This window comes from Triticum aestivum, chromosome 4A, assembly GCF_018294505.1.
Source record: "Triticum aestivum cultivar Chinese Spring chromosome 4A, IWGSC CS RefSeq v2.1, whole genome shotgun sequence".
Classification (NCBI taxonomy): Eukaryota; Viridiplantae; Streptophyta; class Magnoliopsida; order Poales; family Poaceae; genus Triticum; species Triticum aestivum.
The window spans coordinates 343,201,103-343,273,191 of record NC_057803.1 but is presented as its reverse complement, the minus strand read 5'-3'; the positions used below and the strand labels follow the sequence as shown (position 1 = coordinate 343,273,191).

The window sequence follows — 72,089 nt, the reverse complement described above, 5'->3', positions numbered from 1 at the left end:
GCCGGATCCGGGGAAGGTGGATGAGATCCACCAACCCCAGGAACCAAATGCGCCCGCGCCCGTCCCGGATCTCGTCGTCCCACTCCGTCCCGTCCCGGGTTGACTTTTCACGAGGATATATTTCTCTAAGTGCCCAGATCTGCATATTATATGTCCCTGTTCATCGCATCATAACTTTGTACCCGTGGCTCCGTTTTGGGCGCGTAGCATATCGAATTGTTCGCCTCGACGAGCACTTCATTTCATTCCACTGCACCATGTTCATTTGAGTCCATCTTGATGCCCTAAATGCTGTTGCAAGAGTGCTAGTTTATATTAGTTTCAGATTCATATCAGTAATTGGACTTTTTTCATTTTTGCCATGATTAATATGTGCCTCCTATGAACTTGAGCCCTACATGTGTTTTGAAGTATGCCATGCCATCTTTACACGGGTGTATGCCATGTATTTTTGTGATCTTTGTGGTGACTAGCACAAGCATGCAAAGTAGCTCTCGTAATGTTGCTGATTTCAGGGACTTAGAAATCTTCTAAGTCTTTGCCCTGTCATTATTTTTTATGCCATGTATTCATGTTGCTATAGAGTGATCCATGTCTCTTTTAAGCATGATCAGTAAGGATGTTTTGTAGATATTGTGGTGCTATATCCTTCCATGTCTTTGTTTGCAATTATGGAGCAACCTAGCTTGACTCAATCGAGCTCTACTTTTGCTATAAAATGTTCCTGGCAGAATGTTTATGGGTTAAGCATTTTTGCCGAGGTTGTTGTAATTGATCCATGCATGCTATGTTGTTGTTCTTGCCATGTTTAGCTTCTATGCCATGTCTAATTGATGGGTGTATGCTTAGTTTATCATTCAATGCCTTGTGTTGAGTGCATCGGGCTCGTAAACATGCCTACTTAATATCTGTTTTGCCATGTTCCAGTTTTCTGCTAAGTCTGAATCTGTTAACGATAATTGCTATGTTCACGTGGTTGCCATTGAAGTTTCTGATCCCTTTTGGTTTAAGGTCAGTAAGGGACTTTTGTTGTATGCTTTGAGTAGCTTCATGACATGCCTTGCTTTGCCATGATATGTTCCTGTAGCATGTTGTTATCTTGCGCTAAACATTGCTTCTTGATGTTAAATTCCTGGCATGTTGTTTATTTCACTAAGTCTGTAACCTGATATCTTTTGCACTTTTTCCATCCTTGTTTGAACCTGCTATTGAGTGAATTAGCCATAGCACAGTGTTCATATTTTGTCAAGCATCTTGAGTGGATCCCTGCCATGTGATTTGTTGTTATGTTAGAGTGCAGTAGCTTGTTGTTTTTGATGCATTTAGATGGCCTCGTGCTGTTAATCGCAGATCGGTGCCATATTTGTTTTGCTTGTCATTTGCAAACCGTGCATCCGATTCCGGTGATCTTTATATCGATTTCGACCGAAATCAACTCATCTTTCCAGTGGCACTCTTGGTTTTCCAAGTTGAGGCCAGGTTCAATCTTTCCTTTCCAAAACATGCATATGCATCGCATATCTCATCCCACATAGCATGCCATGTTTTGCATCATGTGGCTTGCGCATTGCACCGTGGTTGATTGTCTTTTCCTATGCTTGTGTTCTTGCTTTGGGTAGAGCCAGGAGACGAGTTCGTGTTCGAGGAACCCGTTGAGTACGCTTACGAGGTTCAAGCTTTCGTCTTCTCGGAGAACTTTGCAGGCAAGATGACCATACCCTTGAAATCACTTCTATCTTTGCTTGCGAGTTGCTCGCTCTTTTGCTATGCCTATGTTGGGATACCTACCACTTGCTATATCATGCCTCCCATATTGCCATGTCAAACCTCTAACCCACCTTGTCCTAGCAAACCGTTGTTTGGCTATGTTACCGCTTTGCTCAGCCCCTCTTATAGCGTTGTTAGTTGCAGGTGAAGATGGAGTTTGTTCCATGTTGGAACATGGATATTTGTTGGGATATCACCATACCTCTTATTTCAATTAATGCATCTATACACTTGGTAAAGGGTGGAAGGCTCGGCCTTATGCCTGGTGTTTTGTTCCACTCTTGCCGCCCTAATTTCCGTCATACCGGTGTTATGTTCCTTGATTTTGCGTTCCTTGCACGGTTGGGTTATAATGGGAACCCCTTGACAGTTTGCCTTGAATAAAACTCCTCCAGCAAGGCCCAACATTGGTTTTACCATTTGCCACCTAGCCTTTTTCCCTTGGGTTATGCAGACTCAAGGGTCATCTTTATTTTAACCCCCCCCCCCCCGGGCCAGTGCTTCTCTAAGTGTTGGTCCAACCTGAGCAATGTCCGGCGCCCCCTGGGAAACTAGGGTTTATGCCAACCCGACGTCTTGCTCATCCGGTGTGCCCTGAGAACGAGATATGTGCAGCTCCTATCGGGATTTGTCGGCACATCTGGGTGGCTTTGCTGGTCTTGTTTAACCATTGTTGAAATGTCTTGTAACCGGGATTCCGAGCCTGATCGAGTCTTCCTGGGAGAAGGAATATCCTTCGTTGACCATGAGAGCTTGTGATGAGCTAAGTTGGGACACCCCTGCAGGGATTTGAACTTTTGAAAGTCGTGCCCGTGGTTATGGGCCGATGGGAATTTGTTAATGTCCGATTGTAGAGAACTTGGCACTTAACTTAATTAAAATGCATCAACCACATGTGTAGCCATGATGATCTCTTTCCGGTGGAGTTAGGGAAGTGAACACGGTGTTGGAGTTATGCTTGAACGTAAGTAGTCTAGGATCACTTCTTGATCATAGATTCTCGAACGCGCCTTGCCTTTCTCTTCTCGCTCTCATTTGCGTAAGTTAGCCACCATATATGCTAGCGTTTGCTGCAGCTCCACCTCACATACCTTTTCCCTACCTATAAGCTTAAATAGTCTTGATCGCGAGGGTGTGAGATTGCTGAGTCCCCGTGACTCATAGATTACTTCCAAAACTAGTTTGCAGGTGCCGATGATACGGTGCAGGTGATGCAATTGAGCTCAAGGAGGAGCTCGAGGAAGATCTTGTTCATTGTGTTGTTTCATTTCAGTTGATCAGTAGTGGAGCCCAGTTGGGTCGATCGGGGATCTGTAGCATCAGGGGTAGTCTTCTTTTATTTTGGTTCCGTAGTTGGACCTTGTTTGTATCTGAATGATGTAATGCTTTATTCATGTATTGTGTGAAGTGGCGATTGTAAGCCAACCTGTACCTCATTCTTATTCAGTACATGGGATGTGTAATGATTACCCCTCTTGCGACATTGCTTACAATGCGGTTATGCCTCTAAGTCGTGCTTCGACACGTGGGAGCTATAGCCGCATCGTGGGCGTTACACAGTCTCAGTGTTCTGAGGCCATATCTGCATATGCTAGGCTCGTCAAGTTTAACCCGAGTATTCTACATGTGCAAAACTGGTTTGCACCCATTGTATGTGAACGTAGAGCTTATCACACCCGATCATCACGTGGTGTCTCTACACGACGCACTATCGCAACGGTGCATACTCAGGGAGAACACTTATACCTTGAAATTTTAGTAAGGGATCATCTCGTAATGCTACCGTTGTACTAAGCAAAATAGGACGCATAAAAGATAAACATCACATGCAATCAAAGTACGTGACATGATATGGCCATCATCATCGTGTGCCTTTGATCTCCATCTCCAAAGTACTGTCATGATCTCCATCGTCATCGGCATGACACCATGATCTCCATAATCTTGATCTTTATCAATGTGTGATCACATGGTCGTCTCGCCAACTATTGCTTTTGCAAATATTGCTATCGCATAGCGATAAAGTAAAGCATTTATATGGCGTTTGCATCTTATGCAATAAAGAGGCGACCATAAGGCTCCTGCCAGTTGCCGATAACTTTAACAAAACATGATCATCTTATAGAAAAACTAATATCTCATCATGTCTTGACCATATCACATCACAACATGCCCTGCAAAAACAAGTTAGACGTCCTCTACTTTGTTGTTGCAAGTTTTACGTGGCTGCTACGAGCTTAGTAAGAACCATTCTAACCTACGGCATAAAAACCACAACGTGGTATAGTGATTGCTTTTTGATCTTCAAAAAGAACCTTGTTCATTGAATCCAATTCAAATAAAGTTGGAGAAACCGACACCCTCTAGCCACCTGTGTGCAATGCACGTCGGTAGAACCAGTCTCATGAACGCGGTCATGTAATGTTGTTTCGGGCCGCTTCATCCAACAATACCACTGAATTAAGAAACAACTAGTGACGGCAAGCAATATGTATATACCCACGCCCACAACTCCTTTGTGTTCTACTCGTGCATATAACATCTACGCATAGACCTGGCTCTAATACCACTATTGGGAAACACAGTAATTTCAAAAAAAATCCTACGCACACGCAAGATCCATCTAGGTGGTGCATAGCAACGAGAGGGGAGAGTGTTGTCCATGTACCCTTCTAGACCGTAAGTGGAAGCGTTCTATCAACGCGGTTGATGTAGTCATACGTCTTTACAATCCGACCGATCCTAGCACCGAAGATACGGCACCTCCGTGATCTGCACACATGCAGCTCAGTGATGTCCCACGAACTCTAGATCCAGCTGAGGTCGAGGGAGAGTTTCGTCAGCAAGACGGCGTGATGACTGTGATGATGAAGGTACCGACACAGGGCTTCACCTAAGCACTACAACAATATGACCGAGGTGGAAATCTATGGAGGGGGCACCGCACATGGCTAAACAAACAACTTGTGTGTCTATGGGGTTCCCCCCTCCCCCGTATATAAAGGAGTGGAGGAGGGGAAGGCCGACCTCTATGGCGCGCCCCAAGGGGGGATTCCAACTCCTACTAGGAGTAGGTTTCCCCCCTTTCCTAGTCAAACTAGAGGGGGGAGGAAGGGAAGAGGGAGAGGAAGGAAAGGGGGCCGACCCCCTGATGAAGCTATGTACCTAGGGTAGGATCATAGGCCTGACCTAGACACTCTCCCCTAGGACATCATCCTAAAACCAGAAGCATTCGAGGGATAGCATCATCCACTCGACTACAAAGCATTCCACTCAGAAGACTCAAAGTCACTCGACCACGACAATTATCACTCGACGGGCAGAAGATCTAAAGTCACTCTGCACGACAACGGTCGGACGTTTACTTCATAGACTTAATAGGCATTTATGTCACTTTATTGCTAGCGTTACCAGTAACGCCCCCCTCTTGATGTACCTTAAAACCCTTGTAGCGTGGGCTGGCTGGGGTCTAGGCGCACTCTATATAAGCCACCCCCCTCCACTGGTACAAGGGTTCACACCCCCTATAAACACACACATATATAATCCAGTCGACCGCCTCCGGGCACCGAGACATAGGGCTGTTACTTCCTCCGCGAAGGGCCTGAACTCGTAAAACTCATGTGTACAACTTCGCCATAGCTAGGATCTTGCCTCCTCATACCTACCCCCCATTCTACTATCAGTCTTAGATCCACGACAGTTGGCACCCACCATGGGGCAGGTGTCTTAGTGACTTTTTGGTGGAGTTGCGATTTTTTCCGATTCTCGTCATCATGGTTTCCGCCGGCGGACTGGTTGAGGGTCGCGAAATCCGTCTTGGCGCGCTCGTTTTCATTGCCGACGACTTCGCTTGGCTTCGGGAAGCTCCACTCGACGTCGATGCGCTCCCTGTCCGCGGGGCGACGCACTTTCGCGCGTGCATCCACGGCGTCCTTCTCCCGCAATCGTCGACCCAGTATTAGTCGGCTCCTATGGTGTCCTCGTCCCTCATTGTTCGCCGGCGCAAGTGTTCCGGTTGGTCACGGCTCCAGCAGTGGGTGAGACACGCGGTGGCCTGCCAATCGGCGACCTCACAAGTCGTGGCAATCGAGCCCGACGAAACTCTCTATGGCCTGTTCGACCTGTCGACTGGCTCCGTCGAGACCGCATCCGAGTGCGACAGCAGCAATCCCGCGGCGGATGTCTTGATGGTCAATGGACCACCCAATCCTCCTGGCTTCCCCCGCGACGACGGTGGTGATAGCGGCGGTGATCCATCGTGCGTTCATGAGGAGTACCGCCCCGATCCCCTTTCTTCGCAGTGGAGGGAAGAGCTTCGCCGCCGCAATATGGATGCACTTCACACTCCTATCGTTGGAGAAACACCCGAGGCCGGGGCCTTGGAGGAAGCGTGCCTGGCCAACTTGGCTGAGCGCACTCGACTGGAGAACCTGCAGCATGCACTTGACAAGCGTGCTCGGCAGCGGATCCCTGAATCCAGTCGATGCTAGCTTTTTCTGCCTCAAACTCAGGTATATCACACTCTGATTCAAAATCTCACAGCTGCAGCCTGAATAGCAGAGTCAATCAAGCCTTCCCATTCGGAGGGTCGCAGAGGTTTGATACAGATCCGGGTCTTGCTCCGAGCAGCTGGAGAGCAGAACACGGCAGTGTCTCAGTCGCGGAATAGGATTCATAGCAGGTCTGTGGTGGCGGATACAGTACAGTCAGCCCACAGCCCAAGATCGCCCCCGCAACGTGAAGGACGTGGGCACAAGCAAGACCAGTATAGAAACCATGAGCAATATGATCACCTCCTCGGCCACGATGACCGTCGTCGAGTGCCCACGCCTCCTCCGAGGAATGGGTCGTATGTGCCTCGGCGGCATGATGATAGACGCCCTCACAGCGGTGAGCGAAGAATACCAGTCGACCTAAGGGAGCCAGGCTTTGATGCGAGATCTATTCTTGTTCAAGGTCTGGTTGACAGGAACAGAGCACACAGAGAAGGCCATGACAGAGATTATCCGACTGGCGGCAGAGTGCATGTTTCAGGTCCCGAGTGTTTCAGCAGAGCCATCAGGGCCGCAGTGATTCCTCCCAATTTCAGGTTGGCGATAGGAGTTAGCAAGTTTACGGGTAGGTCTAAGCCTGACACTTGGCTTGAGGACTACCGAGTAGCTGTACAAATTGGTGGTGGCAATGATGAAGTCGCCATGAAGCACCTTCCTCTGATGTTGGAAGGTTCGGCCAGAGCATGGCTGAACCAGTTAGCACCTGGCAGTATATTCAGTTGGGAGGAACTCGCCCGAGTGTTTGTTAGGACTTTTGAAGGTACTTGCAAGCGACCAGCGGGGTTGACTGAATTGCAGCATTGTGTGCAAAAACCGAATGAAACCCTGAGAGACTATATCCAGAGATGGATCACGTTACACCATACAGTGGAGAATGTGTCAGATCACCAAGCAGTTTGTGCCTTCAAGGAAGGCGTTAAGTATCGGGAGTTGAATCTGAAATTCTGTCGAACAGGAGATATGTCCCTGACTCGAATGATGGAGATTGCGACCAAATACGCTAACGACAAAGAAGAAGACCGACTCCGGAGTGGCAAGCACAAAACAGTCGCCTAGGACACCGGTGGAGGTACTTCCAATCGGAAACAGAAGCGTAAGGACGAGCCAGCTGCTCCTGGTGAGGCCTTAGTTGTGGCTCAAGGAAAGTTCAAGGGGAAGCCCAAAGGGACCTGGAACCCCAAGAAAGTGAAAGATCAAGACGGAAATGATGTGTTGGATTTGCCATGTCACATTCACACCAAGAAAGATGAAGAGGGTAATCTAATTTATCCTAAACACACCACTCGGTAGTGTCGACTCCTGATCCAGCAGTTCCGAGAGAAACAACCCAATGAGAAGGAAAAAGGGTCAGACAAGGTTGAGGATAAGGAAGATGGTGATGATGGTTTTCCCAACTTCAACTCCACTCTGATGATGTTTGCTAATGTTGAGAGCAAAAGTCGATTGAAAGTTATCAACAGAGAAGTGAACATGGTTGCTCCGGCAACACCAAGTTATTTGAAGTGGTCCTAGACTGCCATCATGTTCGACCAGTCTGACCATCCAACATGTATAGCCACCCCTAGGAGGCAAGTGTTGGTGGTCGACCCAGTTGTCGAAGGCACTCGACTGACTAAACTGCTGATGGATGGTGGTAGCGGCCTGAATATCCTTTGTGCTGAAACCTTGAAGGGAATGGGGATTCTGATGTCTAAGCTCAGCGAAAGTAATATGAGTTTCCATGGCGTTATACCTGGCAAGAAGGCTGAATCACTCGGCCAGATCGCCCTTGATGTGGTTTTCGGTGATTCCAAGAATTACCGCAAGGAAAAGTTGACATTTGAAGTAGTGGATTTCTAGAGTGCTTATCATGCTATTCTGGGTAGGCTTGCCTATGCACATTTCATGGCTCGACCGTGTTACATGTACCTCAAATTGAAAATGCCTGGTCCCAGAGGAGTGATCACTATCACTGGCAATTGGCAGAAGGCAGAAGAGTGCTTCCAGAATGGCTCAAAAATCGCCGATGCACAAATGGCAGCAGTCGAAATGCAAGAATACCAGAAAAATGCAGATCTGAGTGATTTGCTGCGCTCCAAGAAGCCTGCCACGGATTCTGCATTTCAGTCGCCTGGTGAAACCAAGCCGATTCATATTCACCCGACCGATCCTAATGTTGCTCCTACTCATATCTCAACCTCACTCGACAGCAAATAGGAAGAAGCTCTCATCCAGTTCCTCCATGAGTCTGACATGCCGGGTATACCCAGGGGACTGGCTGAGCATCGTTTGTGAGTCGACCCGAAAGTAAAACCAGTCAAAAAACATCTTCGACGGTCCGCCATACAGAAAAGAAAAGCAATTGGTGAGGAAGGGGCTCGGCTCCTGGCAGCTGAGTTCATCCGAGAGATTTACCACTCCGAGTGGCTCGCCAATGTTGTTATGGTCCCCAAGAAGGACGACTCACTTCGCATGTGCATTGACTTCAAGCATATCAATCGGTCCTGCCCAAAAGATCATTTTCCTCTCCCCCGCATCGACTATATTGTCGACTCGACTGTGGGGTGTGAGCGTTTGTCTTTTCTAGACGCCTATTCCGGGTACCATTAGATCCGACTATATGGACCCGATGAGATAAAAACAGCTTTCATCACACCATTCGGGTGTTTTTGTTATGTCACCATGTCGTTCGGTCTCAAGAATGCTGGAGCTACATTCATGAGGATGATTCAGAAGTTGTCTGCTCACTCAAATCAGTCAGAATGTGGAAGCATACATGGATGACATTGTGGTCTCGCGTAAAGGTTCCGGCCTGCTGACTGACCTTGCTGAAACCTTTGCCAACCTGAGAAGAAATGATATCAAGCTTAACCCATCAAAGTGCACATTCGGAGTTCCTGGCAGAAAGTTACTCGGCTTCCTCGTTTCCGAACAAGGAATCAACACGAACCCAGAGAAAGTTGGTGCCATACTCCGGATGAAGCGTCTTGTGCATGTGCATGATGTCCAGAAGCTTACTGGTTGTTTGGCCGCCTTGAGTCGATTCATTTCTCGCCTCGGTGAAAAGGCATTGCCTCTTTACCGACTGAAGAAATCTGACAAGTTCGAGTGGACTCCTGAAGCTGATGCAGCGTTTGCAGAACTCAAAGCCCTACTTTCCACCCAGCCGGTGCTTGCTACCCCAATCAGCAAAGAGCCTTTACTGCTTTATATTGCATCCACTGGACAAGTTGTCAGTACAGTACTCACGGTCGAGCGGGAAGAACAAGTAAAAGCCTATAAAGTGCAGCGCCCAGTATACTATGTTTCTGAAGTTCTAACTCCATCCAAGCAAAGATATCCACATTATCAAAAGCTTGTTTATGGGATTTACATGACCATGAAGAAGGTTGCACATTATTTCTCTGACCACTCCATTACAGTCGTCAGCGACGCACCATTGTCAGAAATTCTGAGCAACAGAGATGCAACTGGTCGAGTGGCAAAGTGGGCGATTGAACTCCTCCCCTTGGATATCAAGTTTGAGGCAAATAAAGCTATCAAGTCCCAGGCAATAGCAGATTTCCTCGCCGAGTCGATCGAACAGCAACTGCCGACTCATATTCACTCGGACCATTGGACCATGTTCTTTGATGGATCTAAGATGATGAATGGTTCTGGTGTTGGGGTAGTATTGGTATCCCCCCGAGGCGACAAGCTCCGCTATGTTCTCCAGATTCATTTTGATTCCTCCAACAATGAAGCTGAATATGAGGCACTTTTGTACTGGTTGCGTATGGCCATTTCACTAGGCGTCCGTCGCCTCATGGTCTACAGCGACTCAGATTTGGTGGTTAATCAAGTAATGAAGGAGTGGCACGTCAGAAGCCCGGCTATGACTGTCTATTGTAATGCAGTGAGAAAGTTCAAGAAGAAGTTTGAGGGTTTAGAGCTCCATCACATACCCCGACTAAAAAATCAAGTAGTGGATGATTTGGCGAAGATAGGTTCCAAGAGGGAAGCCATTCCCAGTAATGTGTTTTTCGAACATATTCATACACCTTCAGTCTAGGAAGATCCTTTCACTGAAGAGCTCCCACAACCAAAGAGCGCCACTGATCCGACTGAAGTCGAAGTCCCGGCCGTGGTCGACTTGATCATGGAGGTTTTGGTCATCACTCCCGACTGGATAGTGTCGTACATCGCGTATATTCTTAGGAAGGAACTCCCAGAGGATGAGGAAGAGGCCCGACAGATCGTCCGCCGATCTAAAGCTTTTACTGTGATAGGAGGGCAGCTGTTCAGAGGAAGTGTAACTGGAGTCAGCCAGAAATGCATAACACCGGAAGAAGGTCGAGTAATCCTCAACGACATCCACTCGGGGACCTGTGGTCACCATGCGTCCTCTCGGACCATTGTGGCCAAAGCATACCAAGCGGGATTTTATTGGCCACGGGCAAATGAGATGGCACAAGAAATAGTCGACAGATGTGAAGGTTGCTAGTTTTATTCCAACATGTCTCACAAGCCTGCGTCAGCCCTGAAGACCACTCCACTTGTCTGGCCCTTTGCTGTTTGGGGTTTGGACATGGTTGGACCCCTGAGAATGGGTAGGAGCGGCTTCACTCATGTACTCGTGGCAGTCGACAAGTTCGCCAAATGGATTGAAGCCAAACCTATCAAAGGTCCTGAAGCCAGTACTGTGGTCAGTTTCATCAGAGAGTTAACATTCAGATATGGTGTTCCGCACAGCATCATCAATGACAATGGGTCGAACTTCGATTCTGATGAGTTCAGAGCCTTCTGTGCTTCCCAAGGCACTCGAGTCGACTATGCTTCAGTCGCCCATCCCTAGTCGAATGGACAAGCTGAAAGAGCAAACGAATTGATTCTCAAAGGACTGAAACGCTGACTGATGCGTGATCTCAAGCACGCGGCAGGCGCCTGGGTCGATGAACTTCCATCAGTGCTTTGGGGTTTGAGGACAACTCCTAATCGGTCGACTGGCCGAACTCCATTCTTCTTGGTCTATGGAGTTGAAGTTGTTCTTCCGAGTGACTTGCTTCATAATGCATCCAGAGTCAAGATTTTCTCAGAAAATGAAGCAAAATAGGCTCGGCAAGACGCGGTTGATCTCCTGGAAGAGGAAAGAGAGATGGCCCTGATCTGGTCGACCATTTATCAGCAAGACCTGCGTCGATTCCACGCTAGAAACGTGAGGGGTCGAGCATTTCAAGAAGGAGACTTGGTTCTTTGAGTGGATCAGCAGAAACCACACAAGCTCGCCCCTACTTGGGAAGGCCCTTTCATTATCACCAGAGTGCTCCACAATGGAGCATACCACTTGTACAATGTCGAGCACAAGAAAGACGAGCCACGCGCTTGGAATGCGGAGCTGCTCCGCCCCTTTTACACTTAAGCATTTAGACTATTGAGATGTAATAAGAAATACCCTTTAGTTTGATTATCAAAGACACAGTTTTACAGTCTCTTAAATGATTCTTGTTCCTTTTTTATGTTCTAAATCCCCCAGTGGGTGCCTTAGATGTGAATCCATTTCGCCTAAGCTTTTAAAAAATCAAATCCTACGGAGTGTTGAGCAAGCCTCTCACTCGGAGGCTTAGCTGCGAATCCGTTTCGCCTAAGTTTGAAAAATCCTACTGAGTGATGAGCAAGCCTCTCACTCGGGGGTTTAGCTGCAGTCCAGTACTCGCCTAAGTTTGAAAAAAATCCTATCGAGTGATGAGCAACCCTCTCACTCGCGGGCTTAGCTGCAGTCCAGTACTCGCCTAAGTTTGAAAAATCCTACTGAGTGATGAGAAAGCCTCTCACTCAGGGGCTTAGCTACAGTCCAGTACTCGCCTAAGTTTGAAAAATCCTACCGAGTGATGAGCAAGCCTCTCACTCGGGGGCTTAGCTGCAGTCCAGTACTCGCCTAAGTTTGAAAAAAATCCTACCGAGTGATGAGCAAGCCTCTCACTCGGGGGCTTAGCTGCAGTCCAGTACTCGCCTAAGTTTGGAAAATCCGACCGAGTGATGAGAAAGCCTCTCACTCGGGGCTTAGCTGCAGTCCAGTACTCGCCTAAGTTTGAAAAAAATCCTACCGAGTGATGAGAAACCCTCTCACTCGGGGGCTTAGCTGCAGTCTAGTACTCGCCTAAGTTTGAAAATCCTACCGAGTGGTGAGCAAACCTCTCACTCAGGGACTTAGCTGCAGTCCAGTACTCGCCTAAGTTTAAAAAATTCTACCGAGTGGTGAGCAGTCCTCTCACTCGGGGGCTTAGCTGCAGTCCAGTACTCGCCTAAGTTTAAAAAAATCCTACCGAGTGGTGAGCGACCCTCACACTCGGGGGCTTAGCTGCAGTCCAGTACTCGCCTAAGTTTGAAACACATCCCTATCCGCAAGGACGACGAGGTGTAGGTCGACTGCAACCCTCTCTTCGGAGCTGCACCACAAATACAATGTGCGCTCTGTCCTCATCCGCAAGGACGATGAGGTGCAGGTCGACTGCAACCTTTTCTTCGGAGCTACACCACAAATACAACATGCGCTCCATCCTCATTCGCAAGGACGATGAGATGCAGGTCGACTGCAGCCCTCTCTTCAGAGTTGCGCCACAAATACAACATGCGCTCCATCTTAATCTGCAAGGACGACGAGGTGCAGGTCGACTGGGACATCCTCCTCAGAACTGCATCTCAAGTACAAAGATTATCCTCCAAGACTACGCGTCATCAGTAGGACTGCGTATCAACTTCCAAAAATCTACACTTATAACCGTCAATACTGAGGCTGACATGACCTCGCGCCTGGCTCAAGTATTCGGATGCTCGATCAGATCCATGCCTTTCACATACCTTGGGTTGCCAATGGGCACAACCAGGCCGACGGTGACTGATCTCATGCCTTTGGTGTCCTCTGTCGAGCGCAAACTCTCTACGGCCGCTTCGCTTCTGGATCTTGCCTCCAAACTTACACTCGTGAATTCGGTGATCACATCGCTGGCGATCTATGCTATGTGCTCCATTAGACTGCCGCCGAAGATACTTGACCATCTGGACAAATTAAGACGCTGATGTCTCTGGGCCAAGAACACGGATGATGGTGTGAAAGCTGCTTCAATGGCGGCTTGGGGATTGGTTTGCAGACCTAAACACAAAGGGGGGCTCGGAGTACCCGCCCTCGGGGTCCAAAACCAAGGTTTTCTACTGAAGCAACTGCATAAGTTTTATAACCACATGGATATACCATGGGTTCAGCTGGTTTGGGACAGTGTGCCACATGCCTTTGATCCATGCGGATCGTTTTGGTGGAAGGATGGCATGGCCCTGGCGCCAATATACAGAGGCGTCACATCCGTCAAGGTGGGGAATGGGAGTACAGTTTTGTTCTGGAAAGATGACTGGTGTGGCGAAATTTTGGCAGACAGCCACCCCCGTCTGTTCTCCATTGCTGAAAATGAAGATGTTTCCGTTCAGAAGTTGCTAATAGCACCAACGCTCAACCAAAACTTCCACTTGCCGCTCTCGATTCAGGCTAGAGGAGAGCTCGAAGATCTCTAGAACGCCTTGGCCACAGTGGAGCTGACAGAGCGGGCTCATGTTTGGAAGGCCGTGTGGGGATCGGACGGGCTCGCTTCCAACAAATTTTATCTCCACTGCTTCCGAGACGAGGACGCGGATGAGGCGTTTAAGTGGGTCTGGAAGACAAAATGCACTAACAAGTGGAAGGTATTTGCTTGGCTGCTTCTCGCTGATAGGTTAAGCACTCGAGGACTGCTCAGAAGAAAGAATATGAAACTGAGGGATGACAATTATGCATGCATGTTATGCCGCCAACCTCCCGAGGAAACAGTGGAACACCTGTTCTTTCAGTGTGCTTTTAGTAGATCATGTTGGGGGAAGTTGGGGATCACTTGGCCGTGCCAGGGCAACAGGCTACAACTTCTGCATGCAGTGAAAAGTGTGTGGTCCAGACCGATGTTCATGGACATTTTCATCGTGGCAGCTTGGAGTATTTGGAAGGAACGTAATAATAAACACTTTAGAGGTATCATGCCCACTATGGATGGATGGAGCCCGAGGTTCAAGTGGGACTTTGGTATGATGAGACATAGAGTCAAAGAGGCCTTAGTGCCCTTTGTTCGGCAGGTGGCCAACCTGACCTAGCTAGTTCCTCTATACTCTGTTGTATAGGGATTCTCCTAATCACTACCCCCTCCTCTCATGTAATCTCAATCATGTAACTCTTTGTGTGGAGGTTTAATACAAAGTCAGTGGGGGGTGCCCTCACTGTCCCAAAGTTCAAAAAAAGTTCCATTCGTAGGCAAACACAAGCATTTTCAGAAGATAAACCAAGTTCAGATAAATCCTAAAGTTCCAGAACACGGATAAAAGTATTTGGGCATCAGGCCCCAAGGAGTCTAACGGTTACAAAACCACTCGGCATTCCGAGGCAAATTTAAGGCGAGGTATAAAGTTTGTTCACTCCGCAGGAGGAGGGCTTGCAGGCTCGACAAACTCGTCCAGATCAATTCCGTCAGTGATCCGAGTGGAAGCAGCAATGAAGGTTTCCATGAAGGATTGGAAGTCATGCCTTTTGGTGTTGGCAACTTTGATTGCTGCCAACTTCTCTTCTCGAGCTTCTTTGAAGTGGACCCAAACCAGCGACAGAGCCACGTCAGCACCACATCGGGCAGAAGACTTCTTCCATTCCTGCACTCGACCAGGAACCTCATTGAGTCGAGTCATCAGGGACTCGAGGTCATTTTGAAGTGTTGCCCTTGGTGAAAGTGATGTATCAATGCGCGACACCACCACCTTCAGGCGAGCAAGATAGCTCGTAACGCTAGCAACACAAGATTCCAGTCGGAGCACGTTCATGGCAGCCTCATCGCCGACAGGAGAAAGGATGGGGTCAAAGCCTGTCTCGGTCCGTCCAGTTTCTTCTTCAAAGTTTTGGTAGAATTCTGCAGATTCAAGGAGTTAATGAGTCGACCGGTTCATGGTGACTTGCAAACAGTAAAATCGGTCGAATAGAGAAAAGTACCTTCGAGCATAAGGAAGAGCTTCTTGGAGAGTGCTTTCAGATAAGCTTCCAGGTCGTTTCTCCTACGAGACATGCTTTCCAGCTGCTCGTTCAGAGTCACCTTATCTTTCTTCAGACGAGTCGCCTCTCGGTTGGACTCGGTAAGAGACACCTTCAGCTTGGTGATTTCCTCCTCTAGCGCACCGACCGAAGCCAGCTTCTTGTCAGCCAGTGCAGTCTTCTCCTGGGCCTCCTTTTGTGCAGCTGCAAGATCGAGGTCCTTCTTCGCTAGAGCCTGCCTCATTTTTTCTGCAAGATATACACTTGGGTCAGGTAGGAGAACGAAGAAATAACTTGAGGGATGATCAAAATAAACAGTCGACACGTCATTACCTTTCGTACCAGCCACTTCATCTTTAGCCTTTTTCAAGTTCTGATGGGCCAGCTCCAAGTGAAGGTTGAGTTGTCTCTGCTTTTCCTCGAATTCAGCGAACTTGGAGATAAGCGCACAGGATTTCTACAATTAGCAAAATACATGTCAATGGACAAGATCAAAGATCATTTACTTCCGAGTGAATAAAACTTTAAGACTACTGCAGAATCAAACATTCTACAGTAGTCTTGGGGACTACACCCAGTGGGTGCACTTATCGTGCCCCCACTGGTTTAGATTCCACTCGACATGGTCTGCCCAGACTGAGTGGAAGAAGAAAAAAAAGAGAGAGAAGAAAAGAGAAAGACATACTCAGACCCCAACCGACTGCCAGCAGTCGACTGTGGTCTCGGGGACTACACCCAGTGGGTGCACTTAGCGTGCCCCCACTGGTTCAGATTCCACTCGATATGGTCCGCCCAGACCGAGTGGAAGAGTTAAACAACAAAGATGTCAAACACCCACTGGGTGCGCAGATGCGAAGTGCAAGATAACAAGAAATTGCACGGAGAAAGGTTATCAGCTAGCATATCCTAGCAGAACAAACAACAAGATAAGAGTTCAGTCGGAAGCCAACTTACCTGGACATTGGCTCAAAGGGTCGCGCTGGCGTCATAAGCAACCTGACTATTTTCGTGCACCACCTTCACTCGCTCCATCATTATGCCAGCTTGGCAAATGGCTTCTGCAGCGGCGTCCGCCTGGCTTTCTGGGACGTGATGAGTGGTGAAGAATGGGATTGACGGTGCAGACGCAGCAGCTTGAAGTTCCGATGCATGCAGCTGGACGGTTGAAGCAAGCACTGGTATAGTCGACGATGTGGGGCATTCACTCGATACTGGATCAGCAAAAGTAACAGAAGCCCAAGTCACATCTTTAGGCTGTTGAATCGCTGACTCTGCCGCCAGCACCGATTGGGATGTCTTGCCAGCTGATGCCTTCTTGTTCCTCCTAGGCCTCAGTGGCACGTCCTCGTCGTTGTTGGAAGTTCAATGACATTGGGAGCAGCTGCAAAAAGATCAGTCAGTGGGATGCAGTCAACCCCAAATCAATCGCCAGAATTTAATCGACCGATAAAACGGCCGAGTAACTGAAGACAGGATTACGAGAGTTGTACCCGGGTTGGAAGTGACTGCATCTTCCATTTCTTCATCTTCATACTTGTGGGTGGAAGTCCCGGAGGTACCAGCACTGCAAATTTCAAGATTCAGTCGGTCATGTCTATCACGGTGGGTCGACCAAAACTCGACTCGTACTAAACCAAGAAATCAGGTCTAACTATTACCCGGAAACTGTAGGAATGGCCACTTTGATCTTGGGCAAGGCCTTCTGCGGTTTTGACGATGCAGCTTTCGGTTGTTTCGGTGCCTTATCAGCCGGCGCTGGAGACGGCGCAACTTTCGGTTGCATCGGTTCCTTCTCAGTCGGCACTGGAGAAGACGTCCGAGGGCGCTTTGATGACTGCCCAGTCGGCGTGGTCACTTTGTCATGGATGCTTGTCACATCGTGAGTGTGCTTGGATCGCTTTTCCCTACGGGGAGATGAGTCGACCTCTTCTTCAACACTCGGGTCGTCACTCTCCTTGTCCTCCTCTTCATCAGAGTGCCACTCACCACTCTCGCCTCCGCTCGCCTCCCCCTCCGGATCCTGCTCCTGCTCCTCGTTGGGCATCGAGTACATCTCAATAAGGGCCTAAAAGACAACAAGTGAAGCAAAAAATCGGTCGTTTGACAACCAGCAGTTGCATGATAAATCAAGAGAATGCTCGGCAATTTAGAGTTGGACCTTGTCTGGTTGGCGCGAGTTGTCGACTGGAGGGACTCTCCTAGACCCCCTGGGGTTATCTTTGTTGCCAGTGATACCCCTCAGCCACTTCTCCACCGTATCCTCGTCGACCTCTTCTGGGTGGATCCAAGTGGAATCCTCAATGCCCGAATACATCCACATCGGATGGTCACGAGCTTGAAGCGGCTGAATGCATCGCTTAAGGAAGACCTCCAACAGATCCATGCCAGTCATGCCATCACGGACGAGTTGGACCACACGCTCGACCAGCACCTTCACCTCCGCTTTCTTCTCTGGGGTCACTTTCAAGGCGGAGGGCTTCTCAACTCGAGCCACGGAAAAGGGGGGAAATCCGGTTGACTGGCCTGGAGTCGGCTGGTCTTTGCAATAGAACCAGGTCGACTGCCACCCTCGGACTGACTCGGGAAGGATCATGGCTGGGAAAGTGCTTTTACCTCTCATTTGAATCCCAAGACCCCCACACATCTGGATCACGTGCGTCCTCTCATCACTCGGGTTAGCCTACTTGACCGACTGAGAACGACACATGAAAATGTGCTTGAAGAGGCCCCAGTGTGGTCTACAACCCAAGAAATTCTCGCACATGGACACGAAGGCAGCGAGGTACACGATGGTGTTGGGGGAAAAGTGGTGGAGTTGTGCTCCAAAGAAGTTCAAGAAGCCTCGAAAAAAGGATGGGGAGGCAAAGAAAACCCGCGGTCAACATGGGTGGCGAGGAGAACGCACTCACCCTCCTGCGGATGCGGTTCGGTCTCGCCCTCCGGGAGCCGCACCGATTCGTGGGGGATCAGTCCCCCCTCAACCAGATCGTAGATGTCGTCCTGACGAATCATCGACCGAATCCAATCGCCCTGGATCTAGCCATGCGGCAGGACTGACCTCGACGAAGATCTGCCCCGGCTGGACTTCTTCCCCTTCACCTTTGTTGTCGCCTTCTTCTCGCGCTCCAAGACCACCGTATTCTCCTTCCCCATTGCAGCGGGCGGAGCTCGAACAGAGCGGTGGCGCTGGGAGCAGAGGTGGATGTGGTGGAGAAAGCGGGGGAGAAAGAGGAAGAATGGGAACACACAGTGCAAATAAACCCAATTCGGCACCTTATATGAGGTCGTTTCTGAGTGGCTGGCTTGTGGGTCCGGGCGATCCTATCAAATCCCGCAATAGTCGCACGCGCGATACATGGCAAAAAAGGTGGCGCAGTGATCGAGGCAGCCCTGCCTAATCCAACCCAATTACTGCGGCATCCTCCGCCCCGCGCGCTTCCTGAAATTTGAATCCCACAATATCCGCGAGCAATAGAGCAACCTGTCAGACGGAAGATTTTTCCCATATCAGCACTCAAAGCTTAGCAGTAAAAGTTCACTCGGTAGAACCAAGAATGGATCAAGGCGACTGAAAAAGAAGTTGAAGTCAGCATGATTGCTCATTTGGTCCCAATAAGACGCTTCCGAAGCGCGAAAATTGAATCGGAGGTGTTCTCAACTCCTCCTCCACTCGAACCCTGAACCATTCGGGGGCTAATTATGAAGCTATGTACCTAGGGTAGGGTCATAGCACTGACCTAGACACCCTCCCCTAGGACATCATCCTAAAACCAGAAGCATTCGAGGGATAGCATCATCCACTCGACTATGAAGCATTCCACTCGGAAGACTCAAAGTCACTCGACCACGACAATTATCACTCGACAGACAGAAGATCTAAAGTCACTCTGCACGACAACGGTCGGATGTTTACTTCATAGACTTAATAGGCATTTATGTCACTTTATTGCTAGCGTTACCAGTAACGCCCCCCTCTTGATGTACCTTAAAACCCTTGTAACGTGGGCTGGCTGGGGTCTAGGCGCACTCTATATAAGCAACCCCCCTCCACTGGCACAAGGGTTCGCACCCCCTGTAAACACACTGATACATAATCCAGTCGACCGCCTCCGGGCACCGAGACATAGGGTTGTTACTTCCTCCGCGAAGGGCCTGAACTCGTAAAACTCGTGTGTACAACTTCGCCATAGCTAGGATCTTGCCTCCTCATACCTACCCCCCACTCTACTATCAGTCTTAGATCCACGACACCCCCTTCCCCAATTCGGATTGGGCCTTGGGGGGCCACCACTTGGCCGCCTCCTCTATTCCTCATGGCCCATCAAGGCCCATTAACTCCCTAGGGGGTTCCGGTAACCTCTCGGTACTCCGGTATATGCCCGAACTCATCCGAAACCATTCCGGTGTCCAAACATAACCTTCCAATATATCAATATTCATGTGCCAACTATTTTGAGACTCCTCGTCATGTCCGTGATCACATCCGGGACTCCGAACTACCTTCGTTACATCAAAACACATAAACTAATAATATAAATCGTCACTGAACGTTATGCGTGAGGACCCTACGGGTTTGAGAACTATGTAGACATGACCAAGACTCATCTCCGGTCAATAACCAATAGCGGAACCTGGATGCTCATATTGGTTCCTACATATTCTATGAAGATCTTTATCGGTCAAACCGCATAACAACATATGTTGTTCCTTTGTCATCGGTAAGTTACTTGCCCGAGATTCGATAATCGGTATCTCAATACCTAGTTCAATCTCATTACCGGTAAGTCTATTTACTTGTTCTGTAATGCAACATCCCGTCACTAACTCATTAGTCACATTGCTTGCAAGGCTTATAGTGATGTGCATTACCGAGAGGGCCCAGAGATACCTCTCCGACAATCGGAGTGACAAATCCTAATCTCGATCTATGCCAACTCAACAAACACCATCGGAGACACCTGTAGAGCATCTTTATAATCACCCGGTTATGTTGTGACGTTTGATAGCACACAAGGTGTTCCTCCGGTATTCGGGAGTTGCATAATCTCATAGTCACAGGAACATGTATAAGTCATGATGAAAGCAATAGCAATAAAATTAAACGATCATGTATGCTAAGCTAACGGATGGGTCTTGTCCATCACATCATTCTCTAATGATGTGATCCCGTTCATCAAATGACAACACATGTCTATGGTAAGGAAACTTGACCATCTTTGATTAACGAGCTAGTCAAGTGGAGGCATACTAGGGACACTCTGTTTTGTCTATGTATTCACACATGTACTAAGTTTTTGGTTAATACAATTCTAGCATGAATAATAAACATTTATCATGATATAAGGAAATATAAATAACAACTTTATTATTGCCTCTAGGGCATATTTCCTTCAGACGGATCATTCGGACCATCCTCAAACACACCAGCTCATCGAGCTCAAGAACACCTCTCCTCGGGAGGCTGTTCATCCATTGTACTAGTTCATCGTTAGCCCATGAGGCAATCCACCATACCACACTGGAGTAGGGTATTACACCACAAAGGTGGCCCGAACCAGTATAAACCCTCATGTCTCTTGTTCCTTGGGTCCGGCAAGCTAGGCCTTGAGATAGTTGTGAGAGCGAGCTAGGAGAGATCTTCGTGCACACCCCAGTGTTCGAACCTCAAGGGTTTGCCGGAACCCGTAATCCAACATTTGGCGCATGAGGTAGGGGTGCGCTGAAGTTTTCTTCTCTATCGACCGACTCGTCGTTGCCCTGTGACTCGAATGTCTGACGGCCCAAGGATCCAAGCCGACCACTGGGCGGCCTGGCCTGCCCGGGCGCTGCCATCCGCTCCAGAAGACCTCAACTTCGCGCTCTAGGCGGCCCGCGCGCCTCCTGACACCCGCGGGCGCGGGCGGCGCGAGCCGGCGCCTGCCGCCCTCACACCGCGGCACGCGCGCGCAGCCGCACGGTCCTCAGGTTATGCTGCGGCAACGGCACCACACACCCGGCGGGAGCAGGCGAACATGCGAGCCACGCTCATCGTGGCACGGGAGCTGCTGCGGTGCATGCTAGCGGAGAGCGGTGCGATGCACTACTGGAACGAGTCGCCGAGCTACTGGACGCCGCTTGCAGGGGTATGCTGCCTTTATGCTCCTTAACCACACCCTAGGTCATGGTGGAAGCGCGCGCGAGGCCCGGGCGAGCCCGCACACCCCCTGGGGTATCAGGGGAATCCGACGACACTGGCGCGGGTCCTGGCGCGGGCCGTCCTACCACAGCCATGCCATCGCTAGGAGGGACAAGCATTGACGGCCCGCCGCAAGGAGGCGCTAGGATGCCACACGGCGGCCACCAGGGCCAAGCGCCGCTACTCGCGGCTCAAGGTGAGGGGCACCTGGGCAGCGGCACTGGTGAGATGATCATGGATGCTTACGTGCCCCGCATGGTGAACCCGGAATACTTGTCGGGGGAAGGCCCCAATCCGTTCCCCGGACTAGGATGGGCGGCTAGAGGGCTTGAAGCACAGGTCTTCCCCGAGCCGCTCGGAGGCTTCGTCTACCCCTTCAGCGACGACGACGGCGGGGTACGGTCAATATCTCAAGAGCAAGCTTATGCTAACCCCGAACTGCATGAGAACCAGGCTGCGGCAGTAGTTAGAGACCTCAGGGCAGTGGCCCAGCCAGCGGCAGGAGTGGTGCTCTCGGCGCTGCGCGGGAGAGGCCCGGAGCCAGGCCCTCCCCCGTGCCACGCGGAGCAAGGCGCTGCACGGAGGTAGGCCCTCTGTAGGGGAAAGCACCGGTGAGCCTCCCCCCCCCCAGTAGAGGACCCGTGGTCGCCGAGGGTGCCGCCAGCATCCTCTTTGCCCCTTGGTCTCGTCCTGGTTTCTGGACGCCCCAATGGTGGTCGAGGGTGGCGTAGTGTGGGGCCCTCGCCTGGCGATATGAAGTAAGGCTCGCGCGTGTGTGAAGGTCTCCGCTCGTGACACTCTCACATTGAAGGAAATATGCCCTAGAGGCAATAATAAAGTTGTTATTTATATTTCCTTATATCATGATAAATGTTTATTATTCATGCTAGAATTGTATTAACTAGAAACTTAGTACATGTGTGAATACATAGACAAACAAAGTGTCCCTAGTATGCCTCTACTTGACTAGCTCATTAGTCAAAGATGGTTATGTTTCTTGACCATAGACATGTGTTGTCATTTGATGAATGGCATCACATCATTAGAGAATGATGTGATGGACAAGACCAATCCGTTAGCTTAGCACTATGATCGTTTAGTTTATTGCTATTACTTTCTTCATGACTTATACATGTTCCTGTAACTATGAGATTATGCAACTCCCAAATACCAGAGGAACACTTAGTGTCCTATCAAACGTCACAATGTAACTGGGTGATTATAAAGATGCTCTACAGGTGTCTCTGATGGTATTTGTTGAGTTGGCATAGATCGAGATTAGGATTTGTCACTCCGTGTATCAGAGAGGTATCTCTAGGCCCTCTCGATAATGCACATCACTATAAGCCTTGCAAGCAATGTGACTAATGAGTTTGTCACAGGATGATGCATCACGGAATGAGTAAAGAGACCTGCCGGTAACGAGATTGAACTAGGTATGATGATACCGACGATCGAATCTCGGGCAAGTAACATGCCGATGACAAAGGGAACAACGTATGTTGTTATGTTATGCGGTTTGACCGATAAAGATCTTCATAGAATATGTAGGAGCCAATATGAGCATCCAGGTTCCGCTATTGGTTATTGACCGGAGATGTGTCTCGGTCATCTCTACATAGTTCTCGAACCCGTAGGGTCCGCACGCTTAACGTTCGATGACGATTTGTATTATGAGTTATGTGATTTGATGATCGAAGTTTGTTTGGAGTACCGGATGAGATCACAGACATGACGAGGAGTCTCGAAATGATCGAGAGGTAAAGATTCATATACATGTAGCGATCAGACCTCAAACGGTCTGATCTCTGTGCACCAGTGTCATCCCTGGATCAGTAATGCTGACACGCACAGTACTTGAGGATTTATAATAGAGTAGCAATCACACACTTATTACATCGAATGTCTCAAAAGAGAACTTATTACAATAAATATGGCTTAAGGCCATCTAATATGATAATAGTGGAAGGCTTGGAAGATAAAGTGAGTCCATCAACTCCAACGGCATCACTGAGTGAAAGACCACGACCTAAGGCTCCCTACTCGTCATCTGAAAAGTCTGCAACATGATACGTTGCAGCCCAAAACAGGTCAGCACATGGAATATGCTGGCAAGGCAACACAAAAGAGTAATGAACAGAATAATGCCATCACTACATGCATATATGGCTGGTGGAGGTTGTATGGTTAATATGTTTTGCGGAAAGCCAATTTTTCCCCACTACAAAGGAATATATCTTATTTAACTACAAAGTTCGTTCAAAAACAATGAGAATGGTAAACCCCATCTCAATCCCAATTAAAAATATAATTAATAACCCAACCAATTTTATGTTAAGAGTGATGAGATCCACATGATAATCCAAGAATTAGATACTCAAGATGTCCATAACCGGGGACACGGCTAACCATGATTAGTTTGTACACTCTGCAGAGGTTTGTGCACTTTTCCCCACAAGACTCAATCTCCTCCGTTGTATTTCTCGCACTGCATGGTGTTTGAGAAACGGATGACCGAGACACAGTCTTTCCGAAGAGGTCCCCTTAACCGATAGATAGGCATGTACACCTTCAATCCCCTACATCTGCTAGCCCATCATGGAAAGGTTTCCCACAACTTACTCGACTATGCCAGAGCCCATAATGGCATGTGGTTGCACACGGAAGTTTCTAGCATGAATAATCTTATGATCCCTTTGAGCCTGGGTGGCAGTCCATAGGAGAATCACACGGTACCCCGGGATTTCCAAAAATACAGACAACACTGGGTTCCCCAGGTGCCTCAATCCACCCAGATGTGTATTAAAGTTGCCACCTTAAGTTAACCATTAATTAACAAAACTCACATATGTCATGGATACACTCAAACCCAAACCACGTCTACGAGCATAGCATAGCAATATAAGCAACGTAGAAGTAACTCCCATAGGTTTGATAATAAACAGGTGAATAGGTACTACCTCATCTACTTCCCAACCCACAATATTAATCAGATCCTAATCATGCAATTGTTTGAGGATTGATCTAATGCAATAAAACTAGGTAGTAAAGGGGTATGATCAAAGTGTTACTTGCCTTGTTGATGATCCGTGAAACCTAGAGACTCGTAGTAGCATGCTTCGCACTCCGGGTACTCTATCGCAATCAAATAAGCATACAATAAGCAATCAAGCAAGACGCACGAGTAAAACTCAAATAAAAAGATCTAACCAGAAAGTTCAACTTAAGAACTCCGTTTGCAAAAAGAATCAAAACAAACGAAGCAACAAAACTCAAACTGCAAAAGAAGCAAGCTTTGATTACTAATCTGGACTAAAGTCAAATTTTACAGTAACAAAAACTTGTTTAAGTTGATTAAACAGAAAGAGGGCTTCGAGACGAAACTCTAGGCGCTTGAATCGCCTGATTCCGACAAACGAGCGAAAAGTTAAACTAAAACGAAAATCGGATCAGAAATCACGATCAAAAATAATCGCGAAAAATCCAACAAAATGAAAAACTGATGAACAGACTAACGAACGAACGTTCGCTATCTGCGGCTAATGGGCGAAAACCGTTCGTTAAAACGAACGTACGGACGAATGTCCGCTATATAACTAAACCGGAAAAAAATAAAACCAATCTAATAATAAAAAACGCATCTAGGTTTTTACCGAAAAACCGAACCGATCAAAGGAAACCGGCGGCGAACTCCGGCGGCGGCGGCGAGGTGGCGAGGCGGCGGCGCGCGGCTCCGGCGGGGCGGCGGCGGCGGACTGGCGCGGCTTAGGGTTTCGGTGGGCGGGCTGGTGGGCTGCGGGCCTACGCCTCAGCGGCTTATAAAGCCTTCCCCCGGGCGGAGTCCCAGGCGGATACAGCCCAAAGTCGGTTTCCTCTTTTTTAAAAAAAATATTCTGCCCGGAAAAACGAATAAAAGAAATACTAAACGGACTCCAAAAATCCTGAAATGATTTTTCCCCGTCGTCTAAAAATCTACCGAACAAGGTGAACATTTATTTGGGACTCTAATGCAATTTTGAAAAACGCATATTTTTCCTAATTCAAATAAAATAACGATAAAACTCCGAATAAAAATCTTATTTGATTTTAACATTAAATCTCCAATATTTCATTATTTTGAGGAAGTCATTTTATCCTCTCTCTTTTATTTTTATAAAAGAAATATTCGAAGAGAAAATAATTAAAATCAAATGATTCTCTTTTCAAAATTCTAGAAAAACTCAAATATGAAAATAACGAAATTCCCAACTCTCTCCGTGGGTCATTGAGTTGCGTAGAATTTCTAGGATCAAACAAAAATGCAATAAAATAAGATATGCAATGATGACCTAATGTATAACATTCCAAATTAAAAATTTGGGATGTTACAATTCGGACATCGGAAAGGTTCCGAATGATTCAGGTATTTTTCGGAGAACCGGGGAGTTACGGGAATTCACCGGGGGAAGTATTGGGCCTTATTGAGATTTAGTGGAAAGGAGAGAAGGGCCACAAGGGGAGGCAATGCGCCCCCCATGGGCTGGTCCGAATTGGACTAGGAGGGGGCGCCCCCCTCTTTACTTCTCCCTCTCCCTCTCCTTCCTTCTTCTCCTACTTGGACTAGGAAAGGCGAAACCTACTCCTACTAGGAGCAGGAATCCCCCCTTGGGCGCGCCCCTTGAGGCCGGCCCTCCTCCTCCTCCCCTCCTTTATATACGGGGGAGGGGCACCCCATAGACACACAAGTTGATCTTTAGCCGTGTGCGATGCCCCCCTCCATAGTTTTCCACCTCGGTCATATTGTCATAGTGCTTAGGTGAAGCCTTGCGTCGGTAACTTCATCATCACCGTCAACACGCTGTCATGCTGACGAAACTCGCCCTCGGCCTCAGCTGGATCAAGAGTACGAGGGACGTCACCGAGCTGAACGTGTGCAGATCGCGGAGGTGTCGTGCGTTCGGTGCTTGATTGGTTGGATCGCGAAGACGTTCGACTACATCAACCACGTTACTAAACACTTCCGCTTTCGGTCTACGAGGGTATGTGGACACACTCTCCCTTCTCGTTGCTATGCATCTCCTAGATAGATCTTGCGTGATCGTAGGAAATTTTTTGAAATATTGCGTTCCTCAACACACATAATAATGAGTGGGGCTGTACACGCCCTGGAGTCTCCGGAGTGCCGCCCTCGGGCCTTGGGGGCTCCCACCCACGTCCTAGTGGAAGCACCATGCTCCGCGCTGGCCGTCGACATTGTCCCGCAATGACTATGCTCATAGCTAGTGAAAGAACTTAGCTCCACGCTAGTGGGAAGACAAGAAGACTAGCTAGGTGCCGAAGGCGGCCATTTGCTTTCAGCCCCTTTTTGTAGCTCGATTTGCCACCTTTGGATTTGAACTTGAAGTCGTGTTTTCATTTGCAAGCGTGGGGGCGTATTCTCTCGTTCGTGTTGATTTTCTGAGTTTTCTGGTTCAGCGCCTTGTTTCGAGGCTCACGCCTGCTACCCCCTTCCCCTTGCAAGCGCCTCACGAGCAGGGGCTGGGCGTGGTATGCGCGCACTACACGCACAACCTGCCGTAGTCTAGCGCTTGTTTCTCATGAGGCCCTCTTGGGCGAACTAGCAGGCTCTTTAGAAGCCCAAAATCTCACGAGCCCGTGAAGGACTCCTCTCGGGAGCCCGCGGAGAAATCCCCTCGGGAGGAATACACATCGGCAACTATAAGACCAGTTCGAGGCCCACCTGGGCTGAGGTAAGTTACAACAACAAGCCGCGGGGGAGCTCGTGGGCTCGCAAAAGCACGTTTTAAGTCTGGCTTAAGGAATAAAATGGTAGTCTAATTACATGAGGGGCTCCCCATCCCCAAAATGCTCTTACACCTTGAGGGGTCGTGCCCAAGCTTTCGCGTGCAGGTTCAAAGCAAAGGAGCGGGGGCTCAATCGGACATGTTGCTCGCAGCATCTTCCGAATCACTCCAGACACGCTGCTGGCGCTGTCGCCGGCATCATCATCGCCATCATAAAGCGTGCCGGCTTTATCCGCCACGACCACCACGCATCGTCCTAGGAAGCGAAGTCCCTGACCAGAGCGTCCACATTATCGTCCACCCAACGCGCCAGGTTGTCCCAGATGGCTCCGGGCACTGGAGCAATGGCGGCATTGAAGTCAAAGTGGGGATCGATGCTCTGGAGATGACTGAAAACATGGGAGAATGCACGCCTAAGGAGTCCTCGGCTCCTTTCCTCAACAAGCTCGCGAGCCCTCTCGGCTCGGTCCTCCAAGCGTGTCACAACGTTAGTAAAGAAGCGAAGGTGGCTGGCATAGTCTTCTGCGTGGGGGTGAGGGGCGTGTTCATCACAGATGGCGCCCAGCGCCTGGTTGGCCCTTGCTCTAAGGGCTCAGAGCATGGGAGCGTGCTCGTGCTGCAACGTCTGCCAGCGGAGCACTTCCTCCCTGCTCTGTTGCGCGAGCGACTCAGCATCAGCAACCCGCCGCTGAAGCGGGAGCAGTTCGGCACGGGCGAAGGCCAATTCAGCCTGGACGAAGACCAGGGCTGCCGCAGCGGCCTTCTCGCGCTACTCCGCTTCCTCCGGCCACGACCTAAGGGCGGTGGTTCTACCCTCAGCTTCGGCTTCCACGAGCTTCAGCTTCAGGTCGTGTTTCTTGGCGAGGTCTGCACGAGCCTCCGCCACCCTACGGTCGACTTCCTCTTGGATCCTGGCCTCGCGCGTGCTGGCCGCATCCTCCGCCTGGGCGACCTGGCGCTCCCTCGTCTCCAACCGCTCAAGCTCGAGGTTGTGCTCTGTGGCCTCCAGCATCGGCACCTCCTTGCGCTTCAAGATCTCTTCCTCTTCGGAAGGCGCCCCCTTCATCGATGCCAAGGCATCCCAGCGTGCCTCAACCTCCTGCTCCAGGGAGGCATTCAGAGCTCGAAGCTCACCTTCTCGCTTCTCTTAGGCCTCGTGGCGGTGGTCAGCCTCCCTGGCCTCCTCCAAGGCTCGGGCGCTGGCTTCGGGCGAGGTAGCAAGGGATGCCTCGGCCTGCACACTAGCGCGCTCGTGCTGGAGACGCCCGAGGTCGACGGCCACCTTCAGCTGATCCCATTCGTCCGCCAGCCGAAGGCCTTCGGTTTCAAGACGAGCATCAACATCCACAAGCTCTTCCCCGAGCCGACTCAGCGCGCGCATTGCCTCACGGAGAGCTCATGTCGGATGGCGCCGCACTTGCGCGCAAGCTCGAACGCGCGGCCAGGCCCGTCCTCCGTTCCAGGGGTCGATGGAGAAGTTCGAAGCGGCTCGCTTGCTCCCGGCAAGGGGTTGGAGGTCGGCGCCCTTCCAGCCGCCCTTCGGACCTCGGGAGAGGACCGGTGAGGCGGGGCCTCATTGCTCGAAGATGAGGCCAGCGCCGAGGTCGTCCAGCCATGGGCAATGACCAATGACGGGGCCCTCGGCACACTCCCCGCGCCCCAGGCAGGACCATGAAGGAGGAACGACAAGAGCACAGGATCGAGGCGCCAGGCCGGCGCATCTACCTCCTCGACAGGCCCCGCGCCACGCATGGCGGGCCGACATGAGGCGCTCAGGGTCAGCGGAGGGCCTGAAGCGGGCGGAGGTCACTTCTCAAGAGATTACGTCGCCTTGGCAGGAGGGGCCCTAAGGAACTGCGGTCAGGAGGAGAAGCCGCACTCAAAAAATTACAAAGACAAGGTACTCACTCATCTATGGCAATGTACTTCCTCTGCTTCAATGGCCGGAAGGCGTCACTACTGCAGCTTGAAGACCCCTTCCTCTTGCGGAGCGCTTCGAAGTTCGGTCAAAGCCGGCCGAAGCCCTGGATTTGATCACCGATGTTGGGCGCGCCTGGCGTGGCTCCTAAGGAGGCGACCTCAGGAACGCTGGGCCGCGTGGAGTCCCCGGTCCCCACCTCGTGGCGACTCGGCAGGGCCCCGGGGGCTTCGGCCTCAGGAGTATCGAACCGTGTCGCCCCCGCAGCTGCCTCCTCAGGATGGCTCTCTCGAGCCTGAGTTGATGACGATTCAGGAGCCTGAGCAATGTCGGTTCCTCAGCGGTCGCGCCGCCAGTGTTCGACGGCGACCGCCCGCCTGCGCCCACTTCAGGGGCGAGCACCATGCAGGCGGCGACTAAGGGGGCCACGAAGACGGAGCTCTCGTGAGGCCCTTCAAGGCCAGCCGGGCGTAGTCCCCATTCGTCGAAAGGGGGCATCTGCCTCACGAATTCCACCTTGTTCGAGCAGCAGTACAAGAGGCAGCCCTCCTCCGGCATATTGGTTGGCGACGGGTTGCCCGTCAGGAGCTCAAGCACAGTGTGTTGCGCCTCAAGAGGAAGCCCGGGCTCATGAAGCCTAATGCGGTCCTTGCGACCGGAGAAGGCCCACATTGGATGAGAATGGCGCTGGAGTGTGGCAATGCGGCGCCGGATGAACTCCTTCACCACCATGGGCACCGTCACGCCGAGGTCCTTCAGCCTAGTGAGCCGGCGCCAGACATGGGCAAGGCGCGGGTTAGTGAGCTTCTCGTGCCCCCAGCCGGAGCTGGGAGTAGCTGGTGCCGTCGGAAGCAAGAGCAGGGGCTGCGCACGCCGACGTCCACGAACACCCACCGCCTCCGGAACCCGCTCACAGACGGTGAAATCTCTAAGTCAATTCCCGCACCGGCCGTCGCAGCTACGGCCTGGAAGCTCAGGCATCCGGAGTGCTGCCGGGGGTCAGTCGGATGCAATGAGAAGAAGTGGTGAAGTAGGGCCACAGAGGGAGCAATGCCCACCATGGCCTCGCAGACAAAGGTGAAGACGGCGAGAAGGATGATGGGTTGAGGATCCAGGTGCGGCATATTGATATGGTAGTGAGAGCGCACGGCGTTGAAGAAGGCGGAGAAAGGGGAATCATGTGTAACGCCCCGGACACACCCGCCGGTGGTCGTTACTCCCGGCGGGATCTAGACTGGCCCCACAGATCGATACTAGTCTTTTCTGCGCACTTTGTCCTCACTCGTGCGCACCCGGGAGCAACTTCCCTGTCGGTCACCCATCCTGAAACTACTCCAAGCTGAGCACGCTTAACTTTGGAGTTCTGTCCGAATGGGCTCCCGGAAAAGAAGGAATTCCTTATTGATATGAGTAGTCTATCATCCCTATTAAGCCAGGCTATCACATACACCCCCACTCAGAGGAACCGACATCCTCGTCGGGCCACAGGAACGTTCCCTCTTGGCACATATGTCTGTGCTTCCAGTCCGGCACATGTGCCATGCCGTGTGCCATGACGGGTCACAAACGTCATGCACAACATGATCGTGCACCTGTCCGCAAACATCCGTGTAACCGCGAGGGTCCGCTCTGATACCAACTTGTAACGCCCCGGACACACCCGCCGGTGGTCGTTTTTTTTTGAAAAGACAGTAGGAGAGGCTCCTACTGGTTGTATATATTCCTTCCTTTGTGGCTAGTTACATGTGTGTTACAGAGTAAAGTACATAGCAGAGGCCTGCCATCCCTTTTCACCCCTGATGGGGTGGAGTTTAAGATGGGTACCAAAACAAGGTTTACTACAGAAAGGTCGGGGATGGGGTTTAGGCTAGCGAGTCACAAAAAGTAGTTACAAAAGATTTTTGCGCCTCCTTCACCCTGTATTGGAGGAGGTCAAAATCACCCTTGAATCGTGCCAACCAGGAGCCAGTGCTGGGGCTGACCCCTCTGAAGTGTTTATTGTTGTGTTCCTTCCACAAACTCCAAGCTGCTATGAGGAAAATTTCCATGAAGAGAGGTCTTCGGTTAGACTCACTAGTTTGTGCGATTAGATCAAGCCTGGAATCAAACCCCGGCCATGCAATGCCGATCTTCTCCCAGCAAGCCTTACTGAACGGGCAGGTGAAGATCATGTGGTCCACTGTTTCTTCAATATGTTGACCACAGAGAAGGCAATCAAAGACCTCACCAATGTTGTAGTGGCGACGCTTTAGCATGTTCCTTGTATTCAGACGATCAAGAAGCAGTAGCCAACCAAAGACTTTAATTTTCATGGTACTTTTAGATTTCCACAGTAGCCTGAAAGTTGGATGTCTCGGGGCCAGCCTAAAGCAGAATTTATAGTAATCAGCAGACTTAAACTCAGTTTGTCCCCAGGTATAGTGCCAAATGTCTGTGGTAGTCATGGAAGGGCGCATGTGTGTGGTTAGGGTTTGCATATCACGGACTTTCGAAAGAGCTTCGGGAGAGAGCGGCAGGTGGAAGAGGTCATGCAGTGACGTGCTCTCCAAGAAGTCCTTAATGGACGCATCTTCATGCAAGGTGAAGGAAAAGGCCCGAGGGTGTGATGTCTCAAGGGTGTCATCAAGCCATAGATCTTTCCAAATGAGAGCAGTTGTCCCATCAACCACTTGGACACGTGAAACGCCGCGGTATTTAGGTGTAAGTTTAAGCACGTCTCGCCACCAGAACGAGCCCACCGCGTCCAACGCGTGCGGAATTTTACCCGCGTAGTAAGTGTCCCAAAGCAGGTGCACCCACAGGACATCCTTCTTGTTATAGAACTTGTGAAGGAATTTCATGAGTAAAGCTTCATTTTGAAGTTCCAGGTTGATCACGCCGAGGCCTCCATATTTCTTGGGCTTGCAGACCAAATTCCAAGCGGCTAGAGAGTTGCATTTATCTCCGTGTTCGGTCTTCTTATTCCAAAGGCAGCGGCGACGGATCTTGTCCAGCATCTCGACTATTTGGGGGTGTAACTTTAGGGTGCACATGGCATAAATAAGCAGGGACGTGACGGTTGCATTAAGCCATGAAAGCTTCCCCCCGTATGATATCATGGAAATCATGGCGGTAAGGCGTCGTTCAGCACTGCAAACGAGAGGCATGAGGTCATGTACCGTGGTCGTTACTCCTGACGGGATCTAGACTAGCCCCACGGATCAATACTAGTCTTTTCTGCGCACTTTGTCCTCACTCGTGTGCACCCAGGAGTAACTTCCTGGTTGGTCACCCATCCTGAAACTACTCCAAGCTGAGCACGCTTAACTTTGGAGTTCTGTCCGAATGGGCTCCCGGAAAAGAAGGAATTCCTTATTGATATGAGTAGTCTATCATCCCTATTAAGCCAGGCTATCACATCAAGCCAGCCCAGAGGGCGTGAAGGTGAATGGGGGTCTCGGTGGCTGTCCTGTCGACCGCAGCACGGGATGCGGGCCAAACCACCATCTTCCCCCATTCATTGAAGTCGGTGACGACTGCTGGGCGAACCTTGTCCATCGCCTCCTGGTTGAGCACCACCGACCGCTCGACGGCGGGCCGAAGGCCGGCAGTGCTTCAGCTGGAGCCTGGGGCCTCTTCTTTCCCTTCTTCTTCCGGCTCGGCACCATGGCGATGGAGAGGGCCAGATCCTGGCTGGGTTGGAAAAGGAGACCGTTGCCTTCGGGAAGACGGAGGAGTTGGGGAGTGCACTGCCAGCAAGGAAGGTAGGGTTGTGTAGACAACAGTGGACGCCTAGCCAGGCGGATATCAAGGCGGCGTGGGGAAGTGAAAACGCCCACGTCCTGTCGATCGCCACACGTCAATCATGGCCGCGGGTGGTGGGGTCCCGCGACACTCTACACTTGCCCTTTGGCTTCGCCTGGAAGCCAAGTCCGGGCGCGCCTTGGGCCCGGGGGCTACTGTCGGCGTCCTGGGAATAGGGGTATCCAGGCTCGCCTGCCTGCGGCCCGGGGCGTGGCTCCACCAACGGCCTGGTACGGCCCATCTTCATCAGCAACCACTCAAGGCCCTCGCGAGGGGCCAAGACTCGCGAGGCGGACGACACCAAGACCTCCCCAAGGGTGGCCTCGCTAGACTGACTCCTGAGGAGCAAAGATATCTATGCAAGGGGCACCTCGCGAGGTCCACGTGACGTGAGCCATGACGACCAAGGCCAGGCGGGCGCCAGCGGGTGCAGAGTGCCAGTTTCCTCTTTGGTGCTAAGGAAGCAAGCGCAGGCGAGGAGTCCCGAGGCATCAGGCAAAGGTTTCCATATCGGTGCAACAAGACCAAGACCAGCAGGACGGCAGGATGGAGGTCACCGCGGAGCCCACGGTAGCGTCACAACCAGAGCCTTTGGCAGGCGAACACCACCTGTTGTCAGGATAACTTGTACTAGTTGTCTCCGTTGTGGGATCCCTTCCCGCCTAACATTTGGGAAGAGGACCCGGCCTCTATAAATAGGGCTAGCCACCACCATAGCAAGGGACGGATCACTCGGACCATCCTCAAACACACCAGCTCATCGAGATCAAGAACACCTCTCCTCAGGAGGCTATTCATCCACTGTACTAGTTCATCCTTAGCCCACGAGGCAATCCACCACACCACACTAGAGTAGGGTATTACACCACAACGATGGCCCGAACCAGTATAAACTCTCGTGTCTCTTGTTCCTTGGGTTCGGTGAGCTAGGCCTTGAGATCGTTGTGAGAGCGAGCTAGGAAGAGATCTTCATGCGCACCCCAGTGTTCGAACCTCAAGGGTTTTTCGGAACCTGTAATCCGACAACTTCCAACTAGAAAAATTAGTACCATCAAAGTAAGGACCTCTACGGTTGTAATTTCTCTCGCTAGATGCCATAATCTCCTAGGTTGTGAAACTAAGGCTATGATCACCAAAGCTATGGAAATCAAGGCAAATGGAGACCAAAGCTCTGATACCACTTGTAGGATTGAAAGTAGGTCTAGAGGGAGGTGATTAGACTACTTGACCAAATAAAAATTTAACCTTTTCCCCATTTTAGTTGTGAGCAGATTTTAGCAACTAGCACAAGTCAAGCAATTAACCTACACATGCAATTATAAGAATGTAGCAATGGAAAGTAAAACATTGCATATGAAGGTAAAGGGAAGGGTTTGGAGAGTGCAAACACAATGGAGACACGGAGATTTTTGGCGTGGTTCTGATAGGTGGTGCTATCGTACATCCACGTTGATGGAGACTTCAACCTACGAAGGGTAACGGTTGCGCGAGTCCATGCAGGGCTCCACCCATCCACGAAGAAGCAACTTTGTCTATCCCACCATGGCCATCGCCCACGAAGGACTTGCCTCACTTGGGTAGATCTTCACGAAGTAGGCAATCTCCTTGCCCTTACAAACTTCTTGGTTCAACTCCACAACTTGACGGAGGCTCCCAAGCGACACCTAACCAATCTAGGAGACGCCACTCTCCAAAAGGTAATAGATGTTGTGTTGATGATGAACTCCTTGCTCTTGTGCTTCAAATGATAGTTTCCCCAACACTCAACTCTCTCTCACAGATTTGGATATGGTGGAAAGATGAGTGGAAAGCAACTTAGGGAAGACTAGAAATCAAGAATCTTGTGCTAGGATTGGAATGTCTTGATCTCAACACATGAGTAGGTGGTTCTCTCTCAGAAAATGTATGCTGGAAGTGTAGGAAAGTTTTGATGGTTCTCTCACAGATGGAGAAGGGGGTGGAGGGGTATATATAGCCTCCACACAAAATCCAACCCTTACACACCTTTGACCCAACTCGGTCAGACCGAATAGATGAACTCGGTGAAACCAATTTAGTTCAAAATGTGAACATTAGGGATCTCGGTGGGACCGACTGCAACAATTCGGTGGGACCGATGTGCTAGGGCTTAGGGAAAACATCATCTCGTTGGCGCCGATTACATCAACTTAGTGAGACCGAAGTGAAGCAATAGGGCAACAAAAAATTGGTCAAGCCATCTCGGTGAGACCGATCCCTATTTTGGTGAGACCGAATAATTGCAATAGGCAACAAAGAATTGGCAAGGCCATCTCGGTTAGACCGAGATCCGTACTGGTATGACCGAACTGTTAGGGTTTCTGGTAGTGTCTATGTCATATGAACTCGTTGGCGCCGGATAGAATGAATCAGTGGGACCGAGTTGGAGTTTAGGGTTTAGACGTATTTGGAATGAGAAAGTGGTTGAGGGTTTTGGAGCAATATCACTAAGCATTTGAGCAAGAAAGCCATTAAGCAACACCTCATCCCCTTTTAATAGTATTGGCTTTCCTATGGACTCAATGTGATCTTGGATCACTAAAATAGAAATGAAGAGTCTTGAGCTTTTGCCAATATGTGCCCTTAGCATTTTGAGGGGTCCACATCTCTAGTCCATGCCATGCCATTCATTGAACTTTCTGAAATATTACACTTGAATGGATATTAGTTGAATGAGCTATATGTTGTTATGAATTACCAAAACCACCCGGGGATTAGTTGCACTTTCAAATGTTCAACACATTTATGCCTCAAATCCACGTACTCAAAGATCTGAACCATGCGTTCAGAAGATTTGCAACACATTGCAAATAACCTACCATATTCATTTACTGAACATAAAGGTGTCACATAATCCTACATTCCTGCAAAAATATGCCTGAAAGAGTGGGGGTACCAACAAAAACCACTGAACTCCCCGTTCACAACAATAGGGAGAAGTATGGCAATAGTACACTAGGATTTGGCGTCTCGCAAGCAAGGATATCGAGGCCTCTAAATCAGTAAATGCAAGTCAACTTCACATTGGCAGACACCTAATGGGTAGTATGCACCCGGTGGATGGGAAACCTCCACCAACCTAGGTCATAGTGCACACAATGACCGGGGCATCGGAATACCCAACTCAACCGCATTGGAAATCATGAACAGTCACCATCGGTGACGATATTTCCATCAACTATATATACAAATATAGATTCTGGAGAAATATATAACTAAAAGTCTACAATTATCGACATACATTTTTCAACTAGATTGCAAAAACCTTTCAAATGATTCATATCCAAAGATCATGGTCGTGGCAAAGTGCGAACAACACTCGGACTGAACTCAAGCAAAGGGTATAATCTAGGCAGAAATAATTTTGCTCAATAAAGGGAAGGTATTCACATAAGCAATACCTACACCAGTTTTCTTCTAGAGACAGAATGAGAACAATGAGGTGGTGAAACATAGAGCAAGTATTATAGCAGAAGGGTTCATGCAGATACCTAACTATTCTCCAGAGGTGGAATCTCTTTCCAATAACTTGTATCATTGGCAATACAAAATGTCTATCTATGCAGTTGATAGATGTAGTGATTACATATTTGGTCACTAGATTCAGACATAGATGTTTCCCAACGGAATATCGCTTATGAATTTGGAATGCAAAACGCAACATACATTGTGTAGAAAAACCAATAAGTCACCATACGACTTATTGTTGTCAATATATTTTGGTACAACCGACATAGTGGGTTCCTTATACACAAGGATTACTTTTACAGTGATGATTATCCATGCATGTCCTTCATACATAGGGATTACTCCCGCAGTGATGAAGCACATGATCATCCTAATGACGGATTTTGAGATGAAGGATGGGTAAAACCTCGAGCACCTTCACTCATACATTATGGTACACGGTGTTGTCTATATCTAAAATATATTGGATAAATTCATTGTGGACAAATCTTATGCATCCACTAGACCATGATGGCGCGCGTTGTCGCGCCCGTCCATTTTTTCAATTGAATGGTCAGCATTTCACAAATATATTGATACACAAACACATTGAATTGAGTAGATGTTACATGATAGTATCAGTAGCCAGAAATATACAAGCTTAGTGTATTAACCCATGATGACATGAATATAACTTATACGTTTATAGACCAATAATAATGGCATGGCAGCTCTATTGATGAGTTAATAACAAATGTTATCCAGCAGACAATGATTTTCAAAGGACCTAGAACTGATGTTTTTTATTGTAACCTCCCTGCTTTGCTTGAAATGTAATCTTTTGACTTCTTTAATATTTGTGAAAGCAGATATAACCTAGCCACACATAGTAGAAGAACTAAACCAAGTGATACGAGGCTTTGTTAGTACACCAAGCATTCATCCAGTACATCATTCATGAGCTGCTCAAGATAGATATCATTAACTCTTATGCTTTAGAACTGAAATAAATGCCAATGGGAGTCAGACAGATTTTGTTGCATGAGTACCTACAAACATAAAATATTAACCCCGGTCCTCATTGAAAATATACCATCTATTCATTTGGGAGCAACCAAGCTTTTATGCTTTTGAAATACCATCGAAAGAGTTTGAGCAATAGCAGTCTGGCCTGATTGGATCATTCTCTTCTTGCGTTCATTGTTTTCATATGGTGTGGAGCTATCCCAAGTATAAACTATCACTACCCATGCATTGACAACCAAAAATTGTCCTAATTTTAAACCCACCTACTCTTTGGATTTTTTATCTCAATCTAGGAATTGCATACCGAGGGTTGACAATCTAAAGAAATGTTAACTGTTTGTAGGCTAAACAATGCCGACAAGCACCAAAATGAAAATGTGAGATTCTGTCACAATAAGCTAGCATATTGGAACTTGTTATTGCATCCCTAAGATTGGACCCACATTATTTGAGCTTCCAAATCACATAGGAATAATGCTTGGTATTGCAGTTATAAAATTATGTCAAAACAATATTAAATGGCCATACAGAAGGCTACCTTGTTACTTTTAGGGATGGATCCCTCTTCTTTCCCAATCATCTATCTATCAAAATATCCATTCCTCTCCAAGTTTCACTTCGTTCTTGTATTCTCTTGATTTGATTTGCGGCCGAAAAAAGTGTTGGGGAACGTAGTAATTTCAAAAAGAATTCTACGCACACGCAAGATCATGGTGATGCATAGCAACGAGAGGGGAGAGTGTTGTCCACGTACCCTCGTAGACCGAAAGCGGAAGCGTTAGCACAATGCGGTTGATGTAGTCGTATGTCTTCATGATCCGACCGATCAAGTACCGAACGTACGGCACCTCCGAGTTCAGCACACATTCAGCCCGATGACGTCCCTCGGACTCCGATCCAGCCAAGTGTTGAGGGAGAGTTTCGTCAGCACGACGGCATGGTGACGATGATGATGTTCTATCGATGCAGGGCGTCACCTAAGCACCGCTACAGTATTATCGAGGTGGACTATGGTGGAGGGGGGCACCGCACACGGCTAAAAGATCAACTGATCAATTGTTGTGTCTCTAGGGTGCCCCTGCCCCCGTATATAAAGGAGCAAGGGGGGTGCGGCCGTCCAGGAGAGAGGGCGCGCCAGGAGGAGTCCTACTCCCATCGGGAGTAGGACTCCCCCCTTTCCTAGTTGGATTAGGACTTGGGAGGGGGAAAGAGGAGGGAGAGAAGAAGGAAGGGGGGCGCCGCCCCCCTCTCCTTGTCCTATTCGGACTAGGGGGGAGGGGCGCGCGGCCTAGCCCTGGCCGCCTCTCCTCTTCACCGTAAAGGCCCACTAAGGCCCATTAACCTCCTGGGGGGTTCCGGTAACCTCCCGGTACTCCGGTAAAATCCCGATTTCACCCGGAACACTTCCGATATCCAAACATAGGCTTCCAATATATCAATCTTCATGTCTCGACCATTTCGATACTCCTCGTCATGTCCGTGATCACATCCGGGACTCCGAACAACCTTCGGTACATCAAAACATATAAACTCATAATATAACTGTCATCGAAACATTAAGCGTGCGGACCCTACGGGTTCGAGAACTATGTAGACATGACCAGGACACGTCTCCGGTCAATAACCAATAGCGGAACCTGGATGCTCATATTGGCTCCCACATATTCTACGAAGATCTTTATCGGTCAGACCGCATAACTACATACATTGTTCCCTTTGTCATCGGTATGTTACTTGCCCGAGATTCGATCGTCGGTATCTCAATACCTAGTTCAATCTCGTTACCGGCAAGTCTCTTTACTTGTTCCGTAATACACCATCCCGCAACTAACTCATTAGTTGCAATGCTTGCAAGGCTTAAGTGATGTGCATTACCGAGAGGGCCCAGAGATACCTCTCCGACAATCGAAGTGATAAATCCTAATCTCGAAATACGCCAACCCAACAAGTACCTTCGGAGACACCTGTAGAGCATCTTTATAATCACCTAGGTACGTTGTGACGTTTGGTAGCACACAAAGTGTTCCTCCAGTAAACGAGAGTTGCATAATCTCATAGTCATAGGAACATGTATAAGTCATGAACAAAGCAATAGCAACATACTAAACGATCGGGTGCTAAGCTAACGGAATGGGTCAGGTCAATCACATCATTTTCCTAATGATGTGATCCCGTTAATCAAATGAAAACTCATGTCAATGGCTAGGAAACTTAACCATCTTTGATCAACGAGCTAGTCAAGTAGAGGCATACTAGTGACACTCTGTTTGTCTATGTATTCACACATGTATTATGTTTCCGGTTAATACAATTCTAGCATGAATAATAAACAGTTATCATGATATAAGGAAATAAATAATAACTTTATTATTGCCTCTAGGGCATATTTCCTTCAAAAAGGAGCTAGGTGTTATGGATTCTTGGCAATATGCAGTGTCGAACAAGTACTGGACTATTGGTAGACATCTTAGTACATGCCACCTTTTATGTAAGCAGATGTGTTCTCTTAGCCTACATCTCCCATAATAGTTACCTTGATTCCTTTACAGCTGGCTAGCTTTTACCCAGAAAAAATTTAACATATGAGCATACAACTTTTTTCACCATGGAAAGAGGGACGCGCATTTTACTTTACCTGTATTGAAGGGTAATATTCAACAAAACTTGTAGAAAAAATGTTTAGGCATACAATAACATGGACGGTGGAACAAAATTACTAATCTCAGTGCAAAGTCTTACCAGCGGCCTAAATGCATAAATCTGTAGCAATATTGCTTTCTACTCAATTTCCCGGCATATTTTGGAACTGCAATGAGCATCATAAGTAATTATAAGGGCAGAGGAAACCAAAGAAAATAAACCTTTGTGATATTAAGGGCAATTTATAAGGTTCGCACTATGGCTATGGCATGACATGGTAATTACCGCTGGTACTCATGAAGTAGAGAGCAAAAACATCCACACCTAATTTTATAATCTTCTCGCAGTACTGCTGCTGCTAATGATATCTGAAATGGACCACGTGATTTGATAATGTACAAAAATACAGGATGTATAAAAATAAACTTTCGACATTGACATATATTGCACCGAAATTCAAGATGCGCGACTATAGCATATTGGACTTGATAATTTTTCAACTCCAGCATACATAGAGGAATTGTTTTGCTTTCACGCACTTAATTAGGTAATCAGTAGAAGAGAGAAAGAAAAGTGTACGAAAAGAGTATACGGTATAATTATCGATCGGAGCAACTCTAGAATCATATACTTGCTTGAACTATGTTGGTGCTCTTTGCAATCATTTATAGCAAAGGTTCAAGTCTACTTCTGATAAATTGAAATTCAGAGTGGTCAACTTCTTGTATGCAGCACCGAAACATGATCACTAACAAACTGTTCCTAATTTTTTTTGTTGGATCCTTCCACATAGCAAAATTGAAAAGAACATAACTAAAAAGATTCAAAACACAACTATTTGGATGATAGCATCATGCTACTAAAACTGATAATACAATCATTATATTTTTCTTCAACCAATTACATATCAAAAAAATCATGCCATTTCAAAAATTATGAAGGAGAGTTACTATACCTAAACATCAATTCCCTCCATAAATACATCATTTGGCCTATGACCAACGTTTGACCTGCAAGTGGATATAGAAGAAAACTCACGAATCCATGAAATATTGTAGTGGGGTGAGTGAAACATGGGGAGAAACAAAGTTGTATTTATGATGGTGATTTTGCTGGTTACATAGGAGGATGGGATTTAACATCAACGTTCATAGGAGAAGAAGACAACATCAGTCGTCGTGACCTGCAGATCAGGACCCAAACCAAATTCCTTGACTCTGCCTGCGGTGGTGCGTTTGTGCCGGTTGTACACCTCCAGCCACAAGGCTGATGGTGGGTGTTCACCGGCGGTGACGTTCCACCTAGATGATTGGCTCCAAGAACTGGGGACAGATCGGTACCACGCCATGGTGGTAGGCCATAAGACATCGCCGAATCCGCCTCCTTTTCTTGCTTATCAACATCAAACCCTAAGCTCGACAACCGCCTGCTGATTGGAAAGGGGATGCAAGATTGAGGGTCACTTACGGATCCAATCAAAGATTTACAGTTTTGCTAGAACTCATCTAGCTGAGTTCTAGTTATGTCTCATTCACCTTTTATAGCCATTAGATGTGATGCTATAAGATGCGTGTGTGCTGACATGGGTTGTATATGTTCTTGTTTTCCAGATGAATGAGACCAAATTATATCTCAGCTAGATGAGTTCTAGGCACTCCCAAGATTTATGCACATCATAGGGTATGGTGGTTTCTGGCCGGCACAAAGGGAAGAGTAAAAGGGATGGGAGATTGCGGCGCTATGGCGTTGGGAGAGGATTTGGCTTGGGAAGAGGATTGATCACAAGGAGAGAAATTGCATTCGGTGGAGTCCTGGAGAGATTGAAGACACTGGCCTCGTTCAGTCTACGCTCTATGGGGCCCATCAACCAGGTTGCTAGAAAATTGTTACGGGAGCAGCATCTCCATCGACACTGGCCCCCGTCGCGCACCAGAGTTGAATCGGACGAGCATACACATTCATATCGCGGAAACGGACGGTTCGAGTGGCTGATGGCCTAACAAGGCAAGAAAAATGCACGGTTATAATGTATCTAAATAACTCGCATGGCTTCGTTCTCTAGACGTAAAGAAAGATCCATTAAAACCCTGAGTTGATGAGAATGTGATATTGGGACATAAAGTTTCATAGTACCATTGGACCCACCACACATAATTGGTTGAGGCTCAAGAATATCTTTCAATATCTCCAATGCATCAAATAACTTGTCCTAGTTTTTCAGTTTAAGAGGAATCTTGGCACCAATATCATTGGATAAGTGGATCAGATCCCTACTATGTCATATCGTAGACAAGCTTTGTGTTCCTACTAGGTGTGGTAGCTATTTCATGAAAGTCTTCGAAACATACCTTAGTGGCTACATCCACCAACCATTATCTCAAAGATAATGTTGCTTGTGTTGTCCGGGTGCAAACAGGTTACATGGTAAGCAATATCACTATATTGCTCATCTTGCAAGTCAAATCATGTGACAACCTTCTTGATTTGTTTATGAAGTCTCTACCAACTTCAACATTCCAAAAACATGTTCATGGTTCAAAGCACCATATTATACTCTTTTTTCCTTTATGAGTTTACTTCTGCAGGTTCTTATTAAGGTTTTAATTGAGGTAATATCAACATGAGATCATATGTCATACTTTCTATTTTCCCAACCAGGGGTTTTAGGAGAGTATACACGACATATTTATTATGCTCTAAACTCTATGGATTTTCTCATATTGAGTTAAAAAAGACAAATATTATGTTATGTCATGTTATTTTCTTCTTATATTTTTCCCACTGGGTTTTGAAGAAGTTTTCAATGGCATATCAGATCCCACTCTTTTCCCTTATGAGCTTTCTCTCGAAGTTTCTCATAATAGGTTTTTAACGAGGCGACATATGCAATACTTTCTATTTTTTTCCACTACGGTTTTTAAAGGAAAGTATACAAAGCATATTTAATGTTCTCCAAACTCACCAATGAGTTTTCTCCTTCTTCAAAGATTTTTCTCATGTGAGTTATCAAAGAGACGATAATCATAACATGTTGCATCATTTTCTTCTTACTAATTTTCTCACCCGGTTAAAGGAGTTTTAGTAACATATTTGCTCTATTCTCATATTTTCCCACAAAGTTTTTCGGGGAGACTCAAGATTATACAAAAGATTTCTCAAAATGGAAGATCGATATAGAAGAAGCTTTCAACGATGAAACATTAAGAAGCGGTGTTGTACAAGGGGAGTGTTAGGAATTAATTAGTGGATTAATTAGTACATGTCTATTGTTAATTAGCACATGCTAATTAACAAACAATTATTAGCAAAGGGGTGTGTCCAACCCCGAACAGTCGCTTGCCAACATGCACGTGTTGTGGAGGGATGCCTCCAAACAGACACCTCTATTGCCAACAAGCACCTGTTGTGGAGGAATGCCTCCAAACAGACACCTTCTCCCCACCTCTTTCAGATGTATATATACTTAAGAATCAATAGAACCAGGACTAATCATCCATTCACTTCCATTCATTTTTGTTTTACTGTAACACTAAGGTTGTCCATAATTGAAGTATCATACATGTCAACAAGACAATTTTAATGAAGTGACCCCTCAACCAACTCCTAAGTAGGTTGTACTAAGTTGTCCGCAATGGAAGTATCATACATAACTAGACAATTTTGATAATGTGGCACAAAAAAGAAGGCTTCACTGCATGCAAAAAATAGAAGGTTCTAAGTGCTTGCAAATATTTATCATGAGATCAAATTTGTGGAAGTTGTGACCAATGAAACAAAATTGATGCTCCTAAAATGCTACTTTCAAAAGCATTTTGCAGCACTCCTTTTTTTTGCCACACCTTCAACTAATGTGATCTCATGACAAAAATTTGCAAACACCTAGAACATTTATCAAAGTTTACCCAAAAGAAGTTAGAATATTTTCTTTTTTTCATTTTTACGGTTTATCAAAGCTCATTTGAGCTCAAGAGTACTCTCAGATTTTGAGTTCTTTTATCTATTCAAATTTTAAGCTTATTTTGACCAGCTGTGATTAACTTTGTTCATGAAGACCGTTTTGCACTGCAGATAGCGTCCACTGCCGCAAAAAAAAAAAAGCAAAGCACTCAGACTGATCGGACAGCTTGGAACGAAACTAGCGAGAATCAAATCACCAGCGTTGTAGATGGTCCCTGACAGTTAATATAAACTTGTGTTCGCCTCTTCTTAATTGAAGAGATAGTCCAGGGTTAAAATGTGCACTCTGCATAAATATCCATGTAACAACTAATACACGACACAAAAGTAGGCAACGTTCCTTCCAAATCCTGGTACAATAATGTCGAAAACGACAGCAATGCTCACATGCGAATATAAAAGTTTTGTTCAGTAATAAGCAGCAAAAGGATGACCACCGCCTCCGCAAACATGGGGTATAAGGAAATACTCATTTTAAAGCAACAACCATGCCTCTTTATTCTTCCTCCTCTGCCTCCTCAAGCCATTTGACGAAAGGCTCCAGAGCTTTCACGAAAGATTGCCTGCCGAATGATTAACTACAGTTACTAGGAGCTTCATCAAGATAAAATGCTATCAATATTTCTAACAGATGGCTTCTCAGTAACTAGTTACCTTCCTTTTTGGTTTGAACCCTTGCGGAACCAAAGAAGTATGGTATCTTCAGCTAGGACATCTTGATCATACAGTGATCTTATAATTTCAGGGAACAGCTTCATCAACTTAGCATCCTCATAACACTGTGTCTGGACCTTGTATATGAGTTCCAGTTCTAGCTTTCCACTTGTGCAAAATGCATTCATAAGACCAGCCCAAGCATTCACCTGTAAATGCAAAAGGACAACACAACAAATAAGATGAATCCCTTTCAAAATAACATCACTAGTAGTTACTCCCTCAAGTGATTTAAAACATCTTACAATTGTTTAGAGGGACTACATGCCTAACTAACAAGCTACAGATGCCCTAAGCTTATTATCCCATGACAGGCCACACTTGTTATAGCTTTCACAAGAATGGAATGCTCAAATTCACTCTACCAACTTCCAAAGCAACAAAATAACCAGCCCGCACTCAATGCAAGAAACTTAGAAGCCTATCAACAGCAACAAAAATCCTTGACATGTCTTATATTTTCAACTTCTATGTAACTTGCCAGAACAAATTTACCGTTTCGTAAGGACATGTGTAAGCAAAAAAAAAAATCCATAGCACATGGGACAAGATCAACGGAGTCCAACAGCATTGTTTGGATGTGAGGTAAGTAGCATTGTGCAACGCTGAAAGCAAACTGAACCCAGTATCCTGGTGTAGGAAAGCTTATTATGTTGTTACTTGAGATGTACTTCTTTCCCTAGGACTTATGAGCACTTTCAAGAGAAAAACATAATTCCAAGACAGATCTTACCTGCCTAAGTGCTGAATTAGAATTTTGCTGCTGGTTCTTTCCAGACCACTGAACAGCCTCCATCAGCACATCCCACAGCATGCGAACAACCTCTATATCAGGAAATTTAGCATCTTTAACCTGTTGCTTGACAACCTCAGTTACTTCAGATATTTCAGCTTCTTCATTGATCATAGTGGTCAGAGTTGACTTTATCTCCTTGAGCTTAACTTCAAACATTTTCTTGGTATTGTACTCAACAAGGCTAGTCAAACCTTCTTTGCTGATGCAAAATAGTAAAAACATCAGCCGGTAACAAAATAAACAACAAAACTACACTCTCATGCAAATGAGAACATGAAGAAACTGAATCAACAGAAACAGCGTCTAAAAGCTCACGTGAAATGCTCAGACAAAGCCTCAGAGGTTCTCTTTCCTGATGGAAAAAATTCAAGTAAATTGTCCTCCATTTTGCCTTTCTTTAAAAGTGCAATCAGATCATCCAAACTATTTTCCTTCAGATATTCCTTGAAGAACTCAGTAATGAATGAAAGAACTATCCCTTTGGCAACAAGATTGTCCTTAAGCAATGGCTGAAAGACAGTTTCAGGTGGCAGACCTGATAATTTCTGAGAAAATGCAAGTGCCGTGAAAATGGCAAGTTTCTGTCTCTCATTTTCTTCAAAGAACTCCAAGGACTGGAGAAACTTTCGCATAACATTTTCAAGACTTTTTATTAAGAAAGGCCTCCTGCGCAATGTTTTCTGAATAAAGAGGACATAAGGTAATATTGCTTCACGTTGTGCTGCACAGTCAATGAGAGAATAGGGGTGGCGCTCTCCCTCTTCTTCGGGTTTAATCGTACCAGGCTGAGTACGCACACCAATGAAAACAACCTGCATTCATGCATTCACTCAAACATTAACCTTTCTGATTTGCATGGAGGGGGGCTACTTATTATAGGTATGCCACTGTGCAAGAGTTAATGCTGAAACATGAGTCAGTTTGAGCATATAAAAATGGGTAACTGAAAATGAATAAGAGGAAATCAGAAGTAGAAATTTCAGATTGCAAAATGAAAAAGGAAAACAGCAAAAACAGCAAACAATAACTTGATCCACTGTCTACCAATCTTCTAGCATGCAGATAACGAAAGAGTACTCGTGTCGAACCTTTTGCTTCACATATAATAATCAATTCTTTTGTAAATAAAATGTATGCTTAAAAAATTGAAAGTAGTGAATTGTGCACTTAAGACAATTTAAATTTTAACTAGACAGAATTCAAAGCCATTCAATTTTAAAGTTTGACATGCATATTCGGAAAATGTTAGCATGAAGATTGCAATTTCATAAAGGAGTTCCAAATCTTACACAAGCCAACTGTAAACAAGCATAAAATTCAGAAAAGGACACTTTCAAACAATCTCAAGACTCTTGCAATATATACTGTAGAAACAAAGATAATCAGTGTAGCTCAATTAAGCGATCCATAAATGTGGATACTGGGAGAAAGGCATGACCATATGCAAACGAGGCATACATGAAAAATGTTCAATATAGAAACTGGACCATGCATACCTCAAAGAAAGTGTCACCGTAACGTGAGAAGTTGAGATCTGATGACTCTATACTTTTGGCAACAAGTTCCTGCAAGACATCACTTTATTCATATTGACTGCTCAGGGTAGAAAAATAAGATAGAAGGCAAAGGCGTTTTTCAGATTCATAACATTAGTCATAGATACATATTAGATGTTAACTAAGATGAAAAAAGCAACGCCCTAGTCCAGCTAATCAGCCTAATCTTCAACAAGGACCCCGCTTTTATTCACTATATGCAACTCTTCCTTTATCTCGCACAAATCTATGATATGTAAACAAAACTGTTGCATTGACTGAACTGGAAGTTGACCATATTTAATGAAATAAGTTGTCAAAGAGAGAAGCACTGATCGATTTCATTTTCAATTGATAGGCACTGAAAGTCCTTAGCTAATTTACCAGGCAAAACTCCAAAGGTGGATTTTCTAAAACTACCTATTGCAAATAGAAGTAATCCTGAGATGTCCCAATGTTTCAAAAAATGCTAACTGCATATATCTCACGAGGAAGTAACATTTTGATGTTCGACAATGTTTCCCAACTGCAGACGCTTACAACTTACAAGCATTACAACAGGTGAAATTCAGTAAGTTAAACAGTGGCTAACCAGATCTCCAGCATTATCCAGATAAATCTGGACAATTGCATCAGAGAACGACGAAGGGTCCAAAGGAGCTGCGATATTCCGCTTGCGGGTCTTAATCCGCTGGCCTCTGCAGTATTTTTTACATAAAAAATTATAATGGTACACACGAGATAACTACGTAAAGAATTTGCAGGCAATAACAGATAGGAAGTAAATCAGAATCATATTATAATAAGATAACTACGTAAAGCAAATATCGTTCAACAGGAAGAAAGTTTCTTATGTTAGTGTGCATAGTTGGAACAACATAAAAAGATATCAAGACAAATGCAAACAACACTATGATATTGTGAACACAAATTTGTATAAGTGTCGCATGAAATGTTGATTAGGGACAAACCGAGTTAGAAGAACTAGGGTTTGAGGCCAAAGCACTCCGGCCAAAAAAATAAAAAAGAATGCCACCTTTTATTGCACAAGGCGTGCCGTACTGAAAAGTCAGAAATCCATAACATGCAGACAAAAAGTATCGGTGAAATGAATTTATTAGACACATATGAATAGCTGGGCAGACACATGTCCGGTTGCATCACAAATCAACAATACATTAACTAATATGATCTCAGCATCGATGGTGAACAAAGGCACGAGTAAACACAGGAGTATTACCCGAGGGTGGGCTTCTCCTTCGAGCTGCAATGAATATTAACACAAATTAGAGCATACCAGGAAAAAGTGATATGGAAATAAAATAGCTAGAAATTTCGTCTCGGCGAATGAATATAGTGGCCTACAGATTCACTATTGTGCCTGATTGGTTTCTACTTGTTGAACAAAAAGATCACAAAGAGCCGAGATACAAAATGTTGTAAATTAAAATTACAACCACAGGACTTTTACTTAAGGGATATTTGGTTTGATCCACAGTTTGCCTTGCCATGGCTATCTGTAGGCACGCCACAAGCTTTTAGGCATTGATCCTTCCCACAGTTGTGCTCTGCTGCACTTTATTATCCATATCCCCATGTGTGAGTCAGTGTTTTGCCAACTTGCTTAGTCATACACACTACCTAAGCTTCGCTGTGGCAGAGTTAACGTTGACAAAATCAACGAACATGCCCTTACTTCCTACTTGTCAATCCCTCCTAAAATGCCTAGATCTAACATACCAGTTCGTACAAAGATATCTGAGGCTGCTTGGTTGGCAGGTAAATTGTCGGCAAGCCAACAACAGTTGTCCTTCACTTGGTTTGATTCCACATTTGGCAATTCGCTTGCTAACATTATTTTACACTAGCACATATGCCCGTGTGTTGCAACGGGCTAATAAAGATATATACATTATTCTACCGGCAAACTTGATCAGGGACCCTATACTAATTTCATAGAAATTTTGTTAAAATCTTCAACTAAGTCAACAATGCATATAATACTCGCATTTAATCTTCGATAGAAAACACAGAGGTAACAAACTCCTATAACTGTAGATAAAACTACAGTGTATTATAGTCTTTGCTAAAAAAACGAAGGAGGCTAGTTGTTAAAAACGGGTTCTCAAAGATCTTAGGCGTTGGTGTGAGGCAGTCTCGGTGGCACCCTATCCTTTACACGTGACAAGGTTATCTCCGCTCTCAATCCTTGTTGTCTGCAGGCAGGATCAACACTCCACAGCTCAGAGTACACAGTAGGCAGCCTTCTCCGGTGACAACTGGGTGTGTGCGTTAATATGTTGTCCAGCTGTATTTTTTTGTTTTATCTTTCATCTGCTTTGTAAGAGGTTTCTCTCATCACCTTGTATCTGTTCGGCCCTTGGCGGGGCGTTCATATATATAAAGCGAGGAGGAAGCCTGTTTCAAGAGTTAAAACAGGTGATGTTTCTCAGACACATACTCTTCTGGTCTCTTTTTTAAAAGTTTTCAATCAAGCCCATATGTTCTCGATATTTTCCAATTCAATATGATTCCCTGCTATCCATTCATCTAGCACACAAGCAGCAGCTTATCAGAAGGCAATTAAGAGCAGTGCAAGCAGTTAAGCATGGCAGCAGCAAGTTAGGAGAGCCTCTTTTGGTTGTAGGGCGGCATTCACAAAACACCACTTGATCAATACAAAAATAAGGGAAGTTCGTACAGTTTTCACAAAATTCAGCTGGCTCAGATGGTTAGCGGGTAAGAATTTACCACTCCAGGTCACTAGTTTGATTCCCACAGCTGCCTATTTTTAGCTGATTATAGGATAGTAATGCTGTTCTGTCTGGGCCTTGGCCTGGGGAAAGCTGCTCAAACGGAGTTGTGCAGCGTTGATATGCAGGCTCATTAGCAAAGCAGCGCGGGGAAGCAGACCCATTAACGCGGATGTAACCAGCAACATACGAAAGGCATGTTGAGGTGGTGGACGAAAATTTGCGTTGTATGAAAGGCAGGGTAACGGACGAAAATTTGAGGGAAGAAAGAATCCTCCCTTCAATATTATTATTATTAGGTATAGATATTGGCTTCCTTGTCGACCTTTAGTTGGCTTAGGTACAAAATTTAGCAAATATTGCTTACCAACTATGGAGCGTCTACTTGAAATATACACGTCAAGCAAAGGCAAGAAGCTTTCACCAATCCAGGACTCTTTGCTATAATAAAGATAGACAAAGCAACAAAATTCGGAAACTCATTCGTCACAACTAAGATGAGCAGATTTAGCATACAAGTCAATAAAAAGATCACAATGAAATGCAATAGATCAAAAAAATACAGGTTTTCACCAATAAAGCCCCATGTTGTTATAATTAAACCACAGCAGTTAACATTACGAAATAATCAGTTGATATGAAAATTCATATGCTCACCAAAGAAATATTGATACGGCACATACAAGCTCGGAGTTGTACAAAGGGGGGACCAAATAAATATTTATCGAGAGAAACGGAGACCAGTAAGAATTGTCAAAATAAGAATTCATGTAACAGATGACCTTGCTTCAATTAATCCAAGGCCCAAAAAAGTAACAAGCACCCCTCAAAAAAAGTAGCAAGTAACATAGAACAATCACATGTGTCCATAAAAAATTGAAAAAATATTCATCTCAGATAATAATAATAATAGTGGCAAACCAATTACTGTGCACCAAGGAATCAAGGAATCTAAAGAACTGATAAGATCATAGCAACTTCATCCAACGATTCACAACATCAAGAGATCATCAAATCCCTTCTTAACGAGGAAAATCAAGAAACCCTAAACGTCGGAAAGAAAACTCCCGTGCACGTTTCTTAATAAGCAGGAAAACACTTACCTCGCACGGATTAATAAACAAGAACCTAACCGCGCAAAATCAGTTGGATCTGATCAAAACCAAGTGTGGAATACTGGAATGTCGCGCTAACACCATTGTTCGCACTCCCAGAATCGATTGCTGCATCCGAGAGCGCGAAAATCATGAACTATCGCCACCAAGCACAACCTACTAATACTAGCACGCTAAACAGGACGAAGAGTCCATCCCTCCGATCCAGGCAATCCTACGAAGCTCCGCGGATCCATCAGCCATCAAACAAGGAAAGGCAGAGATCTAGTAAGGCGGCGATTGAGTCCATTCATACCTCATAAACAACGATCTGGCACGGAGAAGAGAGGAGAGGTGAAGGAGATCGGGGCTTCGGGGGGGGGGGGGGGGGGGGGGGGGTCGGTTGTGCGGCCGCCGAGGCGATGATGGGTGGAGTGATAAAAACCTAGCGGGGATGTGCTGCGGCGGTGGCAGGAGGTACGTAGGGGGGAGATGGAATAAACGGGGCAGGGTGAGGAGGGGAAACGAGTGGTGGGGATTGACCGGGACCGGGAGTTCCGTGTGCGGGCTAGTGGAACATGTTGGGCTGAACACAGGTTGTTCAGCCCGGCCTTCCGTGAAGAATGAGGCTTGGATACTCGCCGGTAGCAGAGTAAATTGCAGTCTATGTGCCTTGAAGCTGGATAGGGTTGAGTGGGCATACCTACCTGCGATCATGCTGAAATTGGGCTTCTCCACAGCATGGACTGATATTGTAATGGGAATGATAAAATCAGTGTTTTTCTCGGTTTTGTTCAACTGAGAAAAGTTGGAGCAATTTAAACCATCCAGAGGTATAAGGCAGGGAGATCCCATTTCCCCTTACCTATTCTTATTGGCAGCAGAGGGCCTTTCGTGCCTCTTAAAAAATAGTTCTCGGTCATCGGTGCTTGGTGGCGTGAGGGTGGCACCCACAGCTCCTGTGGTGAATCACCTTCTGTTTGCGGATGACAGCCTGTTGCTATTTAAGTCTAGTGTGAAGGGAGCAAATGCGGTATCAAACCTACTTCGTACTTATTGCGACGCATCCGGCCAAAGAATCAACACTGACAAGTACTCAATATTCTTTAGCAAAGGGTGCCCCGAGGTTTTGAAGAACCAAGTAAAAAACATCCTTCATGTTCAGAATGAGTCCCTTAGCGAAAAATATCTGGGGATGCCTACAGAGGTTGGTCAGTCAAAGAATGGCACATTCCGTTATCTGAGGGATAGAGTGTGGGAAAAAGTGAAGGGATGGATGCAGAAACTATTGTCAGCAGCAGGTAAAGAGGTGTTGATAAAATCAGTTGCACAGGCCATACCAGTTTTCTCTATGTCTTGCTTCCGCCTCCCGAGGGGTCTATGTGATAGTGTAACGTCAATTATTCGGCAATTTTGGTGGGGCTCAAAAAATGGGAGGAGGAAACCTGCATGGGTATCTTGGGACGCCATGACAAACCCTAAAAACTTGGGTGGTCTTGGTTTTAAGGATATGGAAGTTTTTAACCTGTCTCTACTATCTAGACAGGCTTGGCGGTGCCTGACAAAGCCGCTCTCCTTGAGTGCACGCATTCTAAAGGCGGCTTATTACCCTAACTCATCCATCTTCGAGGCAGAGTTGGGCTCACACCCATCACAGATATGGAGAGCAATTGTTGATGGAAGGGACATGATGAAAATGGGTGCGATTATGCGGATAGGAGATGGGCGCTCGACCAATATTTGGCAGCACAATTGGATTCCAAGAGCAGGTATGATGAGGCCGATTTCTTCCTTGATCCATAACCCTCCAGAAGTAGTTTCAGACTTAATTGATGCATCATCCGCTTCTTGGAGGGAAGGTTTGATCAGGCAAGTTTTTGCTCCAATGGATGTCGAGGCTATCCTGAGGATTCCCATTTGCACCCGTCAAGTTGATGATTTTTGGGCGTGGTCCGAGGACCCAAGAGGCCTTTTCTCTGTCAGGACAGCGTACAAAATGATATACCGCATAAAGAGTGGAAGAGAAGCATGGTTAGAGGAAGGAGAGCATACCTCCAATCTCCGGGGTCTGATGTCGAGTTGGTCGGCCTTATGGAAGCTACAGGTGCCGTCGAAGCTTAAAGTTTTCACTTGGAGACTTGCCCAACACTCACTACCGACAGGAGACTTGCTACAACACAGAAACATGTCCACGACGGATAACTGCGGCGTGTGTGTGGTGCAGGATAGCTGGCGCCACTCACTTCTGGACTGCACCCTATCCAGGAGCATATGGGCTTTGTCAAATGAGGATATGGTGCAGCATATGTCTATGAACCGAAGCGACAACGCAAGAGAGTGGTTATTCTCCATGTTCGAGTCTCTGCCGAAGGACGAGCTTGTCACAATGACCGTCACCCTATGGGCGATTTGGGCTGCACGGAGGAAGTTAATACATGAGGGGATTTTCCAAACACCCTTTTCAACTCATGGTTTCATATCAAGCTACCTGTCCGAGCTACAGGTTTTGGAGAAGCCAGAGAAGGAGAAGAAGGCACCGGCCCCTAGACCGAATCAGTGGATCCCTCCGCCTGAAAATCACATGAAAATCAACGTTGATGCGGCTGTTGCGCGACATGGTGGTTTTGGGACGGTTTCGGCCATATGCAGAGACGGCAGCGGGGAGTACCAAGGAGCGTCGGTGATCCGGTTCAATAATGTTGATGATCCAAAGACGTTGGAGACCTTGGCGATTCGTGAAGCTTTGGCCCTTGCTGAGGACCTGCTCTTCCATGATATTTCAGTGGCATCGGACTGTAAAGTGGCGGTCGAAGCAATCAAGAGAGGTACAAGTGCACAATATGGAGCCGTGATACATGAAATAATAGACCGCTCTAGAGTTTTTTCTTCTTGTTTGATTAATCATGAGTTTAGGACCTCGAATGTTGAGGCTCACAAGCTTGCAAAGCATGCGTTATTCCTAGGTTTTGGCCGCCATGTCTGGTTAGGTCACCCAGGAAATTTGGATTTCGTCCCTGTAAACATTTGTGACGGGTGAATAAAAGCTTTGCGAGTTTGTCTCAAAAAAAGAGTAAATTGTTGTAACTCAAAAAAACAGAGTAAATTGCACAAACCATCATCATCTACTACAAGGTTTGTCTCAAAAAAAATGTCTACTAGAAGGTTTGTTTCCTCTCAAAAAAAATACTAGAAGAGTTGTTTACCTCAAAAAAAATACTAGAAGGGTTGTGAGTTTCTAGAAAAAAAACTAGAATGGTTGTGTGATTTTAAAAAAACTAGAAGGATCTTGCGTGTATGTGGGAAAGTTTATTGTGTTGGTGGTCGCATGTTGTCAGGGTTACAAATACGAGGTAGGCCCAAGATGATGTGGAGCATCCTACGGTCATCCCCATGGACCTATCTATGTCTCCCACGACACCACATGGACCAATGACTAGAGCTTGAGCAAGGGCTATCGAAGATAAGGTGAACTCACTTCTCTTCAAACTTACACACTCTTCATGTGAGGCATGGCTACTACCTCAAGCAGAGACCCTATGTGTCATCAGGTACTTAGAGGATAGCCACGGAGCAACTACACCCAATGGACAAGATGGCGAGCACACCAAGTACAAGGACCAAGAGAAAGAGCTACTAGGAAAAGTACAGCCACCGGACAACTGGACCATGCCGGACGTCCGATGCCTGGAACTCCAACCAGCCAAAGGACCCAGCCAGCGAGTGCTACAGCGGCCGGACGCCCGACACCTCTGAGCGTCCGGACGACTGAGCCCCTCCGGTAATCCGGTGCCACATCACAGAAGGAAAATAGAGAAAATCCGAGCTCTCCGGACGACAGACGACTGGAAGACCGACGCCCTCCGGACGTCTGGACCTTCACGAGCCTCCGGACGTCTGTAACCTCCCGGACGTCCGACGCTTGTCTGCGCACAGTGACTAGTGGCGAGGCCCATGTACCCATTCACCCCCTAGACTATATATACTCCTTCCCCTCCCTCTTATTAGGGTTTAGCATTGGTTTATCTCATGCTAGAGATAGAGCTTTGCTCGTCCACTTGATACCTATTCCATTGGAAACCAAGCCTCCTAGGAGAAGATCCCCCAAGTGGATTCAAGCCCCCCTCTTGAGGGAAGATCCCCTAGTGGATTCAAGACCTCCTTCTAGGAGATGAACTAGTGACCTATGTATCCCCCTTTGTTGTATTTGAATCATGTATCTCTCTTTGTGTTCATGCATCTAGCACATGTGTGATCATTTCTTGTTGATTTGAGTGTTTCCTCTCATTTCCCCTCGTATTTTGCCTTGTGTGTTCATCGTGTTCTTCGGGAATCCCCCTCAAAATTGTGAAAGGTCGGCCTCTAGGGTTCCACCCTACATCATCTTGGTATCATGAGCCAAGGTTGATCACGAATTTGGAGTCCCTACCCCTCATTTTCTAGCCTAATTTTGTTGATTTTGTCCCAATTCCAAAAATCCCCACAAAATAGCCCCAATTTTTTGGGGATTTGTTGGTATGATGAAGTTTTGTTGGATTTGATCCATGAATTTGCTTTGCCACGAGTGGATCTAGCTTTCCCCCATCCTTTCCATCATTTCCGTCCACAAAATCCGTCTAGTTTTGACCAAAATTTTCTTCTCCACCCCGAGTTCTTCGAGTTCATCCCGCAGCCAAAATTGCCAGGCACCGGACATCCGGTAGTTACCGATGTCCGACGACCACCGGTCGTCCGACCGATACCAGACGTCTGACCAAACCTGATGAAACTGAATTTTTTTCACTTGAAAATTTCAGCCACTGCCCACACTTCCGCATTGCCACTCCAATACCCCTCGTTGCATTTCTGCATATCACCACCACTTTCCGTAACCACCAACACTTACCCGCTACCAACTCCGACAATTTTGACACGTTTTCTTTGGAGAAGTTGAGTTGAGGTTCTCCGTTTCCTAGGGTGTTTTGGCTAACTAGGGACGGTTCGACATCGACACAACCAACGCTCATCCTCGCCACGGACTCGTCATCGACAACAACCACTTTACCATTTTGACACCATCAACCATAAGCAAGGGTGGTAACCTCGACGACACTCTCGTACATTCTCCCTTGCCATTTTATTGATAACCCATAGCCCATTTTACGTCACTTACCTATCGAGACAAGCCATTGAGTATTGCCGGCAACGTTACTGTAACGCCGGGACACACCCGCTGGTGGTTGTCACTCCTGGCGGGATCTAGACTGGCCCCACAGATCAATACTAGTCTTTTCTGCGCACTTTGTCCTCACTCGTGCGCACCCGGGAGCAACTTCCCAGTCGGCCATCCATCCTGAAATTACTCCAAGCTGAGCACGCTTAACTTTGGAGTTCTTTCTGAATGGGCTCCCGGAAAAGAAGGAATTCCTTATTGATATGAGTAGTCTATCACCTCTAATAAGCCAGGCTATCACATACACCCCCACTCAGAGGAACCGACGTCCTCGTCGGGCCACAGGAATGTTCCCTCTTGGCACATACATCTGTGCATCCAGTCCGGTACATGTGCCATGTCGTGTGCCACAACGGGTCACAAACGTCATGAACAACATGGCCTCGCACCTATGTGCAAACATCCGTGTAACCGCGAGGGTCGGCTTTGATACCAACTTGTAACGCTCCGAACACACTCGCCGGTGGTCGTTACTCCTGGCGGGATCTAGACTGGCCCCACATATCAATACTAGTCTTTTTTGCGCACTTTGTCCTTACTCGTGCGCACCCGGGAGCAACTTCCCGGTCGGTCGCCCATCCTGAAATTACTCCAAGCTGAGAACGCTTAACTTTGGAGTTCTTTCTGAATGGGCTCCCGGAAAAGAAGGAATTCCTTATTGATATGAGTAGTCTATCATCCCTAATAAGTCAGGCTATCACAGTTACTTGTGCACATTGGTGATCATCATTCCCATTGCATACATACTATATCATCTTGGTATCATCTCTTGTGTCATATGGTTGTCACCGCATATATACAATTGCTATCTTGGTTCGTGAAGTTTTGCATTAGTGGCCAAAGAGAGAGCTCCAAAGAGAAAGAGCCAACAAGCTTTTACGCAAAAGAGAAAGATAAGCAAAGAGCTTTTAAGCAAGAACCATAGCATCATACTACATTAAGATTGTCATACTTGATCATCTTGGATCATATCACCGGAACACCATACATATAGCATACTTGGGATAGAAGTCGTTGCATTTTTGCTTTGTAGGTTGTGCACAATCTCGTATCCGTCTATTGAGCAATCGTGCTAGCGTCTCTCTTGTGTTGTGCAACAAGAGCATTTTCCGTGGATTCCACATTTTGAGCTCATTTCTTGGTTGCACGACCCCATTTATCTATTCGTGCGTGTGTTTCCGTGTGCCACATATTGCTATTGGTCTACTTGTTGCACTTGAAAATTTGTGAATCTTTTTCAACATTATTGAATCTTGCTAACATTCACATAAATTTTATGCCACCACCCTCACCAAGCTACTCAAAAGCCTTTTTGTGTAGGTATGAGAATCGACAAGATCCGGTACCAATTGTGTTATTTCCTTGTTACACTATTGAGTGATCATTGATTCATCTTCAACATTGGATAAGGTACATTTGAAAGTGCTAGTGATCGACTAGAGGGGGTGAATAGGCGGTTTTTATGAAAGTCTTCAAGACAGTCAATGTCTTCGAAGACAGACAATCAAATACAACATACACAGTATGCAGCGGAATATAAACTACACTAGCCAAGCCATAGTCTAAGAAAATAGTACTGAGTAAACACGAAGACAAATAGCAGCTAGGTAGAGTGGATCGGAATAGGAAGACAATATGAAGCCAATTATGCAATCAGAGAGAATGTCTCACACAGTGAAGTCAAACAGGGCAACCAAGCAATGACTTCGCAAAGCTAGACAGTAAGTAAAGGTGAAGTGATAGAACCAATTTCTTGACGAAGACAATGATTTGGTAGACCAATTCTGGTTGTTATGACAACTATACGTCTGGTTAGGGAGGCTGAGATTGAACTCAGAAGACCGCGTCTTCACCTTATTCCCCTTGAGCTAAGGACACTTAGTCCTCGCCCAATCACTCTGGTAAGTCTTCAAGGTAGACTTCCAAACCTTCACAGACTTCGTTCACCGGCGATCCACAATGACTCTTGGATCCGCAGAACGCGATGCCTAACCGACTAGAAGATACACAGTCTTCAAGTGTAATAATTCTTCAGATCACGCAGACGGAAAAGACTTTAGTGATGCCAACACTCTTTAGGCTTTGGGTGTTTTGGTTTTGTCCTTGCAAGGATTCTCTCTCAAGGCTTCGGAGGTGGGTTGCTCTCAAACGACAAAATCCATGCACTAACTCTAAGCAGCCACCAATTTATGGTGTAGGGGGTGGGCTATTTATAGCCAAGAGGCAACCTCACATGATATGTCCAAAATGACCCTGGGTCACTAAGGAACCGACACGTGTCCAACGGTCGGATTTCAAACACATGTGGTAGCTTGACTTGGGCTATAAGCAAAGCTGACTTATCCAACTCTGGATAAGATTTACTCTCATTGTCTTCACTCAAAGACATAGGATTTGGGTTGAGCATCGCATCAGTTTTCTGACTTTGTTCACTTGAACCCCACTTAACAGTTTGGTGGTTCCTGTGACTCAAGAAAGAAGAAAATGGAACTACGAAAGAAACTATGTCTTCGCACTCCATTGTCTTCAAGTGAATGTCTTCACACGTCATTATCTTCAACATGAATGTCTTCACGAACCATCATTGTCTTCAATGTCTTCATACATTTTGATGAGTCATCTCTAGTAGGTAAACCGAATCATTGAGGGACTTCTACCTATGTTATCCTGCAATTCTCACAAACACATTAATCCCTCAACCACGTTGTCGTCAATACTCCAAAACCAACTAGGGGGGGGCACTAGATGCACTTACAATCTCCCTCTTTTTGGTGATTGACGACAAACTGGTTGAAGATACATGAAAGTTAAAGAACACAGTCATTGGCTTCATGAAGTTGAAAGGGCTCCCCCTGAAGATGTGCATATAAGTATTTTGCCTTTGAATGCAAATGCACATGGCAGGTTCTGCTTTGTGGAGATCTCCTTCAATTCATGAAGACAATTCATCGTGCATACAAAAATGTAGTGAAGATAATGACATGCACAATGAAAAATGGGCATCTGCAGAATGACTTCTTGCGGAATTTATCATCGCAATAAAAGGTAGCAGCAAAAGTAGCAGACGACTACCAATACCTAAGTGTTACAAGTCAAAACCAACAGTTCAAGAACGAGAGTTGCAAAACTTAACAAAAATAAGCACCTGACCCATATAGACAAGCTTGAAGACTATCAACTCATATGCTTCTCCCCCTTTTGTCAGGAAGGACCAAAAATGATTGAAGACATAGAGTGTCTAAGCATTCTGAAAGGATCGAGAAGAGGTGTCTAGAGGGGGGGGGGTGATTAGACCCCTCAACAAGCAAAAATAGCAGTTTTTAGGTTCTTCAAGTTGAGGTGGAGTTTTAGCACAAGTTTAAGCATTCACAATACATTTCAAGCAAGCATGGCAAGAGTATGAGTAGCGTAAAGAGTAAAGCATGCTAATTGCAACAAAGTAAAGGGATTAGACTGGAGTGTGCAAACGCAATGAAGACACGGAGATTTTTGGCATGGTTCCGATAGGTGGTGCTATCGTACATCCACGTTGATGGAGACTTCAACCCATGAAGGGTAACGGTTGCGCGGTGTTGGGGAACGCAATATTTCAAAAAAATTCCTACAATCACGCAAGATCTATCTAGGAGATGCATAGCAATGAGAGGTGAAGAGTATGTTTACGTACCCTCGTAGATCGAAAGCGGAAGTGTTATGAAACGCGGTTGATGTAGTCGAACGTCTTCGCGATCCAACCGATCAAGTACCGAACGCACGGCACCTCCACGATCTGCACACGTTCAACTCGGTGATGTCCCTCGTACTCTTGATCCGAGGGAGATTTTCGTCAGCACGACTTCACCTAAGCATATGACGGTGATGACGGTGATGATGAAGTTACCGATGCAGGGCTTCACCTAAGCACTACAACGATATGACCGAGGTGGAATTCTATGGAGGGGGGCACCGCACACGGCTAAACAATTAACTTGTGTGTCCTAAGGTGCCCCCCTCCCCACGTATATAACGGAGGGAGGGGAGGCCGGCCGGCCCTCATAGGCGCGCCAAGGGGGGAGGAATCCTCATCCTAGAACGAGTAGGACTCCTCCCTTTCCTAGGCCTACTAGGAGAAGAAGGAAGGAGGGGGAAGAGAAGGAAGGAGGGGGCGCCGCCCCTCCCCCTAGTCCAATTCGGACTAGGCCCATGGGGGGGGGGCGCGGCCAGCCCTTGGCAGCCCCTCTATCTCTCCCTATTCCCAATAAGGCCCATTACTTCTCCGGTGGTTCCGATAACCCTTCCGGCACTCCGATATATATCTGGTGACCCTTGGAACTCATCTGGTGTCCGAATATAATCATCCAATATATCGATCTTTATGTCTCGACCATTTCGAGACTCCTCGTCATGTCCGTGGTCACATCCGGGACTTCATACGTCTCCAATGTATATACTTCTCCAAACACTTTTGCACTTGTTTTGGACTCTAACTTGCATGATTTGAATGGAACTAACCCGAACTGACGCTGTTTTCAGCAGAATTACCATGGTGTTATTTATGTGCAGGAGCAAACGTTCTCGGAATGACCTGAAACTTCACGGAGACACTTTTCAGAAAATAAGAAAAATACCTGCCAAAGATGAAGGCCAGGGGGGCCACCACCTTGCCACGAGGGTGGGGGCGCGCCTGCCCCCCTAGGGCGCGCCCCCTACCTCGTGGGCCCCCTGTTGCCTCTCCGACTCCAACTCCACCTCCATATATTGAGTTTCGATGAGAAAAAAATCAGGGAGAAGAAATCATCGCGTTTTACGATACGGAGCCGTCGCCAAGCCCTAAAACCTCTCGGGAGGGCTGATCTGGAGTCCGTTCGGGGCTCCTGAGAGGGGAATCCGTCGCCATCGTCATCATCAACCATCCTCCATCACCAATTTCACGATGCTCACTGCCGTGCGTGAGTAATTCCATCGTAGGCTTGCTGGACGGTGATGGGTTGGATGGGATCTATCAATGAACTGGAGCTAGTTCTATGTCACCCTAGGTTATGACTGTTACATGATGAACCGCATCCGGCATAATTCTCCATCACCGATCCATTGCCTACGAGCTTTCCACATATTGTTCTTCGCTTATTTACTTTTCCGTTGCTATTGTTATCATCACTACAAAATAACAAAAACATTACTTTTACTATTATTACCTTTTGCTACCGTTACCACTACTATCATATTACTTTGCTACTAAACACTTCGCTGCAGATATTAAGTTTTCAGGTGTGGTTGAATTGGCAACTCAGCTGCTAATACTTGAGAATATTCTTTGGCTCCCCTTGTGTCGAATCAATAAATTTGGGTTGAATACTCTACCCTCGAAAATTGTTGTGATCCCCTATACTTGTGGGTTATCAAGACTATTTTCTGGCGCCGTTGTCGGGGAGCATAGCTCTATTCTTTTAGTCACTTGGGATATATATCTGCTTATCATTATGAAGAACTTGAGAGATCCAAAAACCAAGATCTATCCCTCAACTACGAGGTGCACTTGATTCACCTTCTGTTTTGAGTAACCTTGCGACACCTACACCTGCTTCTGCTATTCATTCTGATATGTCGCATGTTATTGATGATGCCACTTCTGCTATGCATGATACTTATGATGAAACTACCTCTATGCCTGATACTACTATGCCACTTAGTGCCTTTCTTGATGAACAACTTGCTAGGGCTAGAGAAATTGAAAATATTGAATCTGATGATACTGATGAAAGTGATGATGAAGAACCACTTGCCATTCCTAAGGGTTATGTTTTTTTATCAAGATGCTTCTTTAGCTATTTTAGCTTGCAGAAATAGAACTGAACTTAAAAGATTATTAGCTAAATGGAGTAAGCAATCTCTAAATGCTAGAATGAAACCTGACCCTGCTTTTGCTACTTCACATGTCTTTGTTACTAATAAGGATTATGAATTCTCCATTGATCCTGATATAATTACTTTGGTTGAATCTGATCCTTTTCATGGTTATGAATCTGAAACTGTCGTGACACATCTTACTAAATTGAATGATATAGCTACCCTGTTCACTAAAGATGAGAGAACTCGCTACTTTCATATCCTTAAAATATTTTCGTTCTCATTAAAGGGTGATGCTAAGATATGGTTTAATTCTCTTGATCCTGGTTGTGTGCGTAGTCCCCAGGATATGATTTATTACTTCTCTGCTAAATATTTCCCTGCTCATAAGAAACAAGCTGCTTTAAGGGATATATATAATTTTGCGCAAATTGAAGAAGAGAGTCTCCCACAAGCTTGGGGAGGCTTCTCCAATTACTTAATGCTTTGCCTAATCATCCTCTTAAGAAAAATGAAATGCTTGATATCTTTTATAATGGACTAACCGATGCCTCCAGAGATTACCTGGATAGTTGTGTTGGATCTGTTTACAGGGAAAGAACACCAGATGAAGCTGAAATTCTATTGAATAATATGTTGACAAATGAAAATAATTGGACACCTTCGGAGCCAATTCCTGAGCCTATTCCTAAACCAACTCCGAAGAAGAGGGGTATTCTGTTTCTCAGTCCTGAAGATATGCAAGAGGCAAAGAAATCTATGAAAGAGAAAGGTATTAAAGCTGAAGATGTTAAGAATTTACCTCCTATTGAAGAAATACATGGTCTTAATTTACCGCCTGTTGAAGAAACATATAATCTTAATCCTTTACCTATTGAACAAACTCATGGTCTTGATAACCCGACACATGTAGTAAAGGTAAATTCTTTCTATAGATATGATAAAGTTGTAATCCCATTTACTAAAATTGCTCGCCCATGCTTAGATGAGTTTGATAATTTTATGGCTAAGCAAGAAGACTTTAATGCTTATTTTGGTAGACAATTAAAATACAATTCAAATATGCTTGGACACTTGGGTGATTATATTGCTAATGTCAAAGGTGAACTTAAACTTATTAGTAAACATGCTTCTATGGTTACCACTCAAATAGAACAAGTACTTAAAGCTCAAAATGATTTGCTCAATGAATTGAATAATAAGAATAATGATAATGATCTTAGAGTGGCTACTAGAATGGGTAGAATGACTCGGGAAGTATCCTGAAGGCCATCCTAAGAGAATTGAGCAAGATTCTCAGAGAAATAATTTAGATGTACCTAGTTCTTCTAAAAAGAAGAAAAAGAAAAACGATAGGACTTTGCATGCTTCTAGTGATCCTATTGTTGAAACACCTGAGAATCCAAATGATATTTCTATTTCTGATGCTGAAACACAACCTGGTAATGAACCTGAAACTAGTGATAATGCTAATAATAATGTTCATGATGATGCTCAACCTAGTAATGATAATGATATAGAAATTGAACATGCTATTGATCTTGATAACCCACAATCAAAGAATCAACGTTATGATAAGAAAGATTTTGTTGCTAGGAAACATGGTAAAGAAAGAGAGCCTTGGGTTCAGAAACCCATGCCTTTTCCTCCCAAACCATCCAAGAAAAAGGATGATGAGGATTTTGAGCGCTTTACTGAAATGATTAGACCTATCTTTTTGCGTATGCGATTAAGTGATATGCTCAAAACTAACCCTTATGCTAAGTACATGAAGATAAAATTTGTCACACAGAATCAAACTGCGGTGCTAGGCTCCTCCTAGGCTCCTCCAAGGCGATTTTGCGTCGGTGGCCACTCCGACCCCGGCGGCCACCTCTCCTGTTGACGGCCACTCCGGCCTCAACAACCACATCCAAAGATGGCTCCTTTTGCCCTCAACTTTGATCGTGGCAGAAAGTTCCAAGCGGATATGAGAACCAAGTTTGGTCATCCAGTGGTGTTCTCTCCTGGCTTTCGTCAACAAGTATTTATCTTGGTGGTTTCTTTCTGTCGCGCAACCTTCAAGCTTGATGTGCACACGGTTAGTGTCTCTCTCCTGGCTATGTTTGGAGGTTATGCTCAAGGTTTTAGGGTTCGTCACTTGAGGGATAGAACTTTCAAGTTTTCGGTGGCCTCTAAGTCTGTTGGTTTTGAGATTTACAACAATGGTAGAATTGTTGAGCAAGATTTTGAGGTTGTTTTTAGTTTGTGGAATTATGGTGGGCCAAATTGGTTTAGGGAAGAACAAGCTTTTTACAAAGAACTAGATGCTGAATGGACCTTGGTGGGTAGAAATGGAAAGGCTGTCGTCGACAACTCCGGCGATCGTCGGAGTTACAGCTCGGTGGTCAGAAACGGTCGATCGGTGTTTGAGCGTTTATCGGGTCCCATTCAATCCATTGTCAATCAGCGGCAAGCTTTGAATTCCCCCTCTCTTAACTCTGAGGGTTATGGGTCTCTTAATCACACGCAAATGCCACAACGTTCTATAGCTCGCGCGAACGTAGTGTGTTTTGCATGTGGAGGGCAAGGTCACTTTGCACGTAACTGGATGGTTCCAAAGCTACCTGGGTTGTGGCCTTTTTTACAGTTCGATTCTTTCGCGAGCCTGCCGAGGCGGCCTGGGCTGATGGTGAGGTGGAGGCCTGGTTCAAATGTGTCAGCCCAGCTCAGCCGATAAGGCAGGTCTCGTCATTTGCGGAGCTGGTCAAGGGCCTATTTCCAAATTTCCAACCGCGATCACAGGCTGCCTCCTCGCATTCCTCTGTTCTTACCAACTCTGCCTATTCCACTGTTTCTGCCTCGGCAAGCTCACCGTGTGCCTCACCATTGCCAGAGCGGGCATTGGTTGTCCGTTCATCGGAAGCTTCGACATCGACCATGGCCAACATTCCCATTGATCCGGCTCCATTCGTTCCTCATGGGTTCCATATTTTCGAGGTGGAGGGCCGTACTGGGGTTTCGAGGGCAATTTTGCCGCATCGCCCACGGAGGCATGAGGACTGGGCGATTGCTACTATTCAGCCGCATCCCAATGAGGTATTTTTCCCAACGTTAGAGAAGTTCTTGAGGAGTTCTTTCAAGGTGTTGAAGAAGTGGGGTTCAGAGAAATCCAGCCTTGTCCGTTTGGAGAGGCTTATGTTCAGTTTCGACATGTTAGGGACAGAGATCATCTCATCAGGCAGAGCCCGCATCCATTTGGAGATGTTTTTATCTCTTTCACTAAACACAATCAAGGTAGAAACTGGCACAGATTGCACTTCAATAGGACCGTTTGGTTGCTGTTTGTGGGTGTTTCATTTGACCACTGCAACACTGACGATATTGCAGCCGCCATTGCCAAGTGGGGAAGAATTATTAGTTGGGAGAGAGAGGATGCTCTAAAAGGGATGATTCTAGTGAAGGCAAGAGTCACTGAACTTATTGACATCCCTAAAAGTATAAGGTGGTCTGAAGGGGAGTGCTTTGAGGAGGAGTCATGGACTAGTTCTGTGGGGGTTTTACTAGAGGAAATGCTGGGAGGGGGCCCAGCTGATGAAGATCCTATTCCACCTCCTGGAGTGGACCCTCACCCTATTCCACAGCACGCCAATGATTTCCTTGGCTTCCATCCGGCTCCAATTCATAATGAACCTGCTCAACAGGAGGACTGGGTGGATTGGGAAGAGCGGGAGGAGCAAGGTCACTGGGCATTCCCTCAGGCAAATATCCCTCAGGCTCAACCACCACAGCAGCAAATGGAACTGCCAGTTTTACAAGAGGATGGTGCTCCCAATAGCAGCATCACCACTACAGTCTCCTTATCTGATGGTATTTGGTCTAACACTCACACTGCCAGTGAGGAGGTCAATCAAGGTGCTCAGAACAATCCTTTGGGCATGGGCCTACAGAACATTCTTAATGCTTATCAGGTAGATGGGGAGGAGGAGGGCCTTGGGCAAGACAATGCAAACATGCCTATTATGGAACAACAGGTGGTTCAGGGGGCTCCTTTGGCTGTTCATGATGTGGAAGTTGTTGATCATGTTGTGAATCCAGATGTTGTGGTTGTACCTGCTGCTGCTGAAGGAAATCTTGTGCCAGATGGGCCTCTTGTTCAGCCTGTGGGTGTTATTCCTCTTAATACAGCCAATGTTCAGGTTGAGGTAACTGAGGAGAATGCTGCATCTGCTTCTCAACTCACTGTTTGTCCTCTGGGCACTGATACTGTGGCTGCAAATGTCTTGCCACAAGGAACTCTAGTAGCACAAAGCTCAGAGCCCAGAATGGATTTAAAGGGCAAAGCAGATGTCCATATTGTTCAGGTTGGTACCTCCATTGGTGGGTCAAGTAAAGGTATGGACAGATTTCATCCAACTAATTCCCCTACTTTACTAGAGGTTCATGAATTAGTACAAAATCATACCTTGGATATTATTGATGGTGCCCATTTGATTTCTGAGGAAGGTTTGGACTTATGGATTCAACACTTTGCTCCAGCAACCCAGGGAGAAGTAAACACCTTCAAAATTGACATACTTGTAAGTTGGTTTAACTTCATAATTCACCTTCTCCTCACTCCTGACAATTTTTGGCTGGGTGATGCATCTGTTTAAATCTGAGCTGTGGAAAATGCTTACTGCAAACTGTGACACTGAAGAGACTATCTTATTCCATATACCTGACAAACCTGCTACCTCACAGGCTCCAAGTTGTAAGGAAATCATGCTGGGCCTGGGAAAGGAAAATGAGGGGATAAGCCCTGCTGCTCACTCCTCTAGTGGAGCTGGAAGTCCACTCAAGCAAGTGTCCCCCAATAAAGTTATACAGTTGTCACTAGGTGAAGCTGTCTCAAGGAAAAGAAGGGACAAAGAGCCACTTGTGGAGACCCAGGTGAGAAGGAGTGATCGAATTAAGAAAGACAACAACGGGTATAGGAGAAAATCATGTGATGCTATCTCTTGCTTACCTTGTAATGCTATTCCACCCATTGTGCATAATAAAGTGGTCAAAAATCTGACAAAAACTTTTTGCAAGGTGTTTGAGGATGAGGCACAGGACATGCTTTCCAAGAGGCCCAAGAAGAAGGGCCAGGAGGATGTGGCCAAGGTTTCCAAGGTCACCGATGCTACAACTCCTTAGGATGTGCCATCATGAACTGTCCAGTTACTAATAGTATCAGGAATATTTTGAGAAAGGCTAGTTTGATAGTGGAATGTATGAAGTCTGGTATGATTGATGTAAGCAGAACATGTTTAGTGTCTGTATTGAAAACTTGGTACTCTCTTTTGTCTACTGCCCTGTTGATCTGTTTGACTATGCTCTGGAGTTGTGGTTGCCATGAAAACTTTAAAATATTGTGCTCTCCAGCAGGACTGTGCTGTTTCATCTATTACCCATGTGTTCTGACACCTCAAACTGTATTGGGTCTCATTCACACAAAAGTTATGCTTTGCATATGTATGGCAACATACCAGGAGATGGGGCCTGGTATCACACATCTTTTCATTCAGTTAGTTAATCATGAGTAGAAATAGATCCTGGAACATCTTGAACTGGAACATTAGGGGCTTGAATTCTCCTGAGAAATGGCTGGCCATTAGACAAAAAATTGAGGAAAGTGCTGCTGGTATTTTGTGCCTTCAAGAAACTAAGAGACAAGCTTTTGATTTGGCATATATTCATAACTTTTGTCCACAAAGATTCAATAAATTTGAATTCCTACCTTCTATTGGGGCATCTGGAGGGATCTTGACTGCTTGGAACAAGGCTCTTTTTAATGGGCAACTACTCTTTCAGAATAAATTTTCACTATCTATGCAGTTCACTTGTACTTCAACCAACAAACCATCAATCCTCACAAACATTTATGGACCTTGAAACCTTGAAGACAAATTGGAATTTATTGATTGGTTTACAAATATCCAAATGCCAGATGATGTTGATTGGATAGTTATGGGGGATTTCAACTTCATTAGGTCACCTGAAGACAGAAATAGACCTAGTGGAGATGTCAATCAGATGTTACTGTTCAATGAGGCCATTAGTAATTTGGGGTTAATTGAATTACCTCTAAAAGGAAGACAGTTCAGCTGGAGCAATATGCAAGAAACTCCACTTCTTGAAAAACTGGACTGGTTTTTCACCTCTGCTGCATGGATGACTACTTATCCTGACACAACTGCTCTACCTCTTGCTAAACCAATATCAGACCATTTGCCTTGTGTAATTAAAATTGGTACATCTATTCCTAAGTCAAGGGTTTTTAGATTTGAAAATTATTGGTTGAAGCACAGCTCTTTCAAAGATATTGTTCAAGCTGCTTGGAACATCCCTGTTGGTTATACTGATCCAGCAAAGAAGATTAATGCTAAATTCAAAAACTTGAGGAGAGCACTAAAACTTTGGGCAAAAAATCTATCTTGTCTTAAAAAATAGATTGATGAGTTGAATGAATGTATATTCCTATGGGACTTCTTGGAGGAATTCAGAGACCTCACTACATCTGAGCATAACTGCAGGGAGCTTTTGAAAGAAACACTGCTAACTGTTCTCAGTAATCAGAAGATTTATTGGAAACAAAGAGGAAAAATCAAGGGGGTCAAATTTGGGGATGAAAATACCAAATTCTTTCATACAAAGGCTTCAATAAAACACATGCACAACAAAATTGCAATGCTCATGAATGAGGACCAAGTGGAAATTACTGATCATGAAGGGAAGGCTGCAATTCTTTGGGAGGCTTTTAAGAAGAGATTGGGACAATCAAATGGCCATACAATGCACTTTAATTTACAGGACCTGTATGATAACAAAGTGGATCCACAAATATTCCAAGACCTTGGGAGACCTTTCTCTCAAGAAGAAATTGAAGAGGTAGTTAAAAACTTGCCCACAGACAAATCTCCAGGCCTTGATGGATTTAATGAGTTCCTCAAAGCTTGTTGGGACATTATCAAACTGGATGTTACTGAACTTATCATTGCCTTTCATGCTGGAAATGTGAATTTGGAAAGCATAAACACTTCATATATCACACTCATTCCTAAAAAGGAGGTACCTATATCCCCTAATGACTTTAGGCCAATTTCATTGCTTAATGGGGTTCTCAAAATCATTACTAAACTGCTGGCAAACAGATTACAAAAAGTCATTCTCAAGATGGTTCATATCAATCAGTATGGATTCTTAAAAAACAGAGTAATTCAAGGTTGTCTGGGTTGGGCCTATGAATATATACATCAATGTCACAAGTTAAAAGAAGAATTGCTTGTTATCAAACTGGATTTTGAAAAGTCTTTTGACACTATTGAGCATCAGGCTATAATTGACATCTTAAGGGCTAAGGGATTTGGTGAAAGGTGGATAACCTGGATGCACATGCTATTCAATTCTACATCCTCTGCTGTAATGTTAAATGGGGTGCCAGGGAAGAAGTTTTACTGTAAAAGAGGAGTAAGGCAAGGAGATCCCCTTTCACCTCTTCTATTCATATTGGCAGCTGACTTGCTTTAATCAATTTTCAATAAAGCCATGGCTAGGGATCTAATAACACCTCCACTACAAGTGATCTCATGCCCTGACTTCCCTATTGTGCAGTATGCAGATGACACTCTTGTTATTTTGCAAGCAAGTGCTAGACAGCTTGTATGCCTCAAAGCTCCACTCAACACATTTGCAGATGCCACAAGCCTCGGAGTAAATTATGGGAAATCAATCATGGTGCCATTAAACATTGTAGAAGACAGAGTAGATATTTTCACTAACACTTTGCAATGTGCCAGAGGGCAATTCCCATTCACTTATCTAGGGATACCTTTGGGCATTTATAAGCCAACTGTAGAGCAGTGTTTGCCCATAGTCAATAGAATAGCTAAGAGGATTACTGGCATTTCACTTTCATGACTCAGGCAGGGAAGATTTTATTGGTTAAATCTGTGTTGGCTTCCCTAGCAGTTTACTTCATGTGTTGTCTGGACATTCCCATCACTATTAAACACCAGATCATCAAATACTTAAGGCACTGTCTATGGAGGAGCCCTAATCTGGAAGATAGGAGGCCAGCACTAGTGGCTTGGCACACAGTTTGCAGACCTAAAAATCAGGGTGGCTTGGGAGTTTTGGATATCTTCACACAAAATAAAACTTTGCTCATGAAAAACCTTCATCAGTTTTACAATAGACATGACATCCCTTGGGTTAATCTAATTTGGGAAACATACTACAGCAATGGGCAACTTCCAGGAGATCAAAAAGTGGGCTCTTTTTGGTGGAAATCCAATCTTGCACTCATTGATCAGTTCAAAGCTATAGCAAGATGCAATGTGGGAGATGGCAAAACTGCTTTGTTCTGGGATGATATGTGGGACCAATTCATTCTAAAGCACAAGTTTGATCATCTATACTCCTTTGTTAGAAACCCTGAGATAAGTGTTCAGCAAGTGATCAATACTTAATATCTCCAAGACTTATTCCACCTGCCCCTAACTGCACAGGCATATGAGGAGTTCCTACAAATGGAGGACATGTGCATTTCCATGAGACAATCAAAATACTTAGATGCTTTGGATACTTGGAGTTACATCTGGGGCAATGAATTCTATTCTTCAATTAAAGCCTATAAGGTGCTAATTGGGCACAAACAAACCCCACCACTTTTTTCAGGGATTTGGAAAAGCTCTTGTCAACCCAAGCATAAAGTTTTTTTCTGGATGCTCCTGCATGACAGAGTAAACACAAGAAATCTTCTAAGGAGGAAAAACTTTGAATTGGAAGTTTACAATTGTGCAGTGAGGGACTGTCAGCAAGAAGAAACTCCGCATCATCTTTTTTTGGGATGTCCTTTTGCCACCAGATGCTGGGATTTTATTTGTCCTTCAAGAACACCAAAGTTGTCAGTTCTGGAAGCATTTCAAGACCTCAAAGACAAACTCAGATACCCCTTCTTTATGGAGATTATCATATTGGGATCATGGGCCATCTGGATATCTAGAAACAACAAAATCTTTGATAATATAACTCCTTCATTCCAGGGCTAGAAACACATTTTTACTGAGGAACTCAAGCTTCTCAAATTCAGGATGAAGAAGAAATATGAATTGCAATTTTCTGCTTGGCTGGATTCTCTGTTGTAATTTGTATAGTTCTCCTTGCTTTCCTTGTTACTGTTTTTTTTAGTTTTTAGTTTTTGTGCTGAGTTGTTGTATAGCTTCTCTTTTTTGGTAGTTTCTCTCTTTTCTTCTTGTGTTCTTTTATTTTTTGGGCTTAGCTCAAGCCCAACAGACTTTTGTTTTTTCCATTTTTATTATTAATAAAAGTTGCAGTGGGGTGTTTACCCTACTGTTTATAGTCAAAAAAGTACATGAAAGATATTATTACAAATAAAAGAAAGATACCGGAAGCTGAAATTTCCACCATGCTTGCTAATTATACTTTTAAGGGTGGAATACCAAAGAAACTTGGAGAACCAGGAGTACCCACTATACCATGCTCCATTAAAAGAAACTATGTTAAAACTACTTTATGTGATATTGGAGCCGGTGTTAGTGTTATGCCTCTCTCTTTATATCGTAGACTTTATTTGAATAAGTTGACACCTACTGAAATATCTTTGCAAATGGCTGATAAATTAACTGCTATACATGTCGGTATTTGTGAGGATGTGTCTGGTGTAGTTGCAAACGTTACTATTTTAACGGACTTTGTTATTCTTGATATTGCCGAGGACGATAGTATGTCTATTATTCTTGGAAGACCCTTTTTGAATACTGCAGGGGCTATTATTGATTGCACTAAAGGCAATGTCACTTTTCATGTTAATGGTAGTGAGCATATGATACACTTTCCGAGGAAACAACCTCAAGTTCATAGTATCAACTCTATTGGAAAATTTCCATCGATTATATTTGGAGGTTTTGAATTTCCTCTTCCTACTGTCAAGAAGAAATATGATATTCTTATTATTGGGGATGTGCATATCCCCGTTGAGGTAACATAGTGTTATTCGAAATTTCTCCGGTTCTATATTA

The 72,089-nt window shown here is 45.9% G+C and overlaps 1 protein-coding gene across 2 annotated transcripts; it reads right to left on the bottom strand.

Moving 5' to 3' along the window:
- Positions 1-44,338: 44,338 nt before the first annotated feature.
- On the bottom strand, positions 44,339-51,616 carry LOC123086073 (protein krasavietz). Of its 2 annotated transcripts, XM_044507777.1 has the most exons (8): positions 51,325-51,616; positions 48,402-48,425; positions 47,754-47,859; positions 47,123-47,191; positions 45,942-46,438; positions 45,564-45,825; positions 44,771-44,979; positions 44,339-44,679 (listed from the first exon to the last, which is right to left on the bottom strand). In XM_044507777.1, the coding sequence occupies exons 1-8, from the start codon at positions 51,327-51,329 to the stop codon at positions 44,613-44,615; spliced, it is 1,239 nt and encodes a 412-aa protein (XP_044363712.1). In that variant the 5' UTR covers positions 51,330-51,616; the 3' UTR covers positions 44,339-44,612. The 2 variants fall into 2 exon arrangements, with proteins under 2 accessions (XP_044363712.1, XP_044363713.1); XM_044507778.1 differs by lacking the exon at positions 48,402-48,425 and having other exon boundaries at positions 51,325-51,344.
- Between the last annotated feature and the right edge of the window lie 20,473 nt (positions 51,617-72,089).

What these genes read in the sequence shown, in the direction of transcription:
- LOC123086073 (XM_044507777.1), bottom strand. An exon ending in TGGATAATGCTGGAGATCTG is followed by an intron (nt 47,192 to 47,753) that starts GTTAGCCACTGT and finishes GATGTCTTGCAG; the next exon opens with GAACTTGTTGCCAAAAGTAT. An exon ending in GGTTCAAACCAAAAAGGAAG is followed by an intron (nt 44,680 to 44,770) that starts GTAACTAGTTAC and finishes ATCATTCGGCAG; the next exon opens with GCAATCTTTCGTGAAAGCTC.